Raw genomic sequence first — 72,089 nt, 5'->3', positions numbered from 1 at the left:
AGATGTATAAATTCAGCTCTCTTATTAATCTGTCCAACTCCTTTCTTCTGGGACAAGGCATTGTAGAGCTCCATACAGGATTGTGGCCGTTAAAATCACCCAATAAGAGGAATAGTGGTGGTATCTGATCTATAAGGGCAGTTACATAATTTATATTGAGAGATTGATCTGCTGGAAGAAAAAACATTACACACTGATGCTATGACATGCAGCGGTACTCGTTTCGCAAATGCGTCCAGTGGAATTCTTAGGGTAACCTCTTCGCTGTAGAGCGAACAAATATACCAACTCCACCAGAAACCTGGTGGGATTATCTCGTTCTCTCGAGTATAGTCTAATAATTCTCAAGACCGTATGATGACCGGGTCTAAGAATTGTTTCTTGAATACAGACTTTACTCGCCGTGAACCGAATAATTAACTGGCGCAGTTCACTCATAACCGTTACAATTCCACTGTAACAGTGTCATAGTGGGAACGTTTGCAAGTTTTACGGTATAAACGGCGAGATGCTACTTAACCTACACTCGCATCCCCATCCGAAGATGCCAGTAAATGCTCGAATGCTTGAACTTCTTCGACATATTCCCGGGGCGGGGTTTCTTCTTACGAGCGTAGCAAGGAGATTTTTCATGAGGATAATCTCCTGGCGCAGACTCAGACCCTCCGGGTGGAGGGCGCCTCTTCCCGCCTTCGATTCCGGTTTAAACGGACTGGGAGGTAATTTCCCAGTCCCGGTGCCACCTCCGCCGGCTTATGTGCGGCTTTCGCCGACGTCTCAAATGAGCAACTGCCGCTTTGGGCGCAGCGATATTCTGGGAAGTTGTTGCTGTGGTAAATGACAAACCTGAAAGAGACTGTGCTCTCCTGCTGAAATACAGTGTCATGGCAGGTCCATTAACAAAAGTAAAGTTTCGACGCGCTTCCTGCGAGGAAAGACCATCCAGGGTCTTAATCTCCTTGATCTTCTTCTCACTCAGATATACTGGAGAGTTCCGAATCGACGGGAATGAATACCACGGCAGTCAGCGCACCTGTAAGGCGGTGTGCACTCTTCAGCGCCATGAGCTTCTCTGCTACATGTACCATATATAGGCGGATTCGACCTACGAGATGCCATATATCCTAATATTTGGCATTGATAGCACCGCATAACAGGTAGAAGGTATGGCCTCACATCGCAACTTTCTCTGGCAACCCTGACAATTTAAACGGGACTATGAACGCCGCACCAGTGGCAACGTCGTCACCGTTGCCTTTGAGTGTAATGCTCCCGATCTGTGTAACGCCACAGAGCTTCATATCTTCCGAGGTATCTGTGGAACAGCAGAGGTGAAAGAAGGTGCGGGGGTGAACAGGTCTCAGGCTACGAAATTAAAGTTAATTTAAAATTTAACAAGGTTATATTTTCTTTGTAAAATCAAGAAATAACAAGAATGGCAGGTACAGAGTAGCAAAGCCACTATTCGAGAATGTAGAATTACAGAGTTACAGGATTTGGGCTCCGAGAGCCAGACACACAATTCTTGAGCAATTAGCCCAACTTTACGATATACTGAACCATCCTGTTCATTGGGACAATTGTATTAATTTTAGTATTGGATATTAGTATCACACAAGGCCATCCACGAAGCCAATGTCTTACAGTATATGTCATAAAGGAGTCCAGAAGAAGCGTTCTTATGTGAAGTGAGCGCGAGCGTCATTATGAGAAATCTGCAGAAACTCATTAAAAGGAGTTATGTCCCAAGCCAAGCCTCTTGATGAAGATTGGGGACGCTTCCCGGATCCCGGCTAAACTTACTATAGGAGGGAAGAAAGAATTAAATTAATATCTTTGGTTACGGAAGAGTTGCATTGGATTTGAGACAAGAATTGCAACCTGTATAATTTCTGCTTTATTTTGATATGCATTAGGGCTGCATTCATTAATGCATTCGTTAATTAGAGCTCATGATATACTTAATGCGGGAAGAATTTCGCGGGCGCGCGCGGTTTGCACGCGACCAAGCGGCTTGATGACGCTAGACGGGATTATAAAATAAGGCCGCCTGGCATATCAGGCTCATTCTTGGACAAGAAGACTGCTTGAACGAGTCATCATACTGCGTGTTGGTACTGAGAACAACGCTTTGTCTTCGAGCTACACCTACTACCCGTACTGCTATTTCTGCAAGGAAGTAAGTAATCAACTTGAATATTCAGATGAATTTAAGATTTTACCTGTGAGAATATGCTATGGGGAGATGAGGTACTGCTTATAAGAGACTAATGAACTAGTAGCTTCATATTTCTATGAGGTCAAGTTATTACGGACGAACTGCTAGAATTAAGATTGGCTCAGGTTAGGAATTCTGAATCTATATGTTGTCCGTGTGATAGGGTGAAAGAACAGTGACTGAGAGGAGTGAAGAAACTATTGTGTACCAGGTAAAAAATGAAATGGCGTATGGCTTTTAGTGCCGGGAGTGTCCGAGGACATGTTCGGCTCGCCAGGTGCAGGTCTTTTGATTTGACACCCGTAGGTGACCTGCGCGTCGTGATGAGGATGAAATGATGATGACGACGACACATACGCCCAGCCCCCGTGCCAGCGAAATTAACCAATTAAGGTTAAAATTCCCGACCCTGCCGGGAATCGAACCCGGGACCCCTGTGACCAAAGGCCAGCACGCTAACCATTTAGCCATGGAGCCGGACGTGTACCAGGTTAAAACTCTGAACGAGACTTGGTTAATGTGACGTGTGAGACACGATAGTAGTGGAGACCGGCATCGAGTTTGGACAGTCTGTAATATATGAATTTATTTTCAGTTACCCCAGCATCTAGTCAGAACGAGTGTTTGACATCACCATTGCAAGGAAGCCACAACCAGGAGCTGAAGCCAACACGACAACGGGCATCGATCCAGGAACGTTGGGAGCACCTGATCAGCACAACGTCGAAGGGGACACCTTCCAACTACAGAGGGAGCTGTACGAAGACGCAACACAAGAAAGAATGTCTCCAAGTGGTCAACAGTATCTGATGCCAGCCCCGCAGTCTATCATGAGGTGGTAGATTCAGTGGTCCACAGGGATGGCCGCTCCGTAATGTCAGCGATAACATAAGGTCAGAGCTTTCCAATTCTGTTTCAAGCATGTCATTTAAATTTAGATAGGAATATGGGGGCCGTCAGTCGACAGATTAAGTATGGTAGAAAATTTTCCTTGTAATTTAGAGCTAGGCCTCAAACTCGAACCCCGTACATTAAGGTAGATGTTATTTGTAGAGTCCTTGTTAGCGTGTTCATATTTCATTTTGAGTGTGTTATTTCTACGTACGTGTGTTTTTAAGGGTCTGATCGAACTCCTTTGGTTAGAGGAGGTTAGTCTAACAGATAGGTACTTTTATTAGATCGCATTTAGGCATTTGTTTCTGCAGACGTAGATGTGTATAGTTGTGACCAAGACGTGACCAGTAATCCACCCGGTTTCACTAATAGACCGAGCGAGTCCGAATATGTAAGAGATATGAGCCCATGATAGGCAGAATTAAGATTTGCGATTGATATGAGAGAGCCCAGCACGATTGTGAGTTTATTGAATATTTTTTGGAGATGCCTAGTATGGCCATGTGACTATCGCTTAATGAGTAGTGTTTTTGTAGCACCAAGATTTAGCCCATGAGAGGCATAAGTAAGATTTGCGATACTGCTGGAGATATTATGACGAGGGCAGATAGCCCAGATGTATTTGAAAGAGGGCTTTAGCAGCAGATTACGTGAGATGTTTCTTTGAAAGGCAAGACTTTAGCCTGCCGCCCATTTGAGCTCATAAATTAGGGGACTGCCGCGAGTGAAGTGGTGAGGGTGGAGGTCATTGAGCTTGACGTCACAGGCTTGTGAGTTGGTTATGGTCGTCTGCAGTGTGCCAAGTGTGCCAGGGGGGAAGAAACGACTTTCATGTTTTGAAAGCAGGGAGAGATCTTTTTATGTCCTATTTGTTCTACGTTATTTTAACACTGGCCCGTTTGATATTGACACCCGTGTATAGGTTGGGTGTGTCCTTTTTATATTTTTGCATATGTATCTTATACGCCTTACTCTTCATGGGACTAGGGTTCGTGACCGTGTCAGGTCATTGTACATTTTGTCGTGATATTTGTTAGCACCGGGGTTCGACGGCGCGAGGCATTGTAAATTTTATGGGAATAACTGTTTATGAGTGTAAGCAGATGTCCATCTTTCTAAACTACGTTACTTACACTATTGTAACATGCTTGTTGCAGCACAACTGTTTTCGTGAAGGCAGTGAACTGGTTGTCATCGGCTCAGCGTTATTTTACCCTGTCATAATGAAAAGCTCTATCCTTTATAAATAATTCATTTTTATGTTATAAATCCCTATTTTTTAAACTTTGAATGCAGCGGTGTTTTCTGTTAGATATTTTATTTTATTTTTAATTTAGCCGAAGCTTACCTGATTTGCCACATATCCTCTTGTTTATCTTTTGTTGCCCCGTTATACCCATGTTATCCCTGAGAAGATTGCTTATCTGGCTGAGTGAAGAGGATTGTGTTCAGGTAAGACTATGTGCACCAGCTCACGTTTGTGAGAGTTCTTTCACTACCGTACTCTGGGTTCGAGACCGGCTTTCGCCTGGCCGGAACTTCAGAGTCCAGTAGGGCACATAGTATTAATGGCGCAATCCATCGTGGGGCTCGATATTGCTGTAATGAGGGCTACCCAGACAGTGTACATAGAGCGCCAGGGTATTGTGTCGCCGAGCAACGTGTTGGCCGAATTTTCGTAAAGGGCTAACCATAGCGACATGGTATTAATGACGACGAGTAACGAATGGCCCGATATTTCAGTAAAAGGGACCATAGCGCCATTGTCTACATTGTGAACTTGGTGTGGCTAACTGAGGACACGAGATTGCAGGACTGAGGGTCATACAGCTTATTTTATTATGCCGTCAGGTGATGCTTGATATTTGTGTAAACGAGCTCACACAACCAAGTGGTATTTTGCTGATTTTCCCCCATCGAGTAGGGCTATCGGTCATAGCTTGTGTCTATGAAAGCAGGACCTGATATTTCGGTAAATAAAGGTCGTGCAAGGCTTGATATCAGGCATATGTTATGACGGCTGCATTCAATTATGTGTTGTGCAGGTATACCAAGTTTGGTCTTTGATCTGTACTGTTAGCTGTGTGATATATTTGGTGTATGTTGTTAAAACTTGTGAGGTTGAATGACTGCCAGTTCAGAGAGGTATTTTGTGATGTTATGTCTTTGGTCCTACCATTCGAATATGGATATTGCTGTTGATGGTGTAGCGAGGCTGTGATGATTTTGTGGTTTCAATTGAGTGATGGATGATATTCGTGCGGGGATTTGACCTGCAGGGTGTTGTGTTTTACAGGTGTATAATCGTATAGCTTTGCTTTTTGCATGTTGTAGTTTTTGCTGTTTTATGACATTTTGTTGGAGAATTTTGTGTTTGTGTTGTATATATTTGGTATCCTAGTGTTGTACTGACGGTTACCCTATGTGTGAATGACATGATGTTAGATTGAGGTAGCCAATTTAGGCTTTGGAAGTTCGAGAGTTTAGCGGTTAGGAAAATTTTTATAAATTAGAAATTGTAGGAAATTTATAGTAGTTGAAATTTAATCGATGACATACGGAGCGGTTTTTCCGCTGGACCTTATGACAAGTGAGTTGGATGTCGGTAGACATGGGTGAGGTGCTGAGGCACCTGAGCGATCAGCTAAAGGAGCTATTCAATGAACAGTGTGCCAAAAGCGAGGTACAGTTTGTGGCGCTTGGTGAGCGTTTGAACGACCAAGTCAGTACAAATTTTAAAGAACAGGAAATTAGGAACTCGGATCAGATAAAAGAACTTAAAGTACACTTAACCGAGCAACTTACGGAAAAATTCGCTGTGTCCGAAGAAAAGGTTACACAAACCATGACCGAGAAACTCACGGAGAAATTCACGAAGTGCGAAGAAAAGGTGACCGAACAAGTAGTACTCACCGAAACACGGGTAGCTAACCAAATAACTGAGCTAAAGGAACACACTAGCATTCGTTTGGAGCAATTGGCCTCTGAAAATGAAGCGACTAGGGAAACCATAGCAGAATTAGATACGAAAATAGAAAAGGTACGGCTGTGCTGTGTTACCACGACCGAGAAGTTGAGTCAACAGGTTGAAGAATCGCACAGAACGGTAGAGAAGCAAATTCGGGAAGTAAAGAATAGTATCGAGGGAATAGAACAGCGCATGGAAGAAAAAGATAAGGAGACTCAGTCCGAACTAGGAACATTTAGAGAAAACCTGGTGGCCGTAGTAGTCCGCATGGATCATACTCAAGAAGAACTAGTCAGAATAGAAGAAAAACTAGAGGCTAGGACTCAAGAAGTGGTAGACAAATATGAAAGGACGACCGAGAAAAATAAGGCTAAAATTGCTGGACTAGAACTGGATTTACGACAGACTAGGAAGGAAGTCAGCGCAGAGGTCCAGGTCTTGAAGAAGTGCCGAGAGCAGGAACAACGGACAACTGAGAAGCGTATACAAGGGATAGAACATGAAATGGAGAATATGCGTGATAAGTTGGACCAATTAAAAATTGAGGAAGACAACGGAGTAAAGAAGCGGAAGCTGAGTAGGACTCATAGCCCGATGGAACGCCAATATGGAGTTGACAGCCTGAATGAAAGTCAGGATGAGGGACATGAGATACTAGGAGAATCATTTAGGGCTAAGCCAAGGATAGGAAATTCAACCCTATTCAGTCAGGACAGTGTTTTCCCGGGTTATCATTGGATTAGGGCACCCGAGGAGAAACCGAAGAAATTCGAGGGAAATGGAGAGGTCACGCCCCGTTCATTCCTTAAAGAGTTAGAGACCTACATGGACGAAGGCCAGATACCACCAGAGCGCAGACTACGCACGGCAGAAAAGTATCTTGGAGGGATTGCTGGAGCCTGGTTCAAGGCGTTTGGGCAATCATTTAAGAATTATGATGAGTTTAAACGGGCATTCCTGAATAAATTCTGGAATCAGGGACATCAGCTGGCGCTTAGAATGGAGCTCTACGCTCGTAGATATGCGAATAGTACTCCCACAAGACTAAGCGAGTTCTTTATTTCCCAATATTTACGGTTGCAAGAGCTAGATCATCAGCCCGAAGAGATGGAAATCGTCACAACCATTATCAGACAGCTGCCTGTAGAGGTACAGAGGTCTCTTATCGCGGCGAATGTTACGACGGCGGTGGCAGCGGAAGAAATGCTTAGGCTCTGGGACCAGACGTCTGCACTGCATCAGCCACGTATACGGGCCATAGAGACTGTCCATAATGTGAACGTACAGGCGGAAGAGCAGATGGGAGAAAGAAGCCACAAGGAGTGTCAAAACTCCGGCCCTCAAACGCCTACCCGGAGGGAACGAGATGAAGAAAATCCTAAACCCAGAGGAGATACGAACTGGCGACCTCGAAGATGGAGCACATGGCAGGAGGAACCGGACCGATGGAGAGGGCAAGAACGCCGAAGGCATTCATTCGAACAGCGGCGGAATGACCGGCCGTACTGGAGACGAGACGGTGAGCGGTACAACCCCAGAAGTAACAGCCAGCGGTGGAATGGGAACCGAGCGAGATATGACAGGCCTAGGGAGAGTTCACTGCGCCCGAGAAATGGTGAGAGACAAGAAGGCGCCTACCACTCGAGAGTAAGAGAATCGGGGGATATGTCAACACGCGACACATGGCAGGAAGCAATCCGGACTCACAGTGCTGCCACCTCTCCTGGAGCTACGAGCTTGGCTTACCAAGAGTTTCACAACGGAGCCAGGCAGAAGAGTCTCAACCCAAATGCACCCAGTTTTGCTGAGATCGAGAGGGAGGATAAAAAAACGAGAAATTTAGTGCCAGGAGATAGAATATTTCGCGAGGATGCCGGTTGGATGACTATAGCTATTCATAATTGGGTTATCACTCCAGATGATCTACTAGAGGATCCTAATAAAAGTAACTTGCCCCGACCTAAAGAATTACCTGTAATTTATACGAGAATTCACGGTCTAAACGTACGCTGTCTGGCGGACACTGGAGCCACGGTCAGTGTCGTATCACAGGCCTTAGTTTCGGAAATTCAAAGCAGAGTTCGTATCCCGTCCATACCAATTTCAAAGGTCAAAATTAAAGGGATTATACCTGACAAAGTAACGTCCTGTAAGGAGCAGGTATTACTTGACATCCAGATTGGAGATTTACTGGTGTCCCATCCATGTATTGTGCTTCCTAAAATGGAATACAATCTTATATTAGGAGCCGATTTCTTAAGAGAATACGAAGCTGTTATTGACATGGGTACGAACTCTATCCTGTTAAAATTAAATGGTAACCAGGAACGAGTAGAATTAAACAAGAACCAGGATTACCAACCCGGGGAACGTATTTGGACAATGGACATGCAGACGGAAGAACTTGATTCAGAAAGGTGGCTACAGGATCACGAAGAAATTATTCCGGAGTTCGAAATTATGGTATCCGAATTGGAAGAACAGCGAGAGAAAGAAATTTTTTTGGAACTGTTGCCGGGTAAAATCGAAGAAGCAAAGATTAGTCCGGAAGACAAAGGGCGGCTGCAGGAGTTATTGATGAGGCATGAGACGGTCTTTGGTTCGAGGCCTGGAAAGATCCCGAATTACCAATACAAATTATGTGTAAATAACTGGGAGCCTTTCAAACAGAGACCATATCCAATACCAGAGAAAATGCTACCCCAGGTCCGGGAGGTAATCGAAGACATGGAGAGGAACGGGATAATCGCCAAGTCCCCGAGTCCGTTTTTAAATCCGTTATGTGCAGTGCCCAAGGCAAATGGAACTGTGCGCGTGTGCCTAGACGCACGATCTTTGAACCAACGCCTAGTCCCCGAGTATGAGAGACCTCCAAACCTTAAGGATATTCTTAAGAAGTTCGGAGATAAGGAATTTTTCAGTACAGGAGACATGACCTCAAGCTTTCACCATATCGTCTTGGATCCAAGTACAAATATGCCAACTGGATTTTTATTTGATAACCAGACGTATATTTTCCTACGTCTGCCCTTTGGCCTGGTCTCAAGTTGTGCCGCTTTGATACGGGCACTGGAATCGAACCTCAGTCCCGAGGTAAAAGAGTTTACGATTCGGTATATCGACGATATTTTAATCTGCACTAAAACCCTAGAAGAACACCTGGAAAAATTGAATTTACTCTTTCAGGACCTCGAGAGATGCAATTTCAAGGTTTTGAAAAATCACACTTCTGTCAGCGCAGGGTATTGTTCCTTGGACATGTTGTCGACGGTCAAGGCATTCGGCCCAACCCAGCTAAAATTGCAGAGATACAAAATTTTCCTAGGCCGATCAAGATTAAACACGTGAGGCAGTTCTTGGGCCTAACGAACTTTTTCTCCAATCATTGTCCCGGTTACACGGATACAGTGGCGCCTCTTCAAGATATGTTGAAGACCAATAATAGATGGAAATGGGGAGAAGAGCAATAAAAAGCTTTCGTAAACACTAAGGTACTTTTAGAACATTCTGTAAAATTGGAGTACCCTAGCTTCGATAGGAAGTTCATCATACAGACGGACGCTTCTACAGTAGGAGTCGGAGCAGTGCTTTACCAGGAAACACCCGAGAGGGAGCATAAAATATCATATTTGGCTTTCATGAGTAGAAAATTACGAGGACACGAGTTGAAATACACGACCACCGAGTTGGAGATGTTAGCCATAGTTACTGCCTTAGCACACTGGAGAAAGTATGTATACGGATTCCCAGTAGTGATTAGAACAGATCACAAAGCACTTACCTTCATTCTTAAGACGGACATGGCTAATGCACGGGTCAGTAGATGGGCACTTTACGTCCAGCAGTTCGACCTCACGGTAGAACATTGCCCAGGGAAATTGAACATACTAGCTGACGCGTTGAGCAGAAATCCTAATCCGGAGGAACTTACAATACACTTAACTATGTTAGACCAAGAGGATCAGAATATACTGGCGAGACTTCGGAATATTCATGAGGAACAGGAAAACTACCCAGAGACCGGACGGCTAATCCAGTACTTTCGGAAAGAACTCCAACCCTGGACTCCACAGTACGCTGAAGCGGAGCGCAAAGCGGTAAATTATCACTATTTTAACAACATTTTGCATAAATTTGTGGATGAGAATCATACGAAATTTAGAATTGTGGTACCTCCGCGATTACAGATTGACTTGGTCTGGATAGCTCATCACTCTACAGGGTATTCAGGAATTGATAAAGTGGTAGCAATACTGCAGGAAACTTTCGTGTGGCCTAAAATGAGGTCGATGGTACAGAAAATCCTGCGTACCTGTGACATCTGTCAGAGGGTGAAACCAAATCCGTACCTTCTGAAGCAACCGCCACGACCACTGATACCTACGGGACCACGTAAATTATTTGCAATAGATTTCTTCGGTCCGTTACCCTCTGCTACTAGGGGCTTAAAGTACATCCTTGTCTGTATGGACGTCTTCAGTAAATTTGTTACATTATGCCCTATTCAAAAGGCGAATACCCGTTCGACGCTATCGCAGATCAAACGGAAGATAATACCCATTATGGGTAAGCCTGAGAGCATCTTAAGTGATCATGGGAGCCAATTCACTGCTGCAGGGTTTAAGCGTGAACTAGAAAGACTAGGAATCAAGCATGTCTTATCCAGCATCAGACATCCGCAAGCTAACCCGAGTGAACGTATCATGAGGGAGATATCCAAGTATTGTAGGATATACTGCCCGAGAGAACATTATAAGTGGAACACTGTAGTGCCCATTATTACAGAGTGTATTAACACAACTAGACACGAATCGACCGGTATGATTCCAGCATGGATTCACAATAATGAGCTGCCTAAACGTCCTTGGGAAAATGTAATTCCGTGCCCTAGGGATCCTCAACTAGCTCGAGAGATATGTGTTAGTAACGTTGCGGAACACTTAAAAGCACAGGCTGAGAAGCGGCTGCGAAGAACTAGGAACAAACGATTTCATAGACCCCTACAAGTGGGCGAGTTGGTGTTAGTTAAGACACCCACTGTCTCTAACCCTACGGAGAGATACTACCATAAGTTCGCTGAACTATACACTGGACCGTATAGAATAATTCATAGTTATGAAAATAACTCATACAAGGTACAAAGCTTGGACGCTACAGTGACTAAGGTCTTTAACTCATCAAATCTTAAGCCCTTTTTCCAACCAGGCCAATATCAATTAGACAATCAGGAAGAAGAAGAAGAAGAAGAAGAAGAAGAAGAAGAAGAAGAAGGAGGCGAAGAAGAGGAAGAAGAACTTGGGGAGGAAGACACCGAAGATATTGCCAGAGAGAAGGTTGTCATTCCGGAAGAAGATGAACATGACGGCGAAGAAGAACAACCAGAGGTACCCAATGGTGAAGAAAAAGAAGAAGTAAATATGATTTCTCCAGGGAACCAGAAACAGCTATCTGAGCAGCGCCAAGAGACGGAGTGTCAAGACTGCGAGAGTAACAACCGGAGATTTCTAGCTCTGCTGGATGCCTATTACCAAGTTAGGAAGGATAGGGAGGCTATCATGTCTGTAGCTGAAGATAGTCCCGTGCCATGAAGTTTTGAATATTGACAGCATATATGATTGCAATGAGAAGATGATCTCGGCATTTAGGAAAATAAAATTCTTGACAAAATTTTATTTTGTCGTTCACGGGGGGCTATGAACCATCCTGTTCATTGGGACAATTGAATTAATTTTAGTATTGGATATTAGTATCACACAAGGCCACCCACGAAGCCAATGTCTTACAGTATATGTCATAAAGGAGTCCAGAAGAAGCGTTCTTATGTGAAGTGAGCGCGAGCGTCATTATGAGAAATCTGCAGAAACTCATTAAAAGGAGTTATGTCCCAAGCCAAGCCTCTTGATGAAGATTGGGGACGCTTCCCGGATCCCGGCTAAACTTACTATAGGAGGGAAGAAAGAATTAAATTAATATCTTTGGTTACGGAAGAGTTGCATTGGATTTGAGACAAGAATTGCAACCTGTATAATTTCTGCTTTATTTTGATATGCATTAGGGCTGCATTCATTAATGCATTCGTTAATTAGAGCTCATGATATACTTAATGCGGGAAGAATTTCGCGGGCGCGCGCGGATTGCACGCGACCAAGCGGCTTGATGACGCTAGACGGGATTATAAAATAAGGCCGCCTGGCATATCAGGCTCATTCTTGGACAAGAAGACTGCTTGAACGAGTCGTCATACTGCTTGTTGGTACTGAGAACAACGCTTTGTCTTCGAGCTACACCTACTACCCGTACTGCTATTTCTGCAAGGAAGTAAGTAATCAACTTGAATATTCAGATGAATTTAAGATTTTACCTGTGAGAATATGCTATGGCGAGATGAGGTACTGCTTATAAGAGACTAATGAACTAGTAGCTTCATATTTCTATGAGGTCAAGTTATTACGGACGAACTGCTAGAATTAAGATTGGCTCAGGTTAGGAATTCTGAATCTATATGTTGTCCGTGTGATAGGGTGAAAGAACAGTGACTGAGAGGAATGAAGAAACTATTGTGTACCAGGTTAAAACTCTGAACTAGACTTGGTTAATGTGACGTGTGAGACACGATAGTAGTGGAGACCGGCATCGAGTTTGGACAGTCTGTAATATATGAATTTATTTTCAGTTACCCCAGCATCAAGTCAGAACGAGTGTTTGACATCACCATTGCAAGGAAGCCACAACCAGGAGCTGAAGCCAACACGACAACGGGCATCGATCCAGGAACGTTGGGAGCACCTGATCAGCACAACGTCGAAGGGGACACCTTCCAACTACAGAGGGAGCTGTACGAAGACGCAACACAAGAAAGAATGTCTCCAAGTGGTCAACAGTATCTGATGCCAGCCCCGCAGTCTATCATGAGGTGGTAGATTCAGTGGTCCACAGGGATGGCCGCTCCGTAATGTCAGCGATAACATAAGGTCAGAGCTTTCCAATTCTGTTTCAAGCATGTCATTTAAATTTAGATAGGAATATGGGGGCCGTCAGTCGACAGATTAAGTATGGTAGAAAATTTTCCTTGTAATTTAGAGCTAGGCCTCAAACTCGAACCCCGTACATTAAGGTAGATGTTATTTGTAGAGTCCTTGTTAGCGTGTTCATATTTCATTTTGAGTGTGTTATTTCTACGTACGTGTGTTTTTAAGGGTCTGATCGAACTCCTTTGGTTAGAGGAGGTTAGTCTAACAGATAGGTACTTTTATTAGATCGCATTTAGGCATTTGTTTCTGCAGACGTAGATGTGTATAGTTGTGACCAAGACGTGACCAGTAATCCACCCAGTTTCACTAATAGAGCGAGCGAGTCCGAATATGTAAGAGATATGAGCCCATGATAGGCAGAATTAAGATTTGCGATTGATATGAGAGAGCCCAGCACGATTGTGAGTTTATTGAATATTTTTTGGAGATGCCTAGTATGGCCATGTGACTATCGCTTAATGAGTAGTGTTTTTGTAGCACCAAGATTTAGCCCATGAGAGGCATAAGTAAGATTTGCGATACTGCTGGAGATATTATGACGAGGGCAGATAGCCCAGATGTATTTGAAAGAGGGCTTTAGCAGCAGATTACGTGAGATGTTTCTTTGAAAGGCAATACTTTAGCCTGCCGCCCATTTGAGCTCATAAATTAGGGGACTGCCGCGAGTGAAGTGGTGAGGGTGGAGGTCATTGAGCTTGACGTCACAGGCTTGTGAGTTGGTTATGGTCGTCTGCAGTGTGTCAAGTGTGCCAGGGGGGAAGAAACGACCTTCATGTTTTGAAAGCAGGGAGAGATCTTTTTATGTCCTATCTGTTCTACGCTATTTTAACACTGGCCCGTTTGATATTGACACCCGTGTATAGGTTGGGTGTGTCCTTTTTATATTTTTGCATATGTATCTTATACGCCTTACTCTTCATGGGACTAGGGTTCGTGACCGTGTCAGGTCATTGTACATTTTGTGGTGATATTTGTTAGCACCGGGGTTCGACGGCGCGAGGCATTGTAATTTTTATGGGAATAACTGTTTATGAGTGTAAGCAGATGTCTATCTTTCTAAACTACGTTACTTACACTATTGTAACATGCTTGTTGCAGCACAACTGTTTTCGTGAAGGCAGTGAACTGGTTGTCATCGGCTCAGCGTTATTTTACCCTGTCATAATGAAAAGCTCTATCCTTTGTAAATAATTCAATTTTATGTAATAAATCCCTATTTGTTAAACTTTGAATGCAGCGGTGTTTTCTGTTAGATATTTTATTTTATTTTTAATTTAGCCGAATCTTACCTGATTTGCCACATATCCTCTTGTTTATCTTTTGTTGCCCCGTTATACCCATGTTATCCCTGAGAAGATTGCTTATCTGGCTGAGTGAAGAGGATTGTGTTCAGGTAAGACTATGTGCACCAGCTCACGTTTGTGAGAGTTCTTTCACTACCGTACTCTGGGTTCGAGACCGGCTTTCGCCTGGCCGGAACTTCAGAGTCCAGTAGGGCAAAATACAGAATTCAACAAAGGGGCAGAAGACCCCAATCATGCCCAGGAGCACTTGCTCCCAATTACACAGTAAAGCCTCCTCGAGGCACGCAGAACCAAATTTCAAAAAGAGCAAACCGCTCTCAACGTTCAAGCCTATCAAAGGCCACACCAAATTCCACCTTCAAGCTGTCCTCTAAGGACATAAACACAGGGGTAAAATACCCAACCTACTGAGGCCTATTAAGTGAGAAAAGGTTAATTACATGGCCTCTAAAATACCAATTTGAGAGGAGGCGATCTGCACTCCTAATACATTTTGTTTAAAACCTACTTGGCACTAGGCCGTTTATGCAAGGGCTAATCCCATACTAAAGAGGTGACTTTTAGAAGGAAACAATTTACATTACGTTAAGGAAGAACCGGTTGAGAAAAATAAGTTCACCTCAATGCAATATGAGTGGGAGCTCGAGAGGGTTAAGCGCTCTCTATCCCAATCTGTAGTTAAAACAGAAAGGATTGACACCGAGTGACTTTACATTATTAAAGGAAAGTTACATGGAAAAGGCTTCGGACCTGCCCCGAGGGTTAAACTGCTCAGCTAGCAAGAAAAGAAGTTATTAAAAGGCCATTACCTTGTGGATGGACTGCTGCCCGAAGAAAGAGGCGCTTCCCGCCCCCTGCTACGTACTTTACACACTGAAAGATGTTACTGAAGTGGCGCGGAGACCCGAAAATCAGCAGTTTATATACTCTGGCGGAAAGTTCGAGGCGTTTCAGGAATGAGAACACCCTTCCACAAAAACTTTATTGGCTAGGGTTAAGCAACATATCCCCTTTGGAGAAGATACACCGGATTGGTCATAAATTAATTAAAGAAATTCGGGATTGGCTAAATTCAAAATAAGGGGAACGAAAGGGTTATACAGCCAACTTAAACAATAACAGAAATAAATTTAACAAGGAACAAACTTTTGAAATAAAAATTTATCCAAAAAACAGTTCTTTCACTTCGCACTAGGGTGCACCATTGTAGTTCTTCAGTAGTGTCCTCTGGAAGAGAATGTTCACACTTCTTACTTCAGGCAAAACAAAAATACATCGAAAACGACCCAGTTCAGAAACTTCAAAATTTCCAAGTAGTGACATCTTCTGAGAAACTTGAATATTAACACCTTAGATAAAGTTCAAACTTCCTCCAGTAGGGGAGTTTCAACTGGCGCAAGGTTTGAATTAGCAACGTGGAGGTGCACCGCCCGGTACAGACCTCCCCCCCCAAAAGTCCCTCCAGGGGTGACACATGAAATTTGTTTGATAACAAGGTCCAAGTTATGATGTTGATATGAAGATTAACTGCAGAAGCATTTATAAAAATTGTCTAAATTTGGTTTGATCCAGTTTCAAAATTCTTGTAGTAACTGTTGAAGTAATGTCTTTATGTTTGTAGAAGTTGAATTCAGAAGGAAACTTTTAGTTTTTTAAAGTTGAGGAAAAATTTTCTAAGTCCACCAGATATTGCAGTAAAATCCAAAACAAAGGTAGTAATGTTGAACTGGAATGTCCATATAGATGGATATGTACTTTAAACGTTGATAAGTTTGACGGCCAGACCAGCCGCCGCTGCTTGAGTTCAGAGGAGGCCGCTCGGACCCCTCAAGTACCCTGAGATACCGCTCGCCCGCACTATGAGAGGAGTAGTGGAGTTGAAGCATGCAGCGCCCGCGGCGAACATGCAGGTCGCGGGCCAGTTACAGGTTGTGCGCCGCACATCAGCCTTGGCCGGGAGGAGGACTCCGGCTCGCCGTACACAGGTTGGCCTCACTGGGGAAGGGCGGGCCCGTAACCTGCCTCAGGAGCGGCACGGCGCCGCGCTGCTGCGGGGGCACTGAAACATTAAAGCTCGGCGGCAGAATTTTGTTGGACCATCATCATTATTTTGAGGGCACAGGCATTGTGGAGAGGTTGAGGGGCCAGCGGCGTGAAGATATTCGTGGCATATATAAGCCACTGTGTGTTATGTTAGCAGGAGACGGGAGAGTGGTAATGGCCATGGTAAGGACAGGATGGCAGTTTAACTGATCGGGGGAGGTTTACAAACAATGATTACACACAAAGGAAACAGATTCCAAGGGAAGAAGGCCTTAAAGGTGAAACCCCTAAAAAAATATAACCTTTCTATTTCTTTCAAAATTATATGAAGCAAGTTAGCGCCGAAATTACACCGGTTTCACCTGTGACAGGTGAACCCTAAATATCCTCTCGGTGGCTGGATTGCTTAACAATAAGGTAACGGGAGTAAGGAGATCGAGAATGATACACGGCCCATGAAATCTGGGGGCAAGCTTGCCCGTGGGAACAAAATTCTTGACCATCACCTTGGTCGCCTACCTTCAAACTGGTGGGTCTCCGTCCACGATCATATCTTTCCCTAACCTTTTCATGAGACACCTTAAGGTTGGCTTTAGCCTTTTTCCAAAGATCTTTAATGTTATCTGGGTCTATTGTCTCAGGTAGAATGTCACTCAGAGACCAGAGGTTAGAGAGCGGCGTGTTGGGAACAAACTTGAACATCAGCGAAGCTGGCGTAAACTTATGAGATTCATGAACCGCCGAGTTCAAAGCAAAAGCTAACCAATGCAGGGACGTGTCCCACCTGGAATGATCTTCATGATGATTGGCAATAAGCGCGGACCTGAGATTACGATTAACCCGTTCAGCCAGAGATGGTTGAGGGTAATAAGCAGAAGTCGTCACATGAGAGACGGACAGGTCAAAGCAGAATTTACGAAATAAATTAGATGTAAAATCCTTAGCATTATCAGATACAATATATTGACACGGACCAAAAGAAGCAAAGATAGAATTTAGACAAGTAATGGTGGACTGAGCGGTAGCCAGCTTAGTCGGAAATAATCAGGAAAATCTTGTAAAACCATCTACACATACCAAGATGAACTTGTTAGCATTTCCCTTCGACTGGGGGAAGGGTCCTACATAATCAATATACAGGCGTTCCATAGGGCGCGACGCTTGATGAGAAGACAACAGGCCTACCTTGGTGGACATGGTGGGTTTACTAAGCAAGCAGGATTTACAAGCCTTTACTAGTTCACGGATTTCACCATCCATACCTTTCCAGATGAATATTTCACGAATCTACTCACGAGTTTTAAAGATGCCTAGGTGCCCCCTTAATGGGGTCTCATGATAGTACTTGAAGATCATAGGTACAAGAACAGCTGGAACGACAACTTTCATCATCTTATCATGTCTCGAAGGGCAACATAAAACACCATTCCTCAGTACGTAAGGGACAACATGTTCCCCAGAAGAAAGAGTTTCCATAATCGGAGCCAGCGTCTGATCTTCACGTTGATATTTCTCAATATCCCTAAAGAGGATGGGAGCATCTGTTAAGATGGCATTAACCTCAGATAGTGTGGACTCGGGAGGTGATGAACTATCGACCGGTTCATGGGTCTCGACGTCGTTGGAAAACATACGGCTGAGTCCGTCTGCAACGACATTTTCGGTACCTCTGATATGCCTGACATCGAATTGCAAGGCCGAAATACGGATGGCCCAACGGGCTATATGACCAGTACGACGCGGCCTACCTAAGACCCAGCTTAAGGCTTGATTATCCGTCTCCAGGTCGAAATTGACATGTTCCAGATAGAGACGGAACTTTTCTAAGGCAAATAAGACTGCCAAACCTTCGAGCTCATAGATAGAATACTTGGCTTCTTGAGCCGATAGAGTCCTAGATGCATAGGCGATGGTTCGCCTCCCAAGTTCAGTCTCTTGAAGAAGGACTGCAGCTACCGCCGACGACGACGCGTCGGTTTGGACGATGAATTTCTTCCGAGAAATCAGGCATAGCAAGGACAGGGGCATTACAGAGAGCTAATTTAAGATCTTCAAAAGCGGCTTGTTGAGAAGGACCCCTCTCAAATTTGATGCCTTTCCTACGAAGAAGGTTTAAGGGCGCCGCTCTATTAGCGAAATTAGGAATAAACTTCCTGAAGGAAATCACCATACCAATGAACCTGGCGATACCTTTGATGTCCTTGGGAGGTTTAAAATCACGGATGGCCTGTGTTCTAGAATGATCGACTGCAACACCATCAGGTGACACAATATGCCCTAGGAATGACATAGAGGGCTTAGCAAAGGCAACCTTGGACAACTTGACAGTTAACCCAGCCTTGCGAAGGCGATTGAGAACTTCTCGCAGATGATCTAGATGTTCTTCGAAAGTCTCCGAAAATACGACGACATCATCCAGATAGTGATACAAGTACTCAAATTTGATGTCGGAGAAGACCCTATCTAGCAGTCTAGTGAGTACAGCTGCTCCCGTAGGGAGCCCGAAAAGCACGCGGTTGTATTCATACAGATTCCAATCCGTGGCACACGCTGTAAGATGTTTACTCTCTTCGGCTAGGGGAATTTGATTGTAGGCCTGATTCAGGTCCAATATAGTAAAGAACTTGGCCTTACGAAACCATGAAAAGCAAGAATGAAGGTCGGGAAGGGGCACAGATTGTAACACAACCTTCCGATTGAGAGCCCTATAATCAATGACAGGCCTGAAGCCCCCTTGGGGTTTCGGGACTAGAAAAATAGGTGAAGAATACGCCGACTTAGAGGGCCGAATAATACCATCCTTCAACATTTGATCAATGATTTCTTTCAGAGCCTTCATTTTAGGTGGAGACAGCCTATATGATGGAAAACGGACAGGAATCGAATCCGTGACCTCAATTTTGTATTCGATAAGGTCAGTAACACCAAGAGTATCAGAGAACACCTCTGGAAACGACTGACACAACTTACGAATACTGTCAGCCTGCTCCTCAGGTAGATGTCTAAGGTCTAACAACATCTCATCCTGGGTAGGCGAAATAGATGCACATGATGCAGAATTACATTTCAATAATGGGATTTTACAATTAGACGCAAATTTGAAAGTGCACGACCTACTCTGAAGATCGAGCACAAGAGCAGTGTGAGAAATGAAGTCAGCTCCCAATATAATGGGGCAAGACAAGTGCTTGGCCACAAACAATTTAATTTTCCAAGTAAATTTAAAAATACGAATTTTGACATTTACAGAACCTAGAATTTCTAATGGAGATGAATTAGCCGAAACATATTGGACCGAAGACGAACAATAGTCAGGAAGCTTACAAACAGATTTCAATTTTGAATACCATTCAGCCGAAATAATAGAACAAACACTGCCTGAATCTAATAGAGCTGTTATACGCTCATTATTTAACTCAATTTTGAGAAAAGGTACCGGTGCGGGGGTATCCGCCGCAATCCTAAGACATTCTTTGGGGCATTCAACAGATGAATTTGAGGACTGAATTTTCCCTGAATTTACGACCCGTTTACCAGGAGCTGAGCCTCGGGAAGAGGGATTAGTCGACTCAGCCGAAGCCACTAGTCATTTTTTATTATTGGCATTGGTGGAATTTGCACCAGAAGTTGAGCAGGAGGGGGTGCTATTCGAATTTGGGCAATTCTTGGCAATATGTGAGAAAGCCCCACATTTAAAACAACCTTGTAATGAACCAGCTCCATTGTTTGCCCTACTAGATTTGGCCAATGGACATTTATTGCGAAGATGGTCAGGCGACCCGCAAGCATAACATTTACGGGGTGTAACTGGTCGGCGAGGTGGAGGCCGAGGATTACTAAAAGAAGGCGGGGGCTCTTTCGCTACACGCAAGGAATCGGCGTATCTAACTCCTTCCGCTGAGACGGCCAATGCTTCAAGTTCAGAGAAGGTTTGCGGGCACGCCGCGAAACACAAATATGACCTATAGAATGGTGAAATGCCTTCCACAATAGCCTGTACAATCTGATCTTCAGGGAAGTGAAGAGCAAACACCCTAGTATAGAATTTAAATCTTGGATGAAATCTGCCAAGTTTTCATCCAAGCGCTGTACACGATAATAGTACTTCTGAATAAGTGAGGACCTTGCCCTAGCCGGGATGAAGTTAGCTAGCAAGTGGGCGTGGAAGTCTTCAATAGATGATTGCTCGGCAATAGCTCTTACTATTTTGTCTGAGAGAATACCAATTGCATAGGGATAGATGATTTGCAAAATCTGACATGGAGAAAGAGATAAAACAAGGGCATGATCTTGAAATTCAACTAAAAACCTTAAGAATGAAATAACTTCACTGGTAGTGTTAACAGAAAACTTAGAGATACCTCTGAGCAACATTGCTAATGGATGAGGCAAGCTGCTGAACCCAGGTGACATAGTAGGTAAAGGTTTAAGTGGCAAAGATGTCAATTCAGAACGTACATTATTCAACGAGGTTCGGCGTTCAGACTCGTTGTCCAATGGGGCAGAGGTTGTTTGAGCTGCAACAGTTTTCCTATTGACGTCTCCCTTAGGAGGCTCTTCCTCGCTACCCACATTCACCGTGGTGGGTTGATCAGTTTTGGGAGGAACTTCCGCAGTTAACAATCGGGTAACCTTACTGGACAATTCAGAAAGATTTTCAAGAACCATACTAGCTTCCTTCCTCTGAACGTCATTCAAATTTAGAGACAACAGATCGTTAACTCTACTTGAAAAATGAAATAGCCTGGCTTGCACACGCTTAATTTGATTAGGAGAAGGATCATTTTCTTCAAAAAAACTAACTACAGATGCTAGCTCAGTAGTATTGTCAGTGATCGTGGAAAGAGAGTCGTCAATTTCTTTCTCTCCCAAAGTGGGGATGGAAATGGGCAAATCAAGGGACTCTCTAAGCTTGTTTGTGTCTACCGCAACCGTGCCTCCAGATTGCACATTTCTAATAGTTAACTCATCGATCAACTCCTCCTTGCGCAAATAGTTAAGATGGAGAACATCGCGAGGTCCGGGCATGATGACAGAACAATTTTGAAAACGGAAAAAGTAAAAATTCCAGCAAGTGAGAAAATAGTTAGAGTTGTAATCAAAGCAATGTTTAGCCGTCAAAAGGGGCTAAATTGAGACCCATTCAACCACGCTCTGCTACCACTTGTTCCGAGGTATCTGTGGAACAGCGGAGGTGAAAGAAGGTGCGGGGGTGAACAGGTCTCAGACTACGAAATTAAAGTTAATTTAAAATTTAACAAGGTTATATTTTCTTTGCAAAATCAAGAAATAACAAGAATGGCAGGTACAGAGTAGCAAAGCCACTATTCGAGAATGTACAATTACAGAGTTACAGGATTTGGGCTCCGAGAGCCAGACACACAATTCTTGAGCAATTAGCCCAACTTTACGATATACAGAATTCAACAAAGGGGCAGAAGACCCCAATCATGCCCAGGAGCACTTGCTCCCAATTACACAGTAAAGCCTCCTCGAGGCACGCAGACCAAATTTCAAAAAGAGCAAACCGCTCTCAACATTCAAGCCTATCAAAGGCCTCACCAAATTCCACCTTCAAGCTGTCCTCTAAGGACATAAACACAGGGGTAAAATACCCAACCTACTGAGGCCTATTAAGTGAGAAAAGGTTAATTACATGGCCTCTAAAATACCAATTTGAGAGGAGGCGATCTGCACTCCTAATACATTTTGTTTAAAACCTACTTGGCACTAGGCCGTTTATGCAAGGGCTAATCCCATACTAAAGAGGTGACTTTTAGAAGGAAACAATTTACATTACGTTAAGGAAGAACCGGTTGAGAAAAATAAGTTCACCTCAATGCAATATGAGTGGGAGCTCGAGAGGGTTAAGCGCTCTCTATCCCAATATGTAGTTAAAACAGAAAGAAATGACACCGAGTGACTTTACATTATTAAAGGAAAGTTACATGGAAAAGGCTTCGGACCTGCCCCGAGGGTTAAACTGCTCAGCTAGCAAGAAAAGAAGTTATTAAAAGGCCATTACCTTGTGGATGAACTGCTGCCCGAAGAAAGAGGCGCTTCCCACCCCTTGCTACGTACTTTACACACTGAAAGATGTTACTGAAGTGGCGCGGAGACCCGAAAATCAGCAGTTTATATACTCTGGCGGAAAGTTCGAGGCGTTTCAGGAATGAGAACACCCTCCCACAAAAACTTTATTGGCTAGGGTTAAGCAACATATCCCCTTTGGAGAAGATACACCGGATTGGTCATAAATTAATTAAAGAAATTCGGGATTGGCTAAATTCAAAACAAGGGGAAAGAAAGGGTTATACAGCCAACTTAAACAATAACAGAAATAAATTTTACAAGGAACAAACTTTTGAAATGAAAATTTATCCAAAAACAGTTCTTTCACTTCGCACTAGGGTGCACCATTGTAGTTCTTCAGTAGTGTCCTCTGGAAGAGAATGTTCACACTTCTTACTTCAGGCAAAACAAAAATACATCGAAAACGACCCAGTTCAGAAACTTCAAAATTTCCAAGTAGTGACATCTTCTGAGAAACTTGAAAATTAACACCTTAGATAAAGTTCAAACTTCCTCCAGTAGGGGAGTTTCAACTGGCGCAAGTTTTGAATTAGCAACGTGGAGGTGTACCGCCCGGTACAGATAGCAGGTAGAAGGTTTGGCCTCACATCAGTCACGAGCGAGACATCGGGAAGTGCGGACGTGTGAATGAGCTGAGGTGCGCAATATGGGAATAACGATACAACAATACAGGCTAAGAATTGGAAGATGGCAGGGTGCAAGGCAGTGTTGGAAGGAAGGTGGAGTTGAGAGAGGAAGAGAAATTAGTGGTTATAAAGGACTGTTGAAGATTATGTTGTGTGCGACGGTTATTGCGACGCTGCTGGTGGTAGGAGGTATATAAAAAAATCCGGGTCCAAACCAGGGACCGTTCGGCTGGTAGGAGCTTGAAGAGATCAATAGAGTGGTGAAGGAAGCAAGCAAAGGAGAAGAAATTAAGGAAATGATGCAGGAACACCGGGCAACCCAAATGAAGGAGATGAAGGACTTAAAAAGTTTTATAAAAGAAGAAATTGGAGGTGTAAATGACAAGTTAGCTGAGATAGAAAATGAGGTAGGGGGCTTGAAAAAGAAGGTGTTGGTACTGGAAGAGGAATTAACAGCAATGAAGAGAGAAGTGAGGTTAACGAGGAACGAATCAGCAAGAAAAAATGTGTTTGTGTATGGTGTACCTGAGGAAGGAACAGAATCAAAAGTGGAATTAGTATTGAAAGTGGTGGACATAGTTTCGACAAAATGAAGATAAACTTTTCTGAAGTTGATATAGATGATATATATAGAGTGGGAAGGAACAAGGGACATAGGCCGGTGAAGTTAAGATTAATATCAACCCTGATGGCTGATATACTTCTGAGGAATGCTGGAAATTTGAAAGGATCGAACATTTATTTGAAGGCTGAGATAAAGAAAGAAGACAGGATGTGGTCGGATGTCTATAAGCGGCATATGTGGCGTGCTAGAGCGCAGGGATTGCGAGTCAAGATAGTGGGGACGTGTCTGGTTACTTCAGGCAGAAATTGGTCGCGATCGTGGACGCAGGAGGAACTGCTGAGGATGGAAAAATGTGAGGAGGAAATGAGTTGCAGAAATCGAGAGCAGGGCGACATCAGTACGGAGAAGGAAGAGAGAAGAGGGGACTGCGGTGTCAGCGGGCAGGTAGCGAAGACAGCAGAGTCCTTGGTGAGTCAGAACAGCCCAGGAAGGAGTGAATCAACAAGTAGGACACTAGACCGGAGTGAAGTGGATACAGGTAGTGAAGAGGTGACGGGAAGGGAAAGGAGTCAAGGTAGTGACTCAACCTCCTCGAATAGGAATAATGCAGAAATAAACCTGGAGAGAAAGCAGGCGTTAAATAAGGCGAGATCCTTAATTTTAAAAGATCTATGGGGTGGGAAAAAAGGCTCTGGCACGGAAAAGGGGAAGGATGGGGGTGAGAAGAAAGAGATGGATTGGGTGGAGCCAAAAGGAAGAATCACGAGAAGTAAGGGGGGAAGTGGTGAAATGCAGAAGTATAGGGAGGGAGGGGGAGGAAATAAATAACTAGATATGGTGATAGGGATGCTGAATATTGAGGGGTTGATGGGGAAGTTAAGGAATAAGGAAATTGTGGATTTAGTGAAAGATTTTGAGATTATTGCTCTAGTAGAGACGTGGTTAGGGAAGGGGGTTGAAATTACATGGGACGGTTATAGAATAGTTAACGTGTTAAGGAAAAAATAGGGAAGAGGGGCCGAAACCCAGGGGGCATAGTAGTTTTAATAAGAAATGAGATAGCTGAATGGGTGGAGACGTTACAGACTAGGATAGAAGGGGTAGTGTGGTTGAGAGTAAAAATGGGGAAGGGGGCAGCGGAAGCAATTTGTCTGGCACTGCTTTATAACCATCCGAGCGATTCAGTGTATGCAAATAAACATTTTTTGACGAACTGATTGAAGAAATAAACACAATTAAAGGAATGTATGTAGAAGATGGGATTATTTTATTGGGGGATTGGAATGCGAGAGTGAGCAATAGAGTACCGGTATACGGGAAAGAAGTAGAAGTAGACGGGGTACTGCAAAGGAAGAGTAAGGATAATGTTGTAAATAGTTATGGAGAAAGGTTATTAGAGTTATGTGCTCTAGAACATTTATTTATTTTAAATGGGTGGATGAAGGGGGATAGTGTGGGAGATTTGACGTATATTACAACAAATGGAGGGAGTGTGGTGGACATAGGAATAAGCTCTGAGATAGCGTTAAGGAGAATAATAAGTTTTGAGGTGTTAGAATATGGGTTGACAGAACATATGCCTATCAAAATTGAGAACGTTGGTCGCTGATGAGAAGGGAAATATGGAGGAAAGTAAGGAGAGGTATAGGAATGGAGGATGGAAGTATGTATGGGATGATAATACTAAAGAGAAATTAAGACGGCATTTGAAAGAGGAGGGAGATATATTAAGGGTAGGAATTGAAAGGGCGGTAGAAGGGAATGATATGGATAACGTGCTAAAATTAATTGAACTCCCTGTATGGAGGGTGGGTAAGAAAGTGAGGAGAAGGCTAGAGGGAAAAAAGAATAAAATGAATGGATGGTTTGATGAAGACTGTAGGAGAAAACGTGAGGTTGTAATGAGAGCCCTAGCGCAGTTTAGGAAGGAGGGTGTGCAAGAAAAAAGGAAGGAATATTGTAAATTGAGAAGGGAATATAAGGAGGTATTGAATGAGAAGAAAAGAGGATGGAAGGAGGCGGAAGCTGAAAAAATAAATATATATTGCAGAGAGAAGAAATTTGAGAGGATTTGGGAGTCAATAAACAAGATCAGAAGAACGAAACCGGAGGGGAAGGGGGATAAAATAGGAGAAAACGAGTGGGTTAGGCATTTTAAAAGGCTTTTAGAAGGGGAGAGGAAATTTTGTAAAGAAATAGACAAGTCACAAATTGGAAGGGAACTGGAAGTAGGCATTACAATATTGGATGGGGAGATAACAAGGCAGGAGGTAATTACAGTATTAAAAAATGCTAGACCCAAGGCTGCAGGAGGTGTGAATGGTATTTCCAATAGTGTATGGAAAGAGGTAGGGGCAAATGAACTGATATTGAGAGGGATTGTGAAATTCTTTAATAGGTTGCTGGAAACGGGGAAATTTCCTAGAGAATGGAGGAAGGGGGTATTATGCCCTATTTATAAAAATAAAGGAGCTAGTAGTGATCCAAACAACTATAGAGGAATTACTCTCCTAGACTCGCTGTCAAAGGTGTACACAGGAGTTTTGGCGAATAGGATAACAAATTGGGCGGAACAGTACGGTAGGATACCTGAGTTCCAAAATGGATTTAGGAAAGGACGTAATACAGTTGATAATGTTTGGATTCTGGACACTTTGATTGCAAAGTAAGTGAGGATAGCAGGGCGTACATTATTTATAGCAGCGATTGACTTAGAAAAAGCCTTTGATACGGTCAGTAGGGAGGCACTATTTTTGAGATTAGGGGAGGTTGGAATGTCGAAAAAAATGAGGGTGGCAATTGAAACTATTTATGAGGAAGTGTTTGTGATGATTAAATTGCAGGATGGAAGGTTGAGTAAATGTTTTGAATCGAAAAGCGGGGTGAGACAGGGATGTAAGCTATCCCCGATATTATTTATAGTATTTATAAATAATATTTTAGAGGGTCATGGTGGAGACGCATGGCAATGCCCTTGGGTAGGGAAAATGGAGGTTCCGGGGTTGCTATTCGCGGATGACCTATTGATTTTGGCTTTGACGGCAAATGGGTTGCAAAAAGGGTTGGACAAGGCAGTTGAATATACTAGGAAATGGTCTCTCAGAGTAAATTTAAGAAAGACTCAGATAATGGTGTGTAGGAAAAGGGGTGGGAGAAAGAATAAGGAAGTCTGGAGGCTGGAGCAGGAAGAAATTAAACCAGGGGGAATAATTGAGTACCTAGGTGTAATCATTAGTAAGAATGCTTCTTGGAAAAATCAGTGTAAGAAGGCAAAACTTAAAGGAAGAGGAGCGCTTGCGGTAGGAGGAGTATTAGAAAAGAAATTTCCAGACTTAAAATACAAAATTCAGAAAACGGTGTTTAAATCACTGGTAATGGGCAAAATGCTATTTGGGGTTGAAGTATGGGGAATGGAGGAAGATAGGAGTGAACTAAACCAGGTGGTGGCGAAATTTAGCAAGATTATGATGGTCCTACCGAATTGTACAGCCAATGCCGGGGCCAGATTAGTCTGTAAAGAATCGATAGAGGTTGAAATAGCTAAGAGGGTGTTCAAGTACTGGATTAGATTGGAGGAAGGGAAGGGTGGGGCGTTAGTACAAGAAAGGTTTAATTTTCAGAAAGGTATGACGAATGAAGGTTACTGGGTGAATAAGTGCAAAAAATGGTTACAAAAGATTGGATTGGGGGTATATGGAGAGGTCTGGGGGGATGGTAGGAATAAATGGGTATGGGAAAGGATAAAGGGAAGACTACTAGATACTGAAAGACAGAGCTTAATAGGGGAATGTAGAGAGAGAGTCTCTTTATCAGTATTAAATAAATTGGTGGAAGTAATAAACCCAAAAACGGAGTTTGAGGGTAGAAGGGATAAGAGAGGTTTGTATTGTTGGGTATTGGGTGTACCGAGGAATAGGGGGTGGGTAGGTAGTGAGAATAGGGATAGATGTGTGTTATGTGGAGAGAAGTGGGAGGATCTGCATATTTTTAATCAATGCCGACCTTTGGCGGAGATAAAGATCAAACTACTAAGTAAGAAGGAGCTGCATATGGTAGGGGAAAGCTATAAGATAACATCTTGGTTATGTAGAGAGTGGGAGAAAGGAAAGAATATAGCGAAATTCTTAAATGTGGCCAGAGCTATATTTATAAAGAAATTGAGGGGTTGTGCAGATAATGTGGTTCGTGCTGAGGGAGAAAGGGGGAAGGCATTCTGCTCAGAGGAATGGATATCCGCCCTGAGCAAATGCGGGAAGGGTATCATGGTAATCATGATATCAGATGAAGGGGCTGTAGAGTTAGGGGAAAGGGGGAGAACACCTTGCCCTGTGGAAAGGTGATCCGCCTGGGGCAAAGGGAAAGCCTGAGAAAAGGGGAGGTTGAGTAGGTTTGAGGGTAGTGTAAAGCTTAGGTGGAAGTAAAAAATAAAAATAAAAAAAAAGCGAGTTAACTGAGTGAACTAATGGACTTGGAATGGAGTACTGTCTGTTGGTGTGTAAATGAGGAGTAAAAAATGGATTGTTTAGGTGTATTTGTGTGAGGAGGGAGTATAAAGAAGGTATATGTGATAGAATTGTGATAGATTAAGTGGGAATGTAGTCAAGGAGAAAATGTCGGCAGTATGGAAATTATGAAAGTAGGTCAAAAAAAATATTTAAAAAATTTAAATGGTGTAGATGCCTTGATGAGGGGTGTAAAAATTGAGGGATTCTTGATGTTTATGTATTAAGTTTAATAGGATGGAAGAAATGGGATCTAACAGTTTGATGTAATTGAGGTGTTGTAGACTGAGAAGACGGAGTTAACTAATGGATTTGGAATGGAAACTGTTTGTTTGTGTGTAAGTGAAATGTTAAAAAAAGTCAAATTGTTTTAAGTGCGATATAAAATGATTGTTAGTTGATGTTTAAGTCTGAAGCTTAATAAGGTGAGTCGGTTTGATGTATGAAGTGTGGTGCGGTAGGTGGAGAAGACTGAGTGAACTAATAGACTTCGAATGAAAAAGTTTGTCTGTGTAAAAAAAAAGTGTTAATTGTTTTAGGTGCGTTGATGAGGGATTTTAAATGGTTGTTAGCTGATGTTTAAATCTTAAGTTTTATAAGGTGGGATGTAGATAGCGGGAGTAGTGCGTGAGAGGTGAGGGTGACGTATCAAGGGAAGAGGGAGGGGTGGGGACTTGACCCCACTCCAAAGAAGTTAGACTTGAGCATGTCTGCACGGAAATGAAAAGGATAGGGAAGGTAGTGTGCTGACAATGGACAAGAGTATGTGTGACGTACATAGCGGAAGTATGTTGCAGGCCACCTGTTGGGTCTGGTTTCAGCCAGGGTGGCTTGTAACACATGATAAGGAAAGGAACACGGTGTTTGTCAGCGAGGGTCGGTGAGATACGATACCAGTTCTCACGTGGCAAGGCTGGTGGCTGCTGCGGACGGGTTGGTGGGCGTGTGTTCCATGCCAGGGCTGTTGCAGCGACCAGTCTAATTATTTTTTTTATATTATTTTTTTAGGTGGTAGTCAGGGGTTGGGCTTTGGGTAGTTAGTAGTGCGGTATCGTCCTGCATGTGTGCTGGCTATCCGCGTACGTGTGGGATGATACTGAGTAGATGTAGAGGTAGTAAATGTAGTTAAGTAGTTTTAAGAGAGATGTAGTTGCTATTATTGCTTGTTTTCCTTTGTTTCGCTCTGTCTGTCTTTATTGCCTGTAAGCCGATGGTGTACACTAGGGTGGGCAATAAAGATATGTATGTATATGTATATGTATATGTATGGCCTCACATCGCAACTTTCTCTGGCAACCCTGACAATTAAAACGGGACTATGAACGCCGCACCAGTGGCAACGTCGTCACCGTTGCCTTTGAGTGTAATGCTCCCGATCTGTGTAACGCCACAGAGCTTCATATCTTACATGAATTCATCGTCAGTATACAGAACGAGATCACGGCGGAAGAAAACTCCACGAACCAGATCCAAGTGGTTGTTTCGGTTTCTTTATAATTTGGTATATTTCGCAAGGATAGGGATAGGTCTTGTGGCGACGTCGATTCAAGGTTTTGTTCTCTTCCACTTTGACGGGGATTTCGCCAACGTGTTCGCACTTAAGCAAACCGATCTGCTTGGAGGGTAGTGCTCGTTTTACGAAGAAAACCACAATTGCGCATTTTCTTCATATCCTCAAGTCCACCGAATACACCTTTGATATGTTGACTGAAAAGCTTCGATTTAACCAGCTTGAAGCCTTGCCCATCTCTTCTGGTAACAACAAGGAATCTAGGGGAGGGAAGCTGGAACCCAAGTTAATACGCTGCGCTTGTTCCTTAGGAGTTCCTCTCTCAGAGAATCATATGTTAATGACTTGGGTAGCGAACAACCAGGGGCGGAGAAGAAGTTTCGAAGCCAAACCCGAAATCATCCTCCCCGAATGTCTACTCCGATCAGGAGCCTTTTTACCCGAACCAAGAAGCCAAGGCAATATTCACCTGGTCGTAGCCGGTATTGCCCGGGGTCCGATGTTGAATGACTGATAACTGAAGCAGTTAGCAGTAGGACTCCTTTCCTCCAATCACCCGCAATAGCATTACACCATAGCGTGTACAGAGTAATCAATATACGAAAAGGTACCCAAAAATTACTGGAATAACATTGCCGTGGACGATGCTTTTGTAGTACACTTTTCTGCTGCTAGGCGTGTATAGCGCAACTCATTGCCAGTTCATTGCCACTTTGGTTGTCGACCTGGTTTGTTCTGTTCATCTGCAGTGATACTTTTTGCTAGTGCTGCTTTGTTCTTGTTCCGCTTTTTATGGTGGCAAGTTTAATTGAACAACGTTCAAACCGTTAATTGGGAAGTTTTAGAAAGATTGCGGAGCAGTGTTCGTCAAAAAAAACGGATATGTGACAGACAGGAGACTGGTTCGTCCACCAAGACAACGCATCTGCACACACATCCATCTCTGTTAGAGAGTTTTTGGCTAAAAATGGCAAGGTTCCGCTGCCCTAGCCTGACCTGGCTCCGAGCGACTTGTTCTTATTTCCACGCATTAAGTGGGACCTTAAAGGACATCGATTTGATAACGTTGAAGAGGTCAAGGGAAAAACGAGGGAGGAGCTGTCACCCATTTCTAAAGATGTTTCGAATAGTGGCAGCACCGGTGGGACATATGTACTAGTTTTCATGGAGAGTATTTTGAAGGAGATAATGTTGTTTTGTATAAAAGTTGTTAATATATAGCTTTTCAAAAATAATTCCGTTTTATGGTTACACCCTCAGAGATAAAATATTTTAAAACAATTCATAATTACATGACCTTCTGGCATTCGGCTGCGCGGGGACCTGCGTTTTCAGGCGGATATTACTGCTGGGGTACATGGTGATGCCACCCGACATGATTTGTGGGGATACCGTAGAGCTTCCGAGCGTAGTCACACACGTATGAGACTCCTCTCTGAGCAGCATGCATATCAGGAATTTCGAATTGGTCTACAACTAGCCCTCGTGATGGTACCGATGTGCACATGAACATATCTGTCGCATTCTACAACAGGCAGAGCGTATGCATTGAAACCCACCCATCTACAACGGGTCCAGTTCATGGTTCAGTGCCACAATCCATTTCCTCGCATAGGTCGCCCCTTTTTGGCACTTTTTACTAAAGCCAGTCTCTTATTTCGAGATCATATTTGCTATTCTATAATTTACATTTGAGTTTTAGTCTACAAACTAATTTAACAAGTGTACGGCTGGCTGGGCCTCCTCATTAAATAATTTTAGTACTGTTAACCTGTTTCGAATGAATATGTCTTCTATACAAACAAACGTGTTCCTTTTCTGTTGTGCCCCTTCCACCTTCCGAGCTGAAACATTCTACCTTCTGGTAGTTATATTGTTTCGTGCCAGTCCCTCGGTTGCCCATTTTGGTACTTCCTGGAAGGAGCTAGTTACTCACACGATCTAGGTACTCCCAGCCGGCTTACCTGTGAGTTCGTTGGAGATTCAACGGAAATGTTCTGCCTCTAGCCACGTCACGAAAATTCTGGCTCAAATAACCCGAGTTATAAAAAGGGAGGCTAGCCGCGGACAATCGTTCACTTTCGGGGTCCGTGGTGGAGTCAGTGTTGGATCAGTACTGGACTCCGTGGTGGAATCAGTGTAGAATCAGTGTGTTGTGGTTCGGTGGCTTGAGGGCGACAGAGGTGTTGGCTGTCGCTAGTGTCCTCTGAACGAGGAGTTGTTGTTGTGGTGTTGGAGATGCCAGTGAGTAGGTGGGCTGGAGACGTGTACTGTGTGTTTGTGTATTTCTGTGGACTGAAGCTCGGCCTGAGTCAGCGAGGGAAGCCGCTACCGCGAGTGTGAGGGTAAATAGACCTATGTTAATGTTCGCTGTTGTGAGTATCATCCTCTATTGAATTCTGTTGAGCTGTTTATTTGTTCACTCCATGTAACTGTGTGAATTACTGGACTGTCTGTGGAGTCGAACCAACGAACAGTCATCTTGTGTTGAGTGGCCCGTAGCCCTGTGTTCATATGAGGTGACTGGACTTAGGGAAGTGAAAGTAAGGATTAAGCGTCCGCAGGTAGAGCAACCGGCTGGACCACCTACTGTGCCGTAAGAAAGGGAGACTTGTGAATGGACTTGTAATAAGTAAGTGTGGCCACTTATAGCTGATTAGTAATGTGTGTGTGTGTGTGTGTGTGTGTGCATTTACTGGGTCATCCTGAAATAAATTAGAGTGGTGAAACAGATGGAGTTTTATTCGAAACAATGTATTTCAAAGTACAATTCAGTTACTCCATTTTAACGCCTATTACGCACATCTTCCATAGTTTGTCCGTATTAAGACGTTGCGGTGTTCTTCAACATCCAGTGGTCTGGTTGCGTTGCTCTCTGGTAGAACTAATGTATCATATTTCTTGACGTAATTTTGACGTAATATTGATAAGGTAAATGGTAGATCAGGTAGTATCTAGCGCCAGTGCTTACTGAGCATATTTATTTATTTATTTATCGTATCAGAAGTACAAAGTAAGAGAGACAAAAATGAAACAAGGAAATTTTAAACATTGGTTGACCAAAAATTGACCACGACAAGCGCATTTCGAGTTGCCCTCATTAGATCTTTAATGGTACAAGTGGCTGGAGAAGGACACAGTAGAAGATGCTCGTTAGTACCACACTTGCAGTAAACTGTCTCGACAGGAAGGCCCCATTTCTGTAAGTTGGTCTTGCATCTCGTGGTACTGCAGCGTAATCGATTGAGAGCCTTCCATATTGTCCACTTTTCAGAATGTCGAGGAGGAAGTTCTTCCTTTGGAACCATCCATTCTCTCAAATGTTGACATTTTTCCCGCCACATTGAGATTCTTGCTTGTTGTGGTGTTCCTTTAAGAGCTTCAGTGGTTGTCAAGAAGCTCTTTTTTGATTTCAACCTAGGATGTGCTGGTTGACAGGCATACAAAGGATAGGCTTCCATAGTCATAGCCTTGCTTTTCTCATGCCTAGCAACAATCTCACGTCGGATTTCAGGTGGTGCTATACCAGCGAGACAGTGGAGTTTATCTATGGGAGTAGGTCTTAAACAACCTGTGATAGTACGGCAGGTGTCATTTAGTGCTACATCTATGTTTTTGGCATGGCTGGACTTATGCCATACGGAGTATGCACACTCAGCAGTGGAGTAGCACAGTGCTAGCGCGCTTGTTCTCACAGTGCAAGGGTGAGCTCCCCAGGTGGTGCCTCGAAGTTTCCGCACTATGTTGTTTCTGGCAGACACTTTTTGTTTCACGTTTAGGCAATGTTTCTTATACGTAAGCGTACGGTCCAGAATCACTCCCAGATATTTTGGAGTCGAACAGTGTTGAAGAGGGATTCCTTCCCAGGTGATTTGTAAGGTTTTAGCTGCTTTTTTGTTATTGAGCATAATAGACGGCAATGAGAAGGCACAGCTCACGGACCTACTACCGCCCCTATTCTAGACATGATCAGGTGGGATTCACAACCTTGAAACTATAGCGATCGAGCTTGATTGCTGCAGTCGCTTAAGTGCGGCAAGTACTCAGTGATGGTGATGGTGGTGATTATTGTTTTAAGAGGAAGTACAACCAGGCAACTATCCTCTACATAACAGTAATCAATGTGAGAAACTGGAAGGATCCCACACTTCTAAAAGTGAAATTATCGGTCAAAGGAAGACAAGAAACCCTCCGTAGGGCTCTGAAACCTTCAAGTTGCCTCTTACCACAGGCAAGGGATATCGTGGGTGTTATTGTAACGTTCTCCCACACAACGGATCCAGTATACGGGAGATAGTGGGTTCTAACCCTTCTGTCGGCAGCCCTGAAGATGGTTTTCCGTGATTTCGCATTTTCGTACCAACCAAATACTGGGGCTGTACCTTAATTAAGGCCACGGCCGCTTCCTTTCCACTCCTAGTTCTCTCCTGTCCCATCGTCACCATAACACCTATCTGTGTCGGTGCAACGTAAAGCAACTTGTCAGGTAATAAAGCTAAAGCGACAATCAGCTGGGGCGTGGAGTGGTGAATTTTAATGTCAACAGTACACGCTGTTGGAACGTAGCAGTCAATCTGCGTTATGGCGCAGTCTTCTCTGGCACTGTCGTTTCGTAAAAAGACTGCAAAATATCCAGGAGATATTTAACGAAGCGCGTGTTCTGTTGACGTTAGAACACGCAATGAAATGGACTAAGTGTCCCTTCACATCAAGGTTTTAAGGTTGTCATACCGTCACATTCGGTCATTATCTTTAGCAGAACCTGAATACCACTGTTTTCTTTAAAATAATTATACTCTGTATTTTCACTACGCTCCAGTGGACTGGAATTTGCTATACTCAAATTTTGATTATGATGTTTGTTGTTTAAAGGGGCCTAAAAGCTAGGTGATCGCCCCTAGTGGTACGAGGTGTAACGAAATGAAACAAAATTCGAACTTCAAAATGTATCTACTTACTAAATTATAAAAGGAATGATGATGAACGGAAGACCATGTATCCATAACAATCAGTGGATCCCATTCACAACGCCTTCATTTCTGAGATGATGCTTGTTATAAGAAAGGCCCCAGAATTCAGGTCCCCGGCCCTTCATAATAGTAGTAATGACAGGTAACGTAGGCTCATTGTGTTCCTCGCATTGTGCTACTAATCACAGGTAACGTAGGCTCATGGTGTTCCTCGCATGGTGCTACTAATCACAGGTAACGTAGGCTCATGGTGTTCCTCGCATGGTGCTACTAATCACAGGTAACGTAGGCTCATGGTGTTCCTCGCATGGTGCTACTAATCACAGGTAATGCAGACCCTCATCACATCATGGACGTCATTATTCCCCTGTTGCTTCTCATAAAGAGGAACTAATACTCTTGGTGTCGCCCACCTGCTGTAGTACAAACCCACAGCGTATCACAGACCCGTGTTGTTCCTCACATGGAGGTACTAATCACAAGTAGTCTCATGGTTGACCGCCACTTTTAGTCGCCTCTTACGACAGGCAGCGGATACTGTGCGTGTATGTCTCGTCTGCGTCCCCACCCACAGTGATTATACTCAAATTTTAACAACCTAAATAATGTGCACCATGCCATATGCATACGGTCGAACTTGTGAATTTCTCCGGACACTTCAATATGTGAACGTAGCCTCAAATAGAGCAGTAACTCAGGTATTGGAATATCGAACATAGGTCTCTAATGTGAACCCGACTGAAACCACAATGTATTATGGGCCATTTGTGGCGACCGCATTGAAAGTCGATATGGCTTCTTGTGGAGAAATTCTACCAAATACAGAACTGATAATGGGATATCCGAGTTAGACATCATAAATAACAGACAGTCAATATGAATTTGTTCTCCAGACGCCAGAATTCTGACGTAAGCTCTTCGTGGTCACAATTCTCATGGATCATTGGCTTAGGACCCTTCGTGGATGGACGGAGGAAAATAGATAATGTTCTCCATCTCATGAAAGTCAAACGTATCGTGTAACTGAACACTGCAAATTGTTCGTGAAGCATCCATCCTTTTACTTTCACCACTTCATGTCTATATTTGTGGGTGTTGTACAACAATTACTTCAACAGTGTTTTATTATCATAAAATCCTACAGAATATTATGGAATATTATTTTCACGTAGTACAGACAATATTTTAATAGACATTATTACCTATTTTATTGGTAGATATTAGAATGCATCAATATTTTGCACTATCAGTTACTGTACCGTTTGAAACTCCTTTTGTCTTCATGGTTAGGCTGTATCTTGGAGTCTTGGTACTGTCTCGGCGCTGCTCGTTGTATTCGTCTCCTTTGGGTACATAAGGGAAACTATTCTCCAAGTGAGGCTACTCAATGAAAGAGGACCAGAGTGATCGAAACTTACTTCCTTTATTAAAATAAGAAAATGGAATTAGTGGAATCAAATAAAATTAACACTTGAACTAAAGAACAAACATTAACAACTGACTGCTGTGATGATGACGTTTGTTGTTTAAAGGGGGCCTAACATCTAAGGTCACTGGCCCCTAATGATAGAGCTGGACGACAAAATAGTATGATACTTAAATTTTTTAAAATATCCACTGACTAGAGTTTAAAATAAATGGTGATGAAAAATGATTATGAGATTAAAACGAACAGTGGATCTAATTCGCAATGCCTTATTTTTCTAATACAATTATAGAAAATACAGGTAACAATGGAATACGGCATTACCTGGAAGTACGGATATGTACACTACCGCTCATTAATTTCAATACACCCTGGTTTTTCAGATTTAAAACACAAATCAAACGTTATTTCTCACAAAAGATAATTATATTAACTTACACATACTGTATATAATACAATCACAAACATTATATTTTACTTTCATCAAAGTCTCCTCCTTAGGATTTAATGATTGCCTCACAAACTCGAGGCATGCGGTCAATCAGTTTTTGTAGGTACCGTGAATCTATATGATTCCACACCTCCTTAACAATATTCCAGAGATGTTCCTTGCTGGATATATTAGCTTCCCTGATACGTCCGTCCACTTCATCCCAGACCATTTCAATGAGATTGCAATCGGGCCTTTGGTACGGCCATACCATATCTTTCAGTACTTTCTGTTTTTCCTTTGATGCAATGTAGTTCGTACAGTATTCTGACCGATGTTTTGGGTCATTATCCTGTTGTCAGGTGAACTCTTTCCCTATTAAGCGCAATCCACTTGGTACTGCATGATACTGAAGTATGCGGTGGTACTGCCTCTGATCCATACATCCTTCTATTTTCATAATATCGCCAACTCTATCTCCGGCAAAACATCCCCAGACCATAATAGAACCTCCGCCGTGCTTAACTGTAGGTAGAACACACTGCTGGGATACCCTTTCCCCTACAAATCGGCGAACAAATATTCTCCTTCTGGTTCCAAAAATCACGAACTTCGATTAATCGGTGAATAACACCTTCGTCCACTTTTCCGATGTCCAATTGCGATGTTTTCTAGCCCATTCAAGTCTCTTCTGTTTATTTATGGGCCTTAGAAGGGGTTTTCTTGCTATGACACATCCTTTCAAGCCGGCTTCAATCAGTCTCCTTTTTACTGTTGCAACATATAATTTTGTCGTATTCATTTCTACCAATTCTGCACGAATTTGGGGCGCTGTTTGGAATCTATTTCTCTTACTGGTAATTCTGATATATTTATCATCACGTTTAGTTGTTTTGCGAGGTCGTCCTGGTCGTGGTATGTCCTTATTGCTACCTGTTGTCTTCTGGCGGTGAAGGGTGTGTAGGGTATATTGCACTCTCCTATAGACGCACTACACTGTTTCGCAATTTGGCGAATAGATAAACCTGCTTGGCTAATTGTTACAATTGCAGCACGTTTTTCTAAGGATATATCCACTCGTGGAGCCGTACTAGCGATGTGCACACTTCAACTGTCACGAAGGAACTGACATGCTGGATCCACATGTTATGTATCGTAGCAATGTTTGCCGTTCGCTGCAGATATCACATCACTACAGGTAACAACACAGATGCACCAAACGCGGCGTCCGTCGGCAAATAGGTAAACAAACATATCCGATAGGTACACAACGTTTACGTACAGAACATTGGTTGTTGGGTACTATTGTATCTCGATGACCACAAACAAAAATCATGTCATGTGTACAACTGTTGTACTATTCCTTTGCTTCCTCAACCATACCCACGGTATTAGACCTTATCTACAGAGAACGAGATGTCAATTATTGGGTGTATTGAAATAAATGAGCGGTAGTGTATGTATAATTCAAGTTAGAAGTTAAATAACACATTAAAATAGGCAAACACGGACTAAAATAGAGTTAATGGGATAAATGCGCAGATAACACAAATACACTAACACAAACGGCATTATTACACACGATAAGGCCACTACCCCTTATAAAACGAATGATGAAGTTTGGTGACTGCCCGTCATTTCGCAGGATGAGGGAGATTGTACTCGGGAGATTTAGCCTACGGCGCTGGTAGACCAGGTCTACGCACTCCGTAAGGATGTGTACCGCGCTAAGATGATCGTCGCACGTACACACCGGAGGGGTTTCCCTTTAAGTAAATAGAAGTGCGTTACTGTACCGTGACAGATCCGAAGAAGACATAACACCACTGCTTTCCGCGGAGAAACCCGAAGGGATATCCATCATACCTTCGTAGTTTCTTTTATCGCTCTCAGCTTATTTGGAAGTGGAGTGTCCTGCCACCACATCTCCCAATGAGACATAACCAGATGTCTCAGCTGACTGCGAAAATCACTTTCTGGAACTTTATAAGGCAACGGGGGCAGTATTACTGCCTCCTTGGCAGCCTTATCTGCCGACTCGTTTCCCTCCACGCCCATGTGGCTTGGGAGGCACAGAAACGTGATTCCGGTGCCAGCATTCGAACACCCGGCCAGCAGGTCCTAGATCCCTGCACCAGAGGGTGCCGAGGTAAACAAGTATCAATGGACTCTAGCGAGCTCATTGAGTCAGTACCCACCAGAAAGTGTCGGCGTTCATCGGACAGTGCGTACAGCAGAGCTTAACATATGGTACAGAGCTCTGCTGTGTACACACTATAGGATTTCGGGCGAGCCGAAAGAAACCTGTCATTGTCGACAAGGAACGCACAGCCCACATTCGTCTCTGTCCTCCAACCATCCGCGTAAACAACGACTCAACCTTTATACCGGACAACAACGGACAGAATGAGCTTCCGATAAATTGGATGGTCCCTGTTTTCCTTCGGGTCAGTGTGCAGATCCAGGATTATTTCAGGTCGTCGTATTAACCACGGAGGTGTCCCACTTGGTTAGATGACGAGGCAAAGAACCGAAGGTACATAAAACAATCTGTAACTGCTGTCCATGCGTATTCCAACCTGCCACGTTGCTTGAGGATAAGCAGCGTACCGTAGACGGTGTCCTTTATTGAATACGCAAGGATAGGCTGGGTGAAGTGACATCTGTCCAAATTTGCAGCATACGACAGAAGCGTTTGCTGACGCCTCAAGTGTAAAGGCAGTACATCAGATTCAGCGAGCAGGCTAGCGTTCTTTGATAGCTTCTGCAATTTCTTCGTTCCACCAAGGAACGAGTTTTCAGTGAGGAGTCCCTGAGAAGGACAAAATGTACTCCTCAGCGGCAGCAATAATAACTTGGGCTATGTAAGTTACTTCGCCGTCTACAGTGCGCCTGGTCTCGTCGTTGAAGACGGCTAGCGTTATAAACTTTGGCCACTCAGCATGTTTAAGTATCCATCGAGGAGGAAACTCAACGGATTTTTGTTTCAACAAAGTTAGAATAATGGTAAAATCGTCACTGCCACGCGGATCATCGAGTGTATTCCATCAAAACAGCGGAACCAAAGTTTGGCTGCATAGACTTACATCTATGCTAGAGTATGTGCCGTAACGTACACTGAAATGAGTCGGTTCACCTCTTTTAAAAATGCATAATGTTACTAATGTTTTCAACTCTCTTCCTCTGATGAAAGGCGCTTCAGAACCCAATAAGGAGTGACGTGCGTTAAAATCACAAAGAAGGGGAAGGGAGTGGAAGATGATCTATACGATAAGTGACATCATTTATGTTTAAGAGAGTGGCCTGGTGGAAAATAAAAATTACACACTATTGCTATGACAGGCAGTGGTACCCGCACCGCAACTGCTTCCAGTTGGATTCTTAGAGGAACCCCCTCGCTATAAGTACCTGAACGAACAAAAATATCGAGGCCACCAGACGCCCTGTGAGTATAATATCGTTCTATTGAGAATGCCCTGAAAATCTCAAGACCTTATTATCACCTGATCTGAGGTTTGCCCACTGAATACAGACTATACTCGCCACGAGCTCACTAATGAGCTGACGCAGTTCAGCATGATGCCTGTCATAACCGTTACAATTCCACTGTAACAGTGCCATAGTGTGGACTAAAAGACAGTGTTAGGTTATGAGTGACAAGCTGCTCTCGAGCCTAAACACTACCAATATCTACACTTACATCAGTAGATGTACATGACAGCTCGACCTCCATCCCGTCATCAACAGACGGCCGGCCTGGCGCTCAGAACTTCGACACTATCCGAGGGTGGTAAATCCGCCTACGACTTGAGTGGGCAAGTTTAGGAGCAGGCGTACCTGTTGGCGCTGACTCATACCCTCCGGATGGAGGACATGATTTCTCCTTCGCAGGATAAGTGCGGGAGCGGTCGTTAAGGTCGTTACACTTCTCCGCCCCTTTTTCCTTGTTTAGACAGGCTGAGAGATAATTTCCCAGGCCTGGTCGACGATGCCGCCTCCACCGGCTTGGGCACGGCTTTCGCAGACCCCTTTAGGGAGGGAGACTTGCTCTCCGCCCCGTGCTCTGCCGGCTTAGGACTACCAGCCGGTACAGACTTCCTTCCGAGCTTTTATTATTTGCGACTTTGCTCTCAGGACTAACAGCCACCCTGGGCGCAGTGATCTTTGCGGGTAACGATGTCATGAATAACGAACCTGGAAGACTCTGAACTATCATGCTATAGTCGAGTGTACGGGCAGGTTTATTCGTCGAATTAAACTCACGGCGCGCTTCCTGGTAGCAAAGACCATCTGGAGTCTTGATCTCCTGGATTTTCTTCTCACTCAGATATGTCGGACAGTTGCGATCTCGAGGAGAATGAAGACCAGAGCAGTTAGTGCAGCTGTACAGAGTTGTGCAGTCCTCCGCGCCGTGAGCTACTCTTCCACATGCACCACACCCAGACTGATTCGAACAACGGGATAACATATGGCCGAATCTCTGGCATTGATAGCATTGCAAGGAGGCGAGATGTACGGCCTCACATCGCAACGATAAGTTGTTACATTGACTTTGCTGGTAACACTGACAACTTGAAAGAGACAAGAAGGAACCGTTGACTTTGCGCGTAATGCGCTTGACGTTGGTCACGCCACGGTTCTCCATGTCATCCGTCAACTCTTCGTCAGTGTTCAAAGCAAGTTCGCGGTGGAAGATGACTCCGCAAACCAGATTCAAGGATTTGTGCTCCTACACTTTGAAGGGGATTTCGCCAAAGTCGTCGCACTTAAGCAACTGATCGGCTTGAAGTGTTGTCCGCGCATTCTCATTAGATTCTGTAGTTCGCCGTAGATTCTTTCAATGTGCCTACAAAAAGGGATTGATTTTACCGACTTAAGATCGTGCCTATCGGTTCTGGTAGCAACCAGAAACCTAGAGAAACGGGAACCGATTCCTCCACGCTGCGCATGTTCCCCGAATGCCACCCACCCCGATCAGGGGTCTCTGTAGCCGAACCAAGCTGCCAAGCCCACCTGGTCATAGCCGGTACTGCCCGGGGTCCGATGTTGGACGATGCCTAATACGGGATGACTGAGGCAATGAGCACTAAGACTCCCTTCCTCCAATCAACCGCAATAGCATGTACCACATAGCGTGTACAGAGCACTCAATATAGAGAAAAATTAAAAAAACTATTTATAATTGTACCGGGAGGTACACCTCAAATCCGCTCATTCAAAAGAAGCGCCTTAAAGAACGCCGTCTCTGTAACAAAACGTGAAACAACTTCGGCATGAAGTTGGGACATTGACCAGAAGATGTCACCAGTGAATTATTGAGTAATGTGTTATTTTGAAGTTGCCTAAACTTGACTTATTTGCTTTGTTTTGGTTTTCGTCAAGAAGTTTAAACTTTACTCCATAGAAGTCATTACAAAAAACTGAGGTCATGCACTCCGGTGCAAGATGAAAGAATTAGTGATTTAAGGAAGTTTTGTATGTTTCCTCAACTAAATTAACTTTCATTTATTTTGTGATGTAAAGATTTGCAACATTTCTTTCTCATTCCGCCAGTTTTTAATCTGAACAATCACTAATTTTCTGTAAATATTTTTCAGCCAATCACTGGCTTCTTGTAGGTTTTTGGTTAATCCTATAAAACTGAGAGGGCGTGTCCGGATATTCTCCTGAATCTTCTCGAACCGTCCCCTTGCGTATATAAGCTGCGGCCTTTCAGGCTACCATGTCTTTTGATCACCGAATTTCTGAGAGTGTGTGTGTGTTAAGACAGAAGGCGGGGCGCCTCACTCTTCGCCAGGCAATTCATCAGCCAAGGTAGTGGCTATTAGTCATATTTCTCTGTAGCTGCCTCCGCGGACTTATACGAGAGGAAGGTTCAAATTTCTAACTATGTAACTACCTGTTTTCTAGAGTGTAAACTTTCTTCCGACTAACGTAAAATTCCATAATATCTTAAATTTTAAATCGGGGATAGAGAATGCGTTATCCTCTCGAGTTCCCCTTCAACTTAGTTTGAGGTGACTGTTTCTACTTCCTGTCAAGCGTTTAAGTAACCTTCATTCTAGTCACCTCAGAAGCTGGGGATTAGCCCCTGCATCAACGGGCCGAGAGCCCAATTGGGGTTTTATATTTACTTTTCTAGGAGTGCAAGTGTACGCCTCCATTAATTTTATGTTCGGGCGAGTAATTGAACCTGTTCTTCTTTCCACGAAGGCCCAGTAGTTTGGGTAATTGATACCCCTGTGTAAAAATGGTGAAAGTGTAAGTTGAGCCTAGGGAGGCCAGAAATGTATAAGATTTTTGATGTAATGTCGCCTTGGGAGCGCAGTCTCCTTGGTTTATGTTGGAGAGCATGTAAGCTCTTTTCTGAGTTCAACTGTAATCTTGAGGGGTGCCTCTGGAAGGCTGTAAATTGTATCTGTTGGAGCAAGGTGCTGTTGTTTTGGGAGATTTCTCCTGGTCTATGTAAACACTAATTGGCGATATGGTAAAGTTGTAAACTACGGGCTTGAAGTCCAAATCTGTTAAATTCTCTAATCTTGGGTTTTCCAATTCTTGTTTCAAGAATGCTATTTGAACCTGTCACTTTATTATTTCACCAAGTGAAAAGTTTGTTAAGTTTGTGATTTAAAAAGAAATATAACCGTTATTATAAAGTTTTAATTTGACTTTTGATATCGTAGATAGACCCATTCAGGCCCACACCTTCCTGCACCCCTGTCTCAACCACGGAAGCTCCATAACAATAACAATATGTCCTTCTGCCATTCATTTGTGCGGGGACCTGTGTTGTCAGACGGATACTACTGCACGGGTACAAGGTGCTCCCACCCGCCGATTCCTGAGAGGTCACAAGCGGTATTCCGGGCGTAACCGCACATGTAAGAGGCCCATCTCAGAGCAGTACGCACATCAAAAATTTTCAATTGGTCTACAAGTAACCTAAAAAAAACAATAAAAATAAAGAGGGGACCATGGCTACATGACCATTTTATTCGCCTTCTACGTCAGACAGGGATTACCTGTGAATATATTCAGCCTCTCCCTTCCATAGGAGGTCCAACACATGATATCAAGCCAAAATCCATGTCCGCGTCTTGATCGCCACACTTAGTCGCCTCTTACGACAGGGATACCGGGCGTGTATTCTACATGTGTGGCCCCCCACCCGTAGGAGATGTTACCCTTTTATTCGCCTCTACGGCAGGCAGGGTATACCGTGAGTGTATTATTCGTCTCCACGGGGAGTACTGACTACTATATGAAGAAGATCCCTCGTATTATATGCATAACACACAGCAGGGTACCTTTGTAAGAAGAAAAAAAGGAGTACCTATGGTAGTGTTTTTGGCCAGTAGGATGCTGCACGTTATCGATCGAGTTCGAGCAGTGAATCCTAACTATTCAGAGTGTCTCTGTTTACGTATGCTTCTGAACACTGTCAGGGGACAACCTCCTTCACTGAACTCCATCCCACCTATCATAGTTCCCGCAAAGGCAATGGAGACAATGAGGGAAGTTACATTTTCCATTGAATCTGTGCAACAAATATAAGGAGAGCCTAGCAGCAGATTTCGTAAGACAACTTTCTCGCTGTAACAACGATACCGCTGATGAGCTGATCGTCTATGTGGAGGCAGAAGCCTCCAAGTCCTCAAACAATACCTTCTATCCACTGGCGGTCAGGTTTTGAACATTTAGTTCTTCCTTCCACTCAGACATTAGTAATGTTAAATGTCGAGTAACTCAGGAAAGCAAATTACGAAAAACAAGAAATTAAGGTTTCTTTTTCTACTGAATGGACAAATGAGCAGACAGTCGTACATCTAGAAGTATTAAACTATTAAATAGACAGGACAGCCAGCGACTCAACGTCGAGTGTTGAGCGGCGGTAAATAAATCAACCCCCTAAGGGACCCAACGGCTTCTGGCGGATGAGTCCCTTTAGGTGGGGTGATGATCCCCAGGTTGGAGGAAATCTGAACCCGTAAAGCAGCGTCTGTTCTCCATATTAGGCGCGGCTGCCTCCTATCGCTGGGCAGCAGCAGTGTACATGAATGTCACCTAGCTGTCAACGGCAAGGACATTATGACTGCACAGGAGAAGGCAATGGTAAACGCAATGGTAGGACCCCCAGGCCAGTAAGTACCGAATATGCTACTGGGTAAAATCTCGGTTTGAATGGTGTGAATGGGCTAAATCCTTCTGGAGGCGCAGATGCTGATGTTTTCCCTGATGAAAGGAAGTATCTGCGCTGCATGAGAACCCATCATATCGTAACACGGTATCTTCGAGGAACGACCAAAGGGAAACTTGACATTGTTAAGAATGAAATTATCATATTAAACATTGATCTGTTTGGTAGTAGCGAGTTGCATTGGAGGGGAAATGGCTTCTTGAAGTTGGATGTCATTAAAGTTTATCATTCTGGAAACGATAACAGAAAGCAGAATGGTGTAGCTTTTATTGTGAACAAGAAAATTGCAGCAACTGTGGTAAGTTACACAGCATTCAGTGACCGTAATTTAGCCATCGTTTACCAGGGAAACCACTCAATATCACTAGTTTTCAAGTCTATGCTCCAACGTCAATGGCCTCAGAGGACGGAACTGAATCCTTTTATTCTATATTAGAAGAACATTTAGATTAGATGCCTACAAATAATATAATTTATATCATGGGTGATATCGAGATGTTATTATTCAACTTCTCCTCCTCCCAATGTTTTCGATGTGGCCTAAACGGCATGGAAATTGTGTCATATTAACTCTACCTTCGTGGTATTATCTGCTATACTGTTTCTTACTTCTTCAAGTTTTATTCAAAACACATGTGCTTTGAGCATTGCGCTCATGAAACTTCATTGAAACCACGGGAAGTAATGGACCTTGCAAGTGGTGACCTCTGTCGGAGTACTTGTACTACGACGCTCCGCCCCTTGACCAATGAGAGCTCCCTAGTTTCGGAGGCTATTCACTACTCACGAAGAGCGGCCATTAAGCGATTGTTGTTTGAAGAAGATGCATCGTAAGTGTGCTTGGCGGGTCGTGCTAGATGACTTTACAGCCGGCGAGATGGAAAATGGATAAATAACATCGTGACAGGGCTCTCCTTCCAGCCCTGAGTATTTGTGTTGTGTATTTTCAACATGAGAACGTCCACAGACTGTATGGATTATTTATTTATGTCAATTCAATCTACATTCATACGTGAGTACAAAATGGCGCTGAGTCGTCCTCTCAAACTTATATCCACCTTCAGCATTTATGAACTCAAAGGGAACTTTTCGGTATGATGTGGTGTGTCTAAATCCTTATTGCGTTTATAGAATTACTCTCGGCTAAATCTTAATGATCTGTTTTTCAAAAAAGAAACTTTTGCGTAAGATGTTTGAGATGTACACTTTGAATTGATCACATGCTGTTAGTCTCGTTATAAACTTGTAATATTGTTCTGGGGTGAAAGTAAGTTATGATCTAAATTGTTTAAACAAAATGGAATATGATAGAGTACTATTTTCTAATACTGCTTTTCAGTTCAACCCAACTAGGTTGAGTTTCGAACCGCTTAGTTCTAACCAAGGAGACTGTTGTTTTATTTAATTTTCACGGTATTGTTTTAATACTTTTCTTTCCTATCTTGGTTCTTTCGACCAAAATATGCTTTCCTTTTTCCTTTTTTCGGCTTCAGTTTCCGTGGTCCCCTTTGGCTTTGCGCTGTACATGGCGTTCTTGGGTTACCATGACAACGGTTGATGAGGGTGATAATAATCCGATGGTGAATGAAGTATTTTTCCCTGATTTCTTCTGGGCTTGAAGTCTTGAGTGACGTTTCTTTTAAATTGAATGATTTCTCCTCGCCATGATTTTACTTCTTGCTCGCGTTTGAGATTTTCAAAGTGTTATTTTCCTGTTTTTTACTTCCTGTGTGAAGTGTTGTGATTATTCTACCTGGTCTCCTGGTTATCCCTGCCCTTGGATAGAACTCGGTGGTTAAAGTCGTTTTTTTTTAAGGAAAAGAGCATTGTTATGAACAAATATTATTTCCATTATGCTATTTCCTTTAGTATCATGGGGCCCCATTGCCATTAATTTAAGTTATGATTAGTTCAGTTTCTTGTGCGGTGGTTGTCCACTTTTAATCACGTTAATTTTCTTTGGATGTGTTAAACTAATTTAATTTTAATTGTTTCATTTTCTATTTTACTACGTGGACGTTTTCTGTTACCATATTCAATGATTTTATCTATTTAATAAATTCTATTTGTACCTTTTCACGAAAGGATTGGCGTTCTTCTTTTAGAAGGTTAGTAATTCGATACCAGTTTCCTGCTTTTCTTTCTACGGGTCTTTAAGTGACACTCTTCCATCTATTAAGGTAAGTCTCCTTCTGCTGGTTTTGGTGATGATTGTGAGTGTCTGTTTACGCTTCCTGTTTATTATTTTCTTGACGTACTAGCTCTTGTTCCTGCTAGTTTGTTTGGCCCTTATGTTACTGCCGTTATCGTAGTTGTTTTGGGTTGTCTACGTAACGGACAATGGGTGACTTCAATGCAAAATTGGGGGCACAGAAAGACCTCATCATCACTGGTGGCTTTGGTCTAGGGGAGTGTAATGATGCTGGTAACCGACTGTTCCAGTTATGGATGGAAAATCTGTTTAGAATCATGAACACCTGGTTCAAACAACCTAAACGTCAGCTGTACACTTGGACATCCCCTGATGGTCTATATCGCAACCAGATTGATTAGATTTTATGTAGCCAATGCTGTAGTAGCTCCATCGATTCTGCAAAAACCTTTCCTAGTGCAGACTGTGGCTCAGATCATCAACTAATTGCAGTCAAGATTAGAGTTAAATTTTGCAAAATTAAGAAGCTTGCTCCTCAAAAATTGTATGATGTCCCTAAGGTCCAAACTTCATACTGCATTGAGCTTAAGAACCGATTTGAATTGCTTGAGACTGATGAAAAGCATCCCGATGAGCGGTGGCAAGAAATACATTTCAACATTACCTCATCAGCACAAGAACACGTACCGTAAAAGAAACCAGGGAAGCGTCACAAGTGGTCCTCTGCACATACCATATAGATCACAGATCTAAGGAGATCAGCCAAGGCTAATGGTAATAGAGATCTCGTTAGACAGCTGAATGCGGATTTTCAACAAGCTGCAAGGAAAGACAAGGAAATACACTGGAGTCAGGAGTGCTACCAATTAGAAGAGTACGCCAAGAAAGGTCGCACTCGGAACCTTCTCATGCAGATAAAAAAGATCGAACTCGTTTTAGTGCTCATAAAGCGGCAATAAGGTGCAAGTATGGGAAGACCTTGACTGCACAACAAAGTATTAAGAACAGATGGCGTGAGTATACCGAGCAGCTTTATTCCCACAATGACAAATTTGTTCCACCATGTAGCGTTCAACCATATGAATTATAACCAGATATCCTGCAGGAAGAAGTTGAGTGGGCACTGAAACAGTTACCAGATAATAAAGGTCCTGGTTTCTATTGTATCCCAGCGCACTGATAAAGACTGTCCCTTTGGCAACTATCACTGCTTTGTGCCAAAAGATATGGCAAACTAGCACCTGGTCAAGGGATGGAAAAGATCAATATTTATCCCATTGCCTAAGAAAGGGGATGTCAGTGACTGCTCTAATTATCGTACTGTAGCTTTGATTCCACACGCTAGCAAAGTTCTTCTAAAAATCATACAGAAACATCTTGCACCCATCCTTGAAGCTCAGTTACCTGATGTTCAAGTTGGTTTCCGTCGAAGACGTGGCCCCCGCGATCTTATTGCTAATCTGCGGTGAATCTTGGGGAAAGCACGAGAATACCAGAAAACCGTCTGCATGTGTTTTATTGACCACAAGGAGCATCACGAGCATGACAGAGTACGGGAAGCCATGCTGAAATTGAGGGTATCCTTACCTCTGACTCACGTTCGCTTTATGCAGAACAAGAGGCAGCAGTTCGCATACCATATGGTGACAATTAATGGTTTAAAATTGAAAAGGGTGTCACCATTCCTTTTCAATCTGTATGCAGAAATAATTATGCGGAAGTTAAATTTAGAGGAACTCCACATTGGTGTGAAGATTGGAGGAAGAACTATGAACAATTTGAGATATGCTGATGATATAACCTTGCTAGGAGAAACTGAAGAAGATCTAAAGCTTTTAATTTCTCGCCTCAATGATGAAAGTGAGAAAATGGGCCTCTACCTCATGATTAAAAATACCGATGTTATGACTACGGAGGAGTGTGGTACAAGTTAAACGGGGAAGAGTTAGAGAGTGCGGAGGTTTTCATCTTATAAGGAGCCAAAATCAGTCAAAGCAGTCCTGATATCAGAAGAGGGATTTCTCTTGCACGAATCACTATGATGACTATGTTCCCGATCTGGAAGAGGAGAGATATCAGTTTTGCTACCAAGTACAGATTAGTCAATAAGATTATATTCCCACTGTTCATGTATGGATGTGAGAGCTGGACGCTGAAACAGGCAGACAAAAGGAAGATCGACGCTTGTGAGCTCTGGTGTTGGCGAAGAATCTTATGAATAGCGTGGACTGCAAAAATTACATATAAGGCAGTTTTAGAGCGCATGTTATTGAAGCTGAGACTAGCATACATTGGCCACGTTCTGCGATCAGATGCATTGAAGAAAGCATTCACGCTAGGAATTATCAGCGGTACAAGAAGACCAGGTCGCCAGAGGACTCGTTGGTTAGACACCACCCTCGCCCTGGAACAACTAAAGGAGGAAGTGTGGAACAGGACAACTTGGAGAACGCTAATTCATAGAATCGCCGAGGGTCGGATCCGACTGAATGGATGACATCAAATCATCATATTATAAATGAAGAAAGTGGGAAGTTTTTCTTAGATTATCCGTAAAGAACTGAAAATCATCGCTAATAAATTTGTTGTTGTCTAAGATCAGAGAAGGTCGTTAGATTGGTGTAACAGTAGGCTCGTCGGAGTTCACATCCATCTTATATCTGGTGACAAACTGCCATTCCATGTTTAAAGTGCCTATAGATCTGGACTGCACAGAGTAACCAGAATATAACATGACAAAACAGAGTAATATTTCGAAGGTTCTGCAAGACTACAGTCTTGTAATATGGGATGAGTGCTCTGGTTCACAGAGAGGCAATTGAAGCAGTTGACTGAAAGCTGCGGGACATCCAAAATAGTGATAAGTTCTCTCGAGGTGTTCGTACAGAATTTTGTGGGGATTTTCTTAAAACTTTACCCGTTGTTCTCTAGAGACTAGAGCAGATTAAATGAACGCTTTGTTAGGAAGATAACGACATTGGCCAAATATATTTAAAAAAACTTCTCCCTCTCACACAACATGTGGGTAGACCTGAGAGATTGTTGTCGATTTGGAACGGCTCAGTGGGAGAGAGTAACGGAATCATTAATGAATATCCGTTTCCAATGTAGAAGCTTTCATTTCATCAACGTAACGGGACGTAGAAAATACTAGCAGCATGAAGATTATTAGGATTTTGTTGTTTAAGGGGGCCAAACATCGGTCCCTAATTGTACGCCTTGCAAAAAAATGAATCGATAATCTAAACTTCAAATTTTTCTACTGACTAGAATCTAAAACGAATGGTTATGAAAGAATGGCCATGATCCCAAAATAATCATTGGATCCAATTCACAATGCCTTTTTTCTGGGATGATGCTTGTTATAAAAATGGGTCCAAAAATCTAGGTCACTGCTCTCTCATAATAATAATAATAATAATAATAATAATAATAATAATAATAATAATAATAATAACTGGCAAAGCAGAACCATGATGTTCCTCCTATAGTGGTACTAATCACAGATGACGTGGACTCATGGTGTTCGTCGCATGGTGGTACTAAGCATAGCTTAATATAGACCCATGGTATGTCACACATAATAGCACCTCTCACAGGTAACGCAGATCCACGGTGTTCTTCACAAGAGAGTACTAATCAAAATCAACGGAGACCCATGGTTTTCCTTACGTAGTGGGACGAATCACGATCGTCGTGTAGATCCATGGTGTTCCTGACATAGCGATATTAATCACAGCCAACCGATGGTGTTCCTCACATAGTGGTACTACTCATAGGTAATAACACAGTCCCATTCTGAACACATTGGAACCAACACATTCGAGCGCAACGGTGGACACGTTCTCACACTAGACACTAGTGTGTGCAGCCGCCTCGGTGGGATGGAACGATGGTTCTAATCAAAGGCAACGCACAGACCCGTGTTTCTCATAGAATGGTACTGACAGTAAGTAACGTCAACTCACCGTGTTCCTCACGCAATGATACACATCACAAGTAGTTTCATGGTTCTAAGTCCATCATCCCTTGGATTCTTCGTCTCCGTACCCCACCCAAAGAGAGTATATTGGCAGCAAACTCAGCTCATGGCTGTGCTCCAGGCTGATCTTAACTCTAACTAATGAAAAAGCGGCGTACATTAACTCGGCTATCCTTAGAATGTTAATTTTTTTTGCTATTTTGCTTTACGTCGCACCGACACAGATAGGTCTTATGACAACGATGGGACAGGAAAGGCCTAGGAGTGGGAAGAAAGTGACCGTGGCCTTAATTAACCCGCAAGTGGTCGCTAGCCGAAATGTAACGTGAGTGGTCGCGCGTGAGACTTTCTCTCACATTAAAATAAATATAACATATTTCGCAGTTTTGTGGGGCGTAAGGCTGAAATGAAACTCCTTATAGTTTAGATAAATGAAATGCGTATGGCTTTTAGTGCCGGGAGTGTCCGAGGACAAGTTCGGTTCGCCAGATGCAGGTCTTTCAATTAGACTCCCGTAGGCGCCCTACGCGTCGTGATCAGGATGAAATGATGATGAAGACGACACATACACCCAGCCCCCGTGCCAGCGAAATTAACCAATTAAGGTTAAAATTCCCGACCCTGCCGGGAATCGAACAAGGGATCCCTGTGACCGAAGGCCAGCACGCTAACCATTTAGCCATGGAGCCGGATATATTGTAGATAAAAATGAAATGATTAGCTGTTTATTAAAGACACAAATTACTACTTAAAATAACATATGCAGTGTACATAAAAATAACTTCCGTCCTCAAGTTGTAAAAAACTAAAATCTCACACATGAATTATATCTAGTAATATTTACGTAGAAAGCAAGGTTTCTGAACACAATAACATTTTCAAAAACAAGAAGTGCTCATAATACAAATACTAACGCTTACAATAGGAGTAAGTTCCCCGCTCCACTTCAAAATAACACCGACGTCATTAGTCGCGCGGTGAGAGAAATTCTCACACAGCAAGCACGGACATATAGGAACCTTTGTTCTGACTAGGGGAGGGGGTGCTTATCCTTCAAATGTGAATCGCTCTACTCACGACAGTTATAAACTCAGCTAGAAGAGGGAACAGTCACCTCCCTTTCATCACTGTGAAGTAGTATCACAATTAAAAAAATGTGAGAGGAAGTCTCATATAGCGACAGCCCCAGTACTTGCCTGGTGTGAAAATGGGAAACCACGGAAAACCATCTTCAGGGCTGCACAATGGAATTCGAACCCACTATCTCCCGGATGCAAGTGCACAGCTGTGCGACTCTAAATGCACGGCCAACTCGCCTGGTAAAAGGTTACAACGTTTAAAGAAAGTGTATACGTCTGTCAATGAAGTAATCATATCTGACGACGGAGTTTACTATCCCGCTGAGTTCCTGAACTGGATGAACTCTCCGGGGCTTACTGCGAACAAAATTACCTTAAAGATCGGCGCGCCAGTCATACTGATGCGAAGTCTGAGCCCAACCAATTTTTGAAATTGGACTAGACTTTAGAAGAAATCCCTCCACAAACTTGCGATAGAGGCAACTATCATGACTGGATGTGGTCGAGGAGAGTCAATTCTTCCACTAATCTCGGCCAACTACCCATTTCAGTTCAAGCGTCTGCACCTTGCAGTCAACCTCTTCTTTGCCATAACTATTAATCAATCCCATGACCAGACTATAAGTGTTGCTGAACTTGATCTCAGATCGTCCTGCTTCTCCCACGGACAACTGTACGTCGCATGGTCGCTAATCAGCAGCAGCATGCCTCTGGTTATAAGTTCATCAGATAACAAAACAAGAAAAGTTTCTTACCAAGAGGTTCTTCAATGACTCAGCTGTTCCATCGCTTCAGTACATATACTGATGGAAAATTATATAAAAATAACCTCATTTGTCTGGGAATGTGTTTAAACATTCACTAAATATCTCGGGGATTATGGGAAGACAAAGAGAGCCAATTAAGTTTTTCTCATAGACTATTCATTTTAAGGCAGTAGGAAATCAATAATCAAAACTGTCCAGATCTACCGTGAAGGAAGTAGTAGAAGAGGGTAGTATGCCATTAAAATGAGAACTTTTCAACTCGACAATGAATGGCAGTAGGCAAGGGGGATAAAATCCCGAAGTCGATTGTGACAGGCAGTGATGGTGATGATGATTGTTGTTTAAAGGGGCCTAACATCTAGGTTATCTGTCCCTAATGCTACTAAATGAGACGAAATGTAATGACAATTCAAAAGTCCAAAATTCGTCCATTGACCGGAATTCAAAACGTGACGATGAAGAGTGAATGGATGAATATGAATTTAAAATAATCACAGCACTGAAAGTTAAAAATAATTCGAAAATCGACTCACTGACTAGAATTCAAAAAGACGGGAATGAACAATAATTGTGAACGTAAAACAATCAGTGGATCCGATCCGCAATACCCCACCTTCCCAGAAACTATCTTCAGAAAATTGTGTATACTGACGAAGGGGCCGCTTCCAAAGCACAATCCTGAATCGATGATGCTTGTTGTGTAAGGGGGTCCAAAATCCAAGTCAATGGTCCCTCATAATGGTTCTTATCGCTAGGAAAGTACGATGGTATTTCTTGTGTAGCGGTACCAAATCTTTAATATGACAGTACTGGACAGCTTGCAGTTTTCAGTGAGAATGTCAATAGTGGCTTGGTGGCACCTCTGGGCGATTCTTGGCGCACTGCCGTGTTGTTTATAAAGTATCAAGTGTTTGTCATTCAATAATCTTACATTATACCAAGACAAGTATTATGCGCTGAACAAATTACCCAGCAAGGTAATAGGCATGAGAAGTGATAAAGACTGCAAGTATTAAAAATGTAATGACCTCGCATCTATGTTGAGGCACATTCTATGCTGCTTATATTAAGGAAATCAATCAAATACCTTACTGAAATGTTAGTGGGACACAAAACCAATAATATTAACAAATATGGAACTCTAGTATATTCAAACTTGAGGGTCCACATTGTTAAACAGGACCGGTACCATAAAGTTCATAATCGAAAACTTGTGCGCCGTAGCATAAATGGTTATCGCGGTAGTCATGAAACTGAAAATTGAAGGGCATGAGTTTCGAAACCAGTCACGTTTTTCTACTGTAAGAAAATAATAATAATAATATTATTAATAATAATAATATTTATTTATTTATTTATTTATTTATTTATTTATTTATTTATTTATTTATTTATTTATTTATCGTATGATGAATCCATGTACACACATGTATATAGTTCGGGGTAAATGTGCGTAGTCACAAGTCCGTACAATACTATAACTCTAGGTCTAGCATTTTGACCCAATCAACTGCTTCATCCGATGTGCGGTGAATGTCCATCAGCCTTCCTTTGAAAGCTCGAATTGGGCAGTCAGCAACAATGTGGTGGATTGACTGAGAAGATGCACCACAATCACAATCTGCAGACCTAGTCCAACCCCATTTGCACAATAGATAACCACATCTGCCTTATCCAGTTCTTATCCGATTGATGATTCTCCACTGTCGTCTTGGAAGATCAAATCCTTGTACTCGTTTAGAAGGATTCTCAACCAGATGTTTGTTCACTACCGAAGACTGATCCCACTGGGCTTTCCATGAACTGTTAACATGAAAAGAGGTTCTTTCAAGATCCATTGCTGTACGCCAGGGTGGTTTCCTTGATTTCAGTCGTTGATGTTCAGTGTGCGTAATATCTTCATGGATGGGTAGTTGGGGGTTCTGCTGAATGTTCTTCCAAACCTTTAGGAAAGCTTCTGATCGTCTTAGGGCTGGAGGTGAAATATTGCTGAGAACAGGAAGCCATAGTGTGTTCGTGCTCCGAATGCAACCCAAGATTGTGCGCATTGCCTGATTGAGTTGTACATCGATCTTCTTTGTGTGAACACTATTGATCCAAGAGGGGCAGCAGTATTCAGCAACCGAATATGATAAGGCTAATGTTGTTGATCTTAGAACATGAGTATTGGCTCCCCATGATGTACCAACAAGTTTCTGAAGAATATTATTTCTAGTTTTTACTTTAGCAGCTACATTTGAAAGATGTTGCTTGAAAGTCAAAGTTCTATCAAGTGTTATTCCCAAGTATTTTGGTGTACTGCAAAACGGCAACACTTCACCTCGGAATCTGACTGTTATAATAATAATAATAATAATAATAATATATAATAATATAATAATATAATATAATAATAATATAATATAATAATATAATATAATATAATAATATAATATAATAATATAATAATATAATAATAATATAATATAATAATAATAATAATAATAATAATAATAATAATAATAATAATGAAAATTTTCTTTACGTCCCACTAAGTACTTTCACGGTTTTCGGAGACGCCGAAGTGCCGAAATATAGTCCCGCAGGATTTTTTTTACATGCCAGTAAATCTACCTACACGAGGCTGACGTATTTCAGCACCTTCAAATACCACCGGACTGAGCCGGGATCGATCCTGCCAAATTTGGATCAGTAGGCCATCGCATCAACCGTCTGGGCCACTCAGCCCGGCGTAAGAAAATTATTTCAGTTTACTATTGGCATAGGCTTGAGCACCAGTCCAACTAATTTAATACGTGTGTATGGTAATTCTTCATGCATACATTTGTGAAAGAGACTTTACAAAATTCTGAACACTTCTCTTTTGTCAGGAACATCGTAGTTCACTCACGTAACCCTAATATGTGTTATATTATGTATTTCGGTCTTCAGAAGTAAAACAGAAAATTCAAAGTACAGCAAAAGCGAGATAGCAGCGTGAGGTATGTTCCTCTGTAGAGTTCGGGAAGGTCGGCCGTACCAAAGAAGGAGGAGAAGAAGAAGAAGAAGTCAAATAACGGATCAAAACTCCTGTTCCTTAATTACAGCTTCTCCTTTATCAAAATCTTAATAAATCATGGATGTTGTTAAGTTACCTGCCCCCTCTGGCGCTTTGGCTGAATGGTGAGCGCTTCGTGCCGCCCCCCTCTTTCTGATACCTCTTCCACTTCCCTTCTGATTAGTGTTAATAGAGGATGGCTGGCCAGTTGTTTTTCTTAAAATAATCACCACCACGGAATGGTCAGTGTACTGGCTTTCGGTTCAGAGGGCGCTGGTACGATTTCCGGCTGAGTCGGAGACTTTAATTGTAGGTGGAGAGCTACGGGTTTGTGTTCGTATCCATACGCATCTTCAAGTATGTACAACACATCATACGAAAAACAACCACAGAAACACGCAATAGGGAGTACGGTATATAACCCTCCACATATTATTGCTGTTATGAAAGGCATCTGGCCGGAAAACTAGGCTAAGTCCACACAAAATCTTGCGCTAGGTAATTGAGAAAAGGCTAGAAAGAAGAGGAGAGAGTAGTTAAATATTTCCCTCAGAGGCTGAGAGCATCCTTGAACAAATTCTGCGTTATAATTTTTAATACATAGCGAAAGGCACGGCTAACATGGTCCTCGCATTGTGCGTACATGACAGGCAACGCAAGCCCGTGGTGTTCCGGTTATGATGGTAAAAATCATAGATATTTTAAATCCACAGTGAACCATGAACTACTCTCTGCTGCTACTAATCACAAACCTATTGCGTACATAACATACTGGTGCTACTCGCAAGTAAAGGAGACCCATGTTGTTTCCCGCGCGATGGTGTTAATAACAAGTAGTTTCTTGGCTCCAATTTAATCATCCCTTGGTCTCCCCTTGTAATCGCCTCTTACGACATGCAAGGGATATCGTCTGCGTCTCCCATTCTTAGGGGCTTATTGGCAGTGGTAAATGGAGTCTGCCATTATGATGAAAACTCCCCAATTGGATTGTGAGTGGCAGGAGGCAAGGGGGAATCCCACTACATACTCGAGTTTGACTGGCAATAGGCGTTTCATTATAATTAAAATTCTCCTATCCGGTTATGACTGGCAGTAGGGAAGATGATGGGATATCCCCAACTTGATTGTGTCTGGCAGTAGAGAATGGCAATGGGGCCTGCAATTTTGAGCTCTATTGCGACTGCCGGATGGAAAGAGGATCTACAATAATTGCTACGGTGTTTCTGCGGTTTACAGAAGGTGCCGGCGTGAATGGCTGGACGGAGAAATATCAGAGCACTAAATTCTGAAATGTTACGTCTTTCCTTTTTTTCGTTGAGTTTAAAATTTGATACCGAATCTGATTGAACAAAAACAAATAGGAGTTAATGAAAAAACGATGAGTTCGTCAGCTCTGATAACAACAATGACTTAAATTGAAAAATCTGGTACAATGGAGAAGATTTTCTGTACAATAATTTACAAATGATTGATATTGGCAGCTGTGAAGGTACATTTTGCTCCACTCACACTGTCAAGTAGTTTGAGCTTCAAACGTTAATACAATGCAGCCTCTTTCTTATCCAAATGTTACACTGTGTTTACTGTCACTTCTGCTCGATAGTCTGTTACACACCCGTGTATAAGTAATGAGAATTTAACAGGGGCAATGAGTGCCCATTCTAAATGGCCTAGAAGTAGAAAAGAAAATATGTAGGACGATCGGCCATAAACAAAATGCTAGGAGTGGAAACACTTGCAGTCCTTTTGGAATACAATGGGCTTAAGGTCCGAAGTTACAGAGGCTAAGCCTATACTACAGAGGGGAGACTAGATGCAAAATATTAAGTACCAAAATAGGGTTAGAAAATATTACTCACCCCCATATCAAGTTGAATGGGAATTAATAGAGGGTAAACACTCTTTATTCCGTTAGTTACATACTTCCCAGCAAGGATTTGAACGAATTCTTCAGATTTGCCTGAAAATTTACATTTGATACGTGATATCAAACTTTAGAATTTTACATTAAAAAAGAAGTTTGAAACCTTCCTCTCACGTTAACTGTCCGGAGCTTTCACATGTTAAAAGATGTCTGCCACTACCTTGAGCTGTTGGGTCTTCCATGCCCATGCCGCCTACTATGCCGTACACACACTTAGATCGGAACGACGAGGATGAAATACGGCCCTAAACCGCCCAGCTTTTATAGCAACTCAGGGGGAAGGTTCTCAAACTCCCGAATGCCTGTATAAATCCCAATTTTAATTGGCTACAAAATTATGTATAAAAATTGCTGATCGGTTGATAAATTAAGGAAGAAGGAAACTGTAATAGTGTTGACAACCTCAGGACAATTTACAAACACTTAAGCTTTACCAACTTAGACACTAGCAAATTCCCTTAAAGAAATTATCGTCCGTCTTCCCGCCAGAGGACGCACATAAGCCGATACTACAGACATCTAAAGGTTAAAGGTCCCAATATCTTCAGATATATACTTCATGATTTACACGACACATAGCCTTCTAGAACGCACGCAGTTCAAATGGACGGAGAATGTGACTGGAAGAAGGAAAACAGGACCAATCGTTATAATTCAACCTTCTCAACTCTACTATGTCTGGGAGTAGGAAAGGGACTGACCAATTGTAATAAAGTTAACTCGTGTCGTCAGGCATGTACCATTTCAACCACATACCAGCCCTCCTGCCATTCTTACATTTCTGGCAGTACCGGGCCCCCGAGGACAGCAGCTAATAGCACTAACCGTTACGCTACGGAGATGGGCAGAAATTGTAATGAATAATCTCTATCTCGAATATGACTGATAGTAGATAAGCTGGCCTGCCATTATAATGGAAATTCCTCAGATTGATACTGGTAGGGAGTAGGCAAGGGGACCTGCCATTTTAATGGAATCTCCCCAACTCGACTGTGACTGCCATTATATTAGGAATTCTCAAATTCGATTGCGATTGACAGCGGGAAAAATGATCTGCCGTTGTAATGAATAAATCTCGAAGTCCTCGGTGAATGGTAGTAGCCAAGAGGGCCTGTCATAATAATGAAAGCTCACCAACGTAATTGTCACTCTCAATGGACAAGGTGATCTACAATTACAATGAAAATTCTCCAGGTCAATTGTGACTAGCAATAGGAAATGGAGCCCTCTCATTATAATGACATCTCATCAGCCCTACCGTGAATGGCAGTAGGGACTGTGACTAGACATTGCAATGAAAAATCCCTGACTCCATTGAGACTGGCAATATGCGAGATGCATGCCATTATGATGAAAACTCCCCGAATCGATTATCACTGATAGTAGGCAAAGAGGCCCTCTATTTTATTGGGGAAACCCCAAGTCAATTGTGACTTGTTGTGGCCAAGCGCGCCTGCCATTATTTTGAAGTCTCCCTATATCTACTGTGACTGGCAGTAGGCAAGTGGGCCTGCCACTGTAACAAAATACTACCAACTCAGTTTTGACAGACAGTACGCAAGGGTGCCAGCCATATCATGAAAACGCCCTAAGTTTATTGTCACTGGTAGTAAGCAAGGTGACCTGCATTTATACAGAATTAACTACGCAACTCGATTGTGACTGACAGTACGAAGCGGGCACCTGTCATTAAGATGAGAACTCCCCAACGCAGATCTTCGGTGAGAAACAACGTTCCCGTGGTGCTCCTCTCTTAACGCTAAGAACCATGTAATTTAGTAAGATCTTACTCACCATTTTCGTAGTACTTTATTCCCTAGCACATACGCTACGTAGAATTCCACAGCGAATTACGCGTGTATAAATTAGTGATAATTTAAAACCTTAAGTTTGTGTTACAATTTTAAATCTAGAGAACCGCCAACAAAACATACATCATCAAAGTCGACGTATACGTTCCAACAAGCCACACTAGCATAATATTAACAGATTCCTTATAATTATAATTTTGCTCTTGATTATTGCAATTCAGTTTTGTTAATAAGCTTGCTTCTCCTTTGAAATATACAATGTGATACTTCAAGTTAGACTGTCACTTTATTATGTCCATTCATAAGTGTCAGCTGCGGCCTACTCCTCCACCTCTGATTACGTGTTCTTAGTAACATTAGGGCATGACGAATTTCGTCATGATCGCTATCCCTTTTTCAATGGTAAAATTGAGAAGGTGGGTGGAATAATGACTTAACTGCATAAACATGGCTCTGAGATATTGAGGTTCCGTGGTTTCCCATTTTCACACCAGGCAAATTCTGGGGCTGTACCTTAATTAAGGCCACGGCCGCTTCCTTCCCATTCCTAGGCCCTTCCCATCCAATCGTCGCCATAAGACCTATCTGTGTCGGTGCGACGTAAAGCAACCAGCGAGATATTGAGGCTGAATTTCTCTTTGCATAGTGTTTAAACAACTCCTGACAATATAAATGTGGATGATATTCATATTGCGTGTATCAAAGAAAACTGCATACTCCGTGCGTTGTAGTCCGTAAACCGTTATTGGAAGATGATGTTTGTTGTTTAAATGAGCCTAACAACTAGGCCATCGGCCCGTAAAGATACGAGGTGCAACGAAATGAAATGATAATTAAAACACCAAAATGTATCCACTGACTAGAATATGAAACGAATGATGATGAAAATGACCATTAATCCAAAAAATCTGATTTCCTGAGGTGCTTGTTGTCCAATGGGATCCAAAATCCAGGTCGAGAACTCATCATAACAGTAATAATCTCAGGTAAAGCAGAACAATTACGTTTCTCCTATAGTGGTACGGCTCGCAGGTGCCGTAGATTCATGGTGTTCGTCTCAGAGGTACTAATCACAGGTTATTCAGAGTCATGGTATGCCAGACATAATGGCACCACTCGCAGACAAGTCAGGCCCAAGGTGTTCCTGACATACGGACACCACTCGCAAGTAACGCAGACCCATGCTGTTCCTCGCGTAATGGTACTGATCACGAGTAGTCTCATGGTTCGAATTTAATCCTCCCTTCGTCGCCACTTTTAGTCACCTCTTACGATAGGCAGGGGATACCGTGGGTGTATTCTTTATCTGCGTCCTGCACCGTTATTGGAAGAACTGCTGAGCTGGCTGTGGTGTTTAAATGCAAGATACGATTTCGGTGGAAGAGGTACTATCTAATTCGACAAACAGAGCACGCAGGGTATTATTTATGTAATAACCTAAAAACTGCCTAACGTACGTTAAGTCCGTATCCCGAGCAGCTTCTCAATTATGATTCTGTAATACTCCTTCCGTAGTTTATACCAAACTTACTATTCAATATCCACACTGACAGGTGTAAAGGTGACAGTACCAGAACTACGAAGTGAAGTCCATCAACAGCAAGTACCGTTGACGTGGAAATATTGGTCAGTAGTCTTGCTAGAAAATCAAAAATTCAAACGAACGACAGTATGTTAAATGGTGCTAAGAGGTACAGCGCTTCGCAAGCGCCGTGTCACGTCGTGACTGAGGACGAAGGGACTGAATGGCCGAGACAAGTACAGTAGATACTTAATGATATGTGAACAATTCCTTTGTGGTTTATAGTCAGGTTGTTATAATCAGGTCTATTTTCGTCGCAAAACCTTTCGGATTGGGGTGAGGATGTTGCCACGTTCAAAGAGGAGATGAAAGCTCTGTAATGCCGTGCTGGAAAGGGAGCAAAATATGACGGCCTTCAATATCCTGAGGTCTTAAAAACGATCTAAAATAACGTAACAGTTGCCGACCTGTTCTGTGTCTTCAGTACTCACTTGTCGCCACCAGATGGAACTACACAGCCGGGAAACATTGCTGAGGTTGGATTTATTCCACAAATATATCCGCCAGACTATTATCTATAAATTATTTGATCTCCTGCTATGCCCTAGGATACGCATTTACTGTCATCCGCACGACTTCGAGCGCGATCCATCACGTTTTCGCAATAGCGCGTGTTGTATAGAATTAAATCGTGATGGATTATGTCTTCATATGAATTCCGGTGGAGTATAGCCAGATAAAGAATGCGAATATGGGAATGAATTATTGCATTTTATTGAGGTTCTGGTTCTACTGGTGCGTTGATTTACACAGTCATGTCAAGCAGTCAGTCAATCCCTGCATGGCCTCTGAATTTCTATAACCATATTAAACTGCTTTAAAATGAACATCTCTACTGACGACGATAGTACTTGTTACTTAAAGACGTAGGTCATCGGCCCAAAACGGTAAAAGAATGAAATGAAAGGTTAAAATTTACCTATTGACTGAAATTAAGAAAATAATGGTGATGGAAATGATTATGAATTTAAAGTAGTGAGCGGATTTAATTCGCAGTGCTGTAAAATTGTTGAGACATAATTGAGAATGAAATAAAATAAGGCACTCACGTAAAAGTCGATTCAAGTACATTGTTCAAATTAATACTTAAATGCTTATTACAACACAAAAAGAGAAGAAAATTGTTAAAATGTTAAAACCCTAATATACAATACAGGAAGTTAAAACTAACAAGCAAAATAACAATTTCGCTATTAAGAACGATAAAAGGGATGACATCTGCTGACTGCTCACCTAACAGCTAGGTCATCGCCCTCTAATGCTACGAGGATTAATACATTCAATAATATTTAACATTTTCAAATGCATCCACTGACTAGAATTTAGAACGAATGATGAATTTAAAATAATCACTGGATCTTATTAGCAATGGCATATTTTCTGATAAAATTATAGAAAATATAGATACCGGTAGAATGAGGCACTGATTTGAAATGGATTCATATATAATATTCAAATTAGAAGTTAAAATAAAACATTAAAATACGCAAACACAAAGTAAAACACAGTCAACAGAATACAACTTAGTGAACATGATCCCTGTTCTCTTTTGGGCCGGTGAGCAAATCAATAATTATTTTGGGTCGTTGGTCGTCTGACAAGACAGGGAACTGAAGATGGGGCCTACATCAAACAATCTCTGACTACTATCCAAGCGTATTCCAACCAGCTGCGTTGATCGATGATAAGCAGCATACTGCCGACGACTTCCATTGTGGAATACTCAGGGATAGCTTGGGTGAATTGGCATCTGTGGCATATTTGCAGCATAGGACTGAAGCATTTGCTGGCGCCTCAGGTGTAAAGGCAAGGTGGCTAGCAATAGCTCTTGTACGAAGCGCTCCCGTTGCTAGCCTAACTCGGCTGCGGTGGATGTTATTCAGTTTCGCAAAGACGCTTTTCCTGTGCCCTATAGGAACACCGTGCCCCATGAGTATTGCCGCCAAGAGACTTCAAAATATTCAGTTTCTTAGTGCATTTCACTTTTAACTGATGTGCGTGTGGCTCCCACGATAATTTGCTATAGAGAAGGAGCCCAAGTCGTCGGTACGTGTCAACTACAGGAAGAGAGACATCCGATAAATAGAGTTTAGAAAACAGGGTGAAAATTGCTCTCCACCAGAAGTAAACAACAGAGGTCTTTTCAGTTGAAATCCTAAAGACATGTTCTAAAGTTCGCTGTTAGAAGCTCCTAATAGCTTTCCGTAATTGTCACTGTGCGACTGCCTTATTTTGCGAGCTGTAATACAGAGCAAGATCGTCCACATACAGCGACGGTATTACTGTTGAACCAGCAGCAGCGACAATACCGTTTATGGCAATCGTGAACAGAGTGACAAGGACTCCATTTTACTAAACATGATATTGTGAATATGCCCTCCTTACTCGAACACGGTACAGACGGGTGGACGAAAATTCGCAATAAAAACCGCCAAGTTATCCCGGAATTACCATTGCTACAGGTCTGTTCAGCCCCAGAGGTATGGAAGGCACATTTCCTCCCAGACCACGATGTTTTAATTAACACATGCTCAGCCCCGAGTGAATCATTCTGATACACACCAAGTTAGGCTCTCAGCCCCATGTGCATCATATTGACACACGTGACATGGCCTTGTTCTTCAAAGTGTTAGGATTTCAGATTCACACGTATATTGAAATAGCATAGTGTCTTCTTCTCCCTGGGGCTGTGGGACCACAGGACAGTGCTGGGTCGTATATTGGTCAAGGGTTGGCAGCACTGCATAGCCATTTCTTGTCTGCCAGTCTTGCCTCCAAATAATATTGTTTACATCCAGTGCTGGTGTGTTATTGCAGGAATGTATTCAGACAGTAGTGGTAGTGAACTTAGTATTTTTAGAAATATGAGTGACCCAGAAGATCCGACAGTGCACTTGTCAGACCTTGATTTCGACAGTAGTGATAGTGATAATATTGTGATGGACGAACCTAACCTCAACGACGTGGAAGTATTACAAGAGGAGGAACAGAATCAGACTTGCGTTTTGAAAAGTGATGATGACGAAATATTGATAACAAAAGAAGGTGAAGTCATAATTTGGCAGAACGTTGAAGGTAACTTGGATACCTTCGATTTCACTCCTAGAGAGCCACCAGGTGTATCCGAGACAGCTAATAATAAGCTGTCCACAAATTCGCCTTTTGAATTTTATTCTCTGTTTGTTGATAATGACATTTTAGATCTGTTGGTCAATGAAACTAATAGGTATGCTGAGCAAAGTATTGTTGATGCCATATTGAAGGGAAAAAACGTTATGTTTTAGAAAAATGGTATGTTGTTACAGGGGATGACATGCTGACATTGTTAGGTTTAGTGTTATGGATGGGTCTAGATAAAAAAACCTAAACTAAGGAACTATTGGTCCAAAAATGCAATTTACAACAGTAAATTATCCAAAGCTATGAGTCGTAATAGATTTGAAATGATTCTTAGTTACTTACACATTTCCAACAACGACATTGCCCTAACAAATGACCGAGTGGCAAAAATAAGACCGCTGGTCAGTGCACTAAATGTTAAATGCTATGAACCCACAGGAGGAATTATGTATTGATGAGTCAATGATTCCGTTTCGTGGTAGGGTCAAATTTCGCCAATACATCCCAAACAAAAGGCATCGGTATGGGATGAAGTTATACAAGTTATGTCTGAAAGGTGGGTACACCTGGCACTTGAAAGTATATGCTGGAAAATAAAACATCCCACGCGGTCAGTTAGCTTCTGTTAATACAGTTATGGAATTAGTGCGTACACTCTTAGGAGAAGGACGTACTTTATACACTGACAATTTTTATACGAGTGTCCCACTGGCCCACCAGCTAAATGATAAACAGACACACATAGTTGGAACACTTCGTAAAAAAAGAAAAACGAACTCTAAAACTGTCGAGAAAAGTACACTTCACAGAGGACAGATGATTGTCAGGGAAAGCAACACAGGAATAATAATGTGAAAAGGAAAGACATAAGGGATGTGATGTTCTTAACAACGAAACATGTTCCTGAACTGGCTGAAACTACTACCAAACAAGACGTTACAAGAAAACCATCCACAGTTTTGCAATACAATGGAGGAAAATCATTCATTGGTGTTTCAGATCAACTAGCATCTTATGGTACATCTGTACGTCGAGGTGTAAAATGGTACAGAAAAATTATGTTTGAGCTCTTGACTAATACAGCTGTTGTTAATGCACACGCAGTTTACAAGGATACTGTTTTTGCGCCAAAAGACATTGTATCATTCCGAGAAGAACTTGTAACTTAGCTGCTTTTGGAACGTCTTCACAACAATGACAAAGACGACCTACCGAAGAACCACAAACTCAAAACCATTGAAGATATGCCCAGAGGTAGATGCACTTCTTGCTACCAACTTTTATCAGCACGTGAGGGGAGGAAAATAGCTGCTCAGAGATGCTGTCATGTAAGAAAAATGTGCTTTGGTTGCCCAGAATTCAAGTACATGTGTATGGACTGTTTTTTCAAGAAACATAGGTATGTAGCGAAGTAGCGGAAAGTAAAATATTCCTCTTAGTAAAATGTAAAAGAAATCAGTTGAAGGAATCTACTGAGTATTGTATGTATTTACGCCTAATGCTGATTCCTGTGTCCATTTTTTAAATTTCAAATTCATGTCATCTAATCTAACCTAGCCTATTCTAACGTAACTTAACCTAACCCTAGTAACATAAAACAATATCCAAATCTGTATGGAAGTGTTTGAAATAAAAAAAAATGATAAATAATATTTTTAAACTATTTTTGTGCGTGTATCAAAATGACGCACACGAAAAGTGCATACATAACTTACTCACAGCCCATGTGCATCTTATGGACTCACACCTTGTTTAGGGGAGTGTTTTTATTTTTTTGAAACACCAGAATAACGAGTTCGAGCCTTGGGCTGTGGGTGAATTTACCAACTTTCTGGCTGGGTTTAACGGTGTATCAATTTGATACACATGGGGCTCAAAGTGATACAGAGCAAGATCGTCCACATACAGCGACGGTATTACTGCTGAACCAGCAGCAGCGACAATACCATTTATGGCAATTGTGAACAGAGTGACAAGGAGAACAGATCCCTCTGTTCACTCCATTTTACTAAACATGATATTGCGAATATGCCCTCCTTACTCGGACACGGTATAGACGGGTGGACGAAAATTCGCAATAAAAACCGCCAAGTTATCCCGGAATTACCATTGCTGCAGGTCTGAAATAATGCCATATTGCCGTACGCCTTTTCTAAATGGAAGTAAACAGACACTCAGTACGGTTTATCGACGAAACGCCTCCTGTTAGAAATCTCCAGACGTACCAAGTGATTTGTTGAGAAGCGGGGACACCGCACCATCCTCTCAAATAGTTTAGACTGAGAGTTAGTGAGAAAAATAGACCTGTAACTTGCTGAATTCTTACCATTTTTGTACGTTTTGAGGAGAGGAATTCCCTGTCGCCACCGTGACGGAAACTCTCCCTCTATGCAGATTCGGTCGATCACCTGAAGAAAATTTATAGTCAGCTAGGAAAGATGAAGGCGAGTAGTGGTCGTTCCCAAGGTGAAGGAGCTTCATTTCCTTTTTAGTTACTTCTTGCGACAGGCAGGGGATATCGTGCCCTCGCCCAGAGATGAAAGAAACAAAGCAAGGGCAATCTGTCCTCACGCAGGTAAGGAAGAGTGAAAATAATGACGAAATACTGGAAAAATACGAAGTACGCAACACCGATGAATACTGTAATGTTGAAGGTTATTTTGGAGGCTGTAAAATCTAAGAAGGTAAACGAAGAAAACTGTGTAATTTTACTGGGAGAGAAAAGTCCTCCTTCGGTTGTTTCGTACATCACATGATATCATGTCTCATATTTTCACGCGAAATATCTGAGCTTGGTATTTCCTAGTTGTAATGTTTCTAATCAGCAATTGGCAACAGTGCCGAGTGCTGCAAGCGCTGCCAAACAGAAGCGAGCCAACAAAAATTATGAATGTTCACGCCGCATCCTTCGTGAGTGCTAACTGGGGAGAGCATGTCCCCCTTTCAGTTGGCCAGTTACAGACTGGTCTGCAGCATTCGTCGAAATTTATCTTCACAACATACACATTGTGAAACGTTTAAATACGTATGGAAATATACCATAACATACACACGTATATTTTCAATACAGACTGTTATGCTTTTCAGTGTTGAGTCCGTAAGCCACTGTGAATTTACTACACGTCACCACCATCCGGTATATGTTACGAGTTCGGTGGCCTCGTTTAGTTTCCTACCTCTTATCTTTAAATCGTTAGAAATTTACTATAACCATCGTCGTCTTGGTTTCCCTCTACTTCTCTTACCCTCCATAACGGAGACCATTATTCTGCTGGGTAATCTACCGTCCTCCCTTCACCTCATATGACCCCACCATCGAAGCCGCTTTCCGCGTACAGCTTCATCCAACGAGTTCATTCCTAACGTAGCATTTATTTCGTAATTTATTGTACCCTCCTGCCCTTGTCCCCACCTGTTTGTACCAGCAAACATTCTGTCTGTTAATTCTCATTTATGAATAAAATATCCTGAGTCGACCCAGCTTTCACATACGTCCAGCAAAGTTGATCTTCAAACAGACCGATGTAAAGATAGTTTCTTCTGGGAGCTGACTTCCTTCTTACAGAAAACTGCTGATGCAACTGCGAGCTCACTGCATTAGCTTTACTACACCTTGATTCAATCTCACTATATTACTATCCTGGGAAGACACACATCCTAAATACTTGAAATTATCTACCTGTTCCAGCTTTGTATTCCCAATCTGACCTTCAATTCTCTTGGATTTCTTACCTATTTACATCAATTTAGTATTGGAAAGTCTGTTTATCATACCGTGTTCATTGCACCTACTTTCAAGTTCCAACTGCGCGCTTTTGGACTATTTGCCATTAAGACCAAGTCGTCAGCGTACGCCAAACTGCTGAAACCCTCCCTACCAACTAATACCTTTCAACAGATTGTCCATATAAACTACAAAAGTGAAAGATTACAGCCTTTTCTAACTCCTGCAAGTACCCTGAACCAAGAACTCATTCTACCATCAGTTCTCACTGCAGCACAATTCTCAACACAAATGCATTTGATTTATTTTAATTATCTACCCTTAATCCTATAGTCCCCCAGTATGGCGAACAACATCTCCCTCGGTACTCTGTCATATGCTTTCTCCAGAACTACGAAAGAAAAATCTAACTGTCTATTCCTCTCGTAGCATTTTCCAATTACGTGGCGCATACTAAAAATCTGATCATGACATTCCCCCATTGGTCTGAAACCACACTGGTTTTCATCCAACTTCCTCTCCACCACTGAACGCACTTACTCAAGCGTATCATTGTCGTCCTATCCGCAAGATTTTCAAAATATTCCTCCCTTCCAAGATGCCAGAGAATGCTTTGCCTTCTATACTAATCAATGAGATAACTCGATAGTTGTTGAAATCCTTCCCGTTCCCTTGTTTACAGATAGGTGTAATTACTTATTTTGTTGAATCAGGAGGTACCTTACTAACACACCATGCTAATTTTATAACTCTGTGAAGCCATTTCACCGCTGCCTTCCAAATTTATTTCACCATTTCAGGTCTAATTTCATCTATTCCTGCTGCTTTAGAGATTGTTTACCGTCCTTTCCACTTCCTCAAGCGTATTGTCGTCCTCCCTGCAAGATTTTCAAAATATTCCTTCCACCTCTCCAGTGGTCAATAATGAGTTCACTATACAACAATAATCGAAGAAAATTGTTTTTGGGAGTTTAAAATTCATGTCCGTTGGATGGATGTCCTCAGAGAAGGCGCACAGTTTAAGAAGTCGGGAAATGTGTACCTCTGGTACAATAATAATAATAATAATAATAATAATAATAATAATAATAATAATAATAATAATAATAATAATAATAATAATAATACCCGTGTGGGGATTTACCAGTTACCTCCATCGGGCGCGTCCCATTGGAACTGGGGAAGCTCGCTGGCTCTGCCGCCAGCAGAGTCAGAGGGTAGTGGGGAAATAAAATACCACCGTGAAAAAGAACTGGCCCCTTGCCAGGGTTACGGCGAAGACTGGTAAATGACCAGAAGTCATAAAACATCTTGAGGCAACCTCTAGGGCTAACAACCCTAGTTGTAAATGATGATGCCTGTTGTTTTAAGGGGCGTAACATCGAAGGCCATCGGCCCCCTAGTTGTAAAGGAATGGGTACCCGTCCAAAGCAAAGTCAAATGAAGAAGCATGAAGGCACAAAGTTCCAAGAAACATACTCCAGGGGGTAAATCTTCGGATAAATCCCCCGTCGTGAACGCCACGGCGCACGAGTCTCGTTCGGATTCTGAGGGAGACTCAACATCATGCAAGAGACGAGTCGGAGCGTCTCGGTGTACCCCGAAGAGTCAAAAACTCAGGCCAAAATCCAAAACATTTCTAGCAACTTTCAACATAAATTCACTTACACAAAGTGGCAAGCTGAAAACCCTTACCAAAGCTCTTCACAAAAATCAAATATCCATAATGGCCCTACAGAAAACAAGGTACCCAGGTGAAGAGAGTTTTGAATCCGAAGGCTACAGATTTTTCAAGAGCAAAGCTCAAAGAGGAATCCTCAATGGAGCTGTGATGCTTGGAACCGCGTTTGCTGTTAGAACCAAGACCCTTAAATCGGTTGCAAATTTCAAACCTGTGAATGACAGATTGTCTATACTCACAATTAAATGCGCGAACAAAACCTGCGCCCTAGTTAACGCACATGCTCCTACAAACGATAAGAACAAGCCTGATCCAGACGAAGTTTATAATATCTGGGACCTACTGGATGAAAAATTAAACAAAATCCCCAAACACCATGTCAAGCTTCGATTGGGTGACTTCAATGCCCAATTAGGTCGTGAACAGAAGTACAAGAAAGTTATAGGAAATTATCCTGCTCACAAAAGAACCAATCCCAACTGCAAAAGACTGGTGTCCATTTGCGAAAATCACACAACCTGCAGGTCATGTCGACCCCCTTGCGCCATCTACCCAGAAAGCAAATGACTTTGCGTTCTCCCGTCCAAACTCTCGGAGAGTTCTAAATATATCATGTTGCAATCTCCAGGAGAAAAATCCCGGAGATTATGAATGTCAAGGTAAAGAAAGGCATCAATGTGGCATCAGACCACTATATGTCTCTAGTCAAATTCAAACCAATTCCCGCAAACACAAGGAAGACAACCAAACAGATCACACGCTTCGACAATGATAAACTTCGGCAAAGGGTCGAGGAGTCCCAGAAGAAGGCTAGACCAAATGACTGTGACTTTAACAACACCAAAAGTCTCCTTCTTGAAGCCGCCAAAGACGTTGCAGAAATCAAGAGAAGCAAAAAGCATGCCTGGTGGAATGGTACCTGTGAATCAGTCCTCAAGGAAAGACTCAATGCGTGGAAACAGTGCTACTCTACGAAATCAGAAAATGATTGGGAAACCTACAAACCCCAGCGTGCCCAAGCAGCTAGGGTGTTCAGATCTGAGAAACGTAAATACGAAAAATCTCTCATTGAAAAGATAGAACAAAACTTTAGGAAAAAACCCAAACTCACTGGCTATAAACCACCATCCCTATGCTTTGAGCGAAAGGACGGCACATTGGCGACGTCAAATGAAGAAAATTGCAGCATTCTGGCAGACTACTTCAAGAATTTACTTAATTGCTCTAAACCGCAAAGCCCCATCGAGACCAAGGAACCCTTACTTAGGTACCCAGATTCCAGACCACCCGACAGAGATGAAATCAAGCGCCACATTGCCCGTCTCAAAAGTAACAAAGCGCCGGGGGAAGACTCAGTAGTAGCAGAACTATGGAAATATGCCCCAGAGGAATCACTTGATATCTTCCGAAAGCAAACAGAAGCAATTTGGAACAAGGAGTCCCTACCCGAAGATTGGAAAATAGCTTTGATTCATCCATTACACAAAAAAGGCAACATGAAGAACATCAACAACTACAGAGGAATATCTTTGCTACTCGTGACTTACAAAATTCTATCACTTGCCATCCTGGAGCGTTTGGAAGCACAAGTCTAACATCAAATAGGTCAATACCAAGGAATGTTCAGAAAAGGTCGCTCAACAGCTGAACAGATCCAAAATCTCAAAACGATCATCAGATATTGTACACTAAGGTCCAAGAGCAGTATGTGTCTGTCTTTGTGGACTTCATAAAAAGCGTACGACTCCATTGACCGGGAAGTCCTGCTAAAGATCTTAAATGAATTTGGAATCGATTTGAAACTTCTGGCATTAATTAGAGCCACCCTGGCCGATACAAAATCCAGGGTGAAGTTCCACGGATGTCTCTCGCATTCCTTTGACATCAAAACAGGAGTCCGACAAGGTGATGGGCTATCCCCGATACTCTTCAACTGTGTTCTTGAAAAGATCATCAGAACCTGGCTGGTGAGATTACAGGAAACCAACTACAGTCCATTGAGAATAGGAACCAAATCCAAGGGAATCGCAACAGACTGCTTAGCATTTGCCGATGATATTGCTGTTCTCTCAAACGACCTAGAAACCGCTAGAGCTCAAGTTGAAACGTTAAAGGAAATTCCCGAACAAACTGGTCTGCAGATATCGTTTGAGAAAACAGAAGTAATGACTAACATCAAAGAGGCTCCACCAAAACTCCATACAAAATACGGGGACATCACCCGAGTAGACAAATTCAAATACCTGGGTGAGGTCGTCATGAAAAATGGACTGGACAAAGAAGCACTTCAGGTGCGAGTCCGCAAACTGGAAATAGCCTACCAAACATTCCGCACAATCTACAACAAAAAATTCCTTTCCCACAACACCAAGATACGTCACTATGAAACAGTTCTGAAGCCAGTACTTCTATATGCAGCCGAAACCCTGTCTCTAAATACCAACAAAGGACTC

The sequence above is a fragment of the Anabrus simplex genome, chromosome 4 (assembly GCF_040414725.1).
Source record: "Anabrus simplex isolate iqAnaSimp1 chromosome 4, ASM4041472v1, whole genome shotgun sequence".
Taxonomy (NCBI): domain Eukaryota; kingdom Metazoa; phylum Arthropoda; class Insecta; order Orthoptera; family Tettigoniidae; genus Anabrus; species Anabrus simplex.
Note: the sequence above shows the minus strand (reverse complement) of the source record.